The following is a 70555-nucleotide window of genomic DNA, read 5'->3' on the forward strand; positions in this document are numbered from 1 at the left end:
TTTGAGATTTGTGCATGGCAACCTAATGATCGACCTTGCAAAAAAAAAGATCCATCATTTCTTCTTGCGAAAGACAACCTGGCAGTACTCAAGAAAAATTAGATTGAACTATATGCTATGTATTTTGACTAATTGAGAGGACTATCATTGTTGATATTATGAGAATTCTTTTTTATTTATGCAATTTATAATTACACCATCCCTTCTACTTAATTTATATTTTTTTGAATGAACATTTTTATTTCTCTGAAAAAAAAGAAGAGTTGGAATATGCAACCAAAATAGGAGTGTAACCATATGCCCAAATTCTTACACCCAAAGGATTGCAATTGTTGATGTGACATGGACAGTAGGTTTTGACAAGGTAGATGTTTCCACTTTATGAGGATAATGCATTCTCAACGGTCTTAACTTGATGGTTACAATACTCTTATGCATCCTTCTTTTTTTTTTTCAAAAAAAACTTGAATGCCGTTAAACTTGATATATATTGTTGATCTATTAACTAAAGTTTTTGGGATCACTTGTCAATACGTTACATAAACTCAAATTAGTTGGAGGTCACGAGTTTGAATCCTCTAATCAATCTTTTTTTTTATTAGCTTAAGCTTTTGTGACCATTTGCTTAATCAACATATGTGGTTATCATAGGTAGAAGCATGAGATTGGATGGCACTGATTTGATCTAGAATGCCTAGTATAATTTGATAATATGGCCCTAGAAGGAACTAAAATGATGTCAATTATAGTATTATGGATCCCACTTATCATAATCCTTACAACTCCACAAAAACAAAGCATAGGCCCAGCGACTACTACATTTCCATGCAACTTGATTTTGTTTAGCACAACACACCATGGATAAAAAAGTTCAAACCGGGATATTTTATGTGTTCTTTCGCAGAACAAACTCAGAGATGAGAGGAGGCAAGGTGAAGAACCTCGGTCTACGGTCAACACTAATGAGACATGTGATGGGCCGGTCTTTTCCCACTGGATGAAATGAATTCAGGATTACTTGTCTTGGACTTCGTAGATTTTTGGGGCGCAGAGCCAAAGCTGCAGCCTGGTGATAAAATGAGAACAGAGAGCTCTGCTCTGAATTTGATGTGGATTCCTCTGTTCCAAGCCTGGCTGCATCTTTCCATGTACAGAATCGAGGCCCATCATTCGTTGGAAATGGAGTTGGGTTTCTCTGAGTCTTGGATTAGAATCTCGCTCCATCATTCTAGAACAAAGATGGAGTTAAAAGATGGGTCTTTAGAGGGCCAGTTTAGCTCTCAAGCATGTCCTATTCGGTGCATAACTAGGCAATTTCCCCCTAAGATAATGAGTGTATTATGCTGGTTTAGATAAAAAATTATTATCTTGTAAATTAGAGTTCTTATTTGTGGCACCCTTATCTTCTAAAACTCAAGATTTTTTTTTATTTTCTAGAAATACTTGTTAGTTACTTTACAAGTCTACAGGACCTACAATGTATAGGCATGGGATAGCCTTAGGGTAAGTAGAAACAATCTCAGGGCCCATTCAACCATAGCAATGTTGTGGCACCCAAATCATATGCAGGGAGTCGGCCATAATGACTTAAAAGATAAACCTATCTGTGCAAGAGTTAAGGCCCATGCAGTAACTGTAGAAAGCCAAAAGTAAGAACACTTTATCTAATAGTAAATATCCAAAATGTTAGATTAACCATTTGGAGAGAGAAAAGACTAGGATGCAGATGGATCTTATCATTGATATATTTATATTTGTATCAATATTTTTTTTGATGAATGTAGAAATGGATACAGATATTAAACGGATATAAAAATTAATATTCATATTTATTCTAAACGGATATGATGCGAATCGAATATTAAGCATATTCATGTTTCCATATTTGTTATAAACGGATACGGATACAAATTAAATATTAAATATATTCATATTTTTTATCTAAATATAGATATAATTTGGATATTTTTTTGGATACCGATAAAGAAATGAAGACCATCACAGAAGAATTTTATCTTGCTTAGCCTCTTTCGAAACTTTCAGATTCTGCAGCCCATTTGTTTAGGGCTACAAAACCACTAAAGTTGCCCCCATGTTGGTTTAGCATCGTATTTAAATTTTCTATGGCAATAGTGATAACTACAATAGGAGAGCTCCCTGACATAACCATTTTGCCGAAAAATTTTCTCCAAATGGGAGCGAACGCAGCTCGACAACGAGCTTCCTAATGAATGAAGTCGCAATACATACAATTGAAAGGGATGAAATGGGAAATAAGAGGCTATTGGGTTGGATGAACAAATCGGTAAGCCGTAGGGGTGAAGAAGGAGAGCAAGAGTATAAATAATTCTAAGCTTGAGTGGTGTAGGGGTGACTGAATGTGGAGTCCATCTTCCATATGGTGAGAGATTTGACAGTCACAGAAGCACCGGTGGCATTGTTGAATAGAAAGACTTTTGCTGCATTGTAAATTGCTTCAGTTGGGTAGACGCGAGAAGTGATGCATGTTCTTCCCCCTTGAGCAAAGCTCTCAACAATGGAGTGATCAACCTGGAAAATTTTTTACAAAAAAAAATTGCACTCTAGTCATATTCTATCCAAGTTGCAAATGTTGTTCAAGAATTAATCTAGCTAGACTAAAGTGATATTTGAACTTGACCATATGTCCAAAAGAAAAAGATGCCGGAACTTGACCGTAATAAATATTCTTCTCATTCTGTAATGGATGCAATCGTCATAATGTATCTCTGTTGTTTCCCCCCAGAAATATCTCTATGCCCTTCAATAATTTTTGAATGAATTTTGAAAAAAATTTGGCTAATGAATGCTTCCTATGTAATTAATCTAAAATTTATATGTAAACTCTTTCTTCTCAAAAAAGAAAAAATTATATGTAAACTGTTTTGTAGTTTATTGATAAATTATATGTCCATCAATAAACACGAACAAATATATACTTGATCATGCAAATCATGCCTTGGTCTCCAAATTCAGGCCTTTATAACCATCAGGAAGTGGCCAAAGAAGGGTCATCACATCCTAGAGAGGAAAATAGAGTATCTATTAATTGAGAACACAAGAATGATTAGTTTCCTATAGTTATTTTTCTTCTTCCCTTTTGTACCTATCCTCTTCTTCCACTGCACTGTTTATTCTTTTCTAGTATATTAGGGAGATGGTTTTCCTTCCTCCATTTACATTAAAAAAAAAAACTGCTACCACAAATTTAATAAAACTAATGATTTATTGGATTTTTAAGGTCAGATCACATCTAATATTGTATTTTTTAGTGACTCGATTTTAAATATGGGTTAAAAGATCAAGACATAATTAAGAAGAAAATTTACCAATTATTATGCATTCTCTAAGCAAAATGTCCTAACCGCTAGCTGATTTTTAAATCATGATGAGGAGACTAATCCTTTTTTTTTTCTTTACTTTGGGGTGTTCTCTCCTTTAGATAGTTCATGGAAAATACACAAGGCAAATCCCAGAATGTCCACTTACCAGTATTCTCACTGACAAAGTTTCACCATCAAGGACCGGGACTGTGCTGCCGACTACTCTCTTGACAATGTCACTCGCCCTGGATGACCTGCATTTGAACATATTGCTTGAAATTAAGTTCTACAAACTGATGTTCTAATTGATTTATAACCTATGTAGGATGCGTAGCATTATCAAGCTGTATAAGAAAAGAGAGTTTATTGCATGGCATCAACTTTGACAAAGCAAAGCAATGTTGTCACTTATTCATAACCGATGTAGAACGCAAGGAGTCCTATGAAAGGAAACAAGCACCAAATATGTAGTCTTATAAGAGCTTGCTGTTTCTTAGACATGAAGAGTGCAACAAGGGGATCCCTCCTTAATCAAAAGGGCAAATAGGCAGTGTCAATTTATGGACTCATCATTTATCCTAGTAAGTAAATGCAGACATTAAGCAAGCATGAACATTGATCTTGATGGAAAAACTATGTCAGCAGGAAGAAGTTACTTAAACTGATCAAAACTATAGTTTTGCCGGCCACCAATTGCAAGAGTAGTTAGCTTCCATGAGAAGAGAGGACCTGCATTTTGGAACTTCGTTCCTTATCCCTTATATTTCAAATTCCTATAATGCAGCTGCTTGATGCAGTTCATGCATGGGACATGCTTGCAGTGTTAAGGACATTGGAGCATTGGAGGGGAAGTGAAATCTTAGTAGTTGATTGCAATTACAATATAAAGAAGATGGGTGGCTTTTTGTTCACCTAGTGTAATCATTTCTAAAAATGTAAGGAGAAAGAGAGAGGCAGCTATAGGAATGTGGGTTAGGCTTGAAACATTAGTTAGTATTTGCAATAAAGAAGGCCCCAATCTTACAATCCCAATCTTGATCAATAATTAAGAATCCTAGAGTACTAATTTATTTGCAACCTTTTAATTTTTAGCATTGAGAATGCCTTTATCGCCCCTGCATTTAATAGTATAGGAAGATAGTTGTATGACAACTAGAAGAAGATCAAGAATCATATTACTCTAATTCATCATGGCAGAAGTGAGTGCGAAGGTTGCCATCTGTTCCCCTTGCAATGTAGAAGTACACTGCAGTCTTCTCTGATAGCCTATCATTAGCCAAGACGAGCAACCCAAATGGCCCAAGCATGCCCCTCTTGGTCGCCCCGCCGCTCGTGCTGCAGTTGTACCCTACATCGGCCTCGACGGCCATCATCAATGCCTCCTTCTCGATCTCAAATTCAGCCTCTATATCCAACTGCAACAAAAGCAAGAAGTTAACAACTGGCTTTCAACATCCACCTAAGCGTTTTTTAGCTTCTTAGCAACCTGTATGGCTCCAGTGACATCGAGGGGGAACACCGATCCAGTGTCAATTGTGATCCTACCAAAGTCCTTGCTGCTCATCCTTAATTTCTCCACCTCCTCCACAGGCCATTGGAGCAGATTGCCTCTAGTTTTGGTATCAAAAAGCACAGTCCGGGGGATGCCCTGCCATGTTATTCACAAAGTAATTCAGGGTATTGAAATCAAAGATTAGCTTCTGTCGAAATCTCCTCTATATATCATTGAATATCATTAAGTTCAAAGATAAATTCTTCAATCAATGAATAGTAAATCATGTCACATGGTTTTATGATGGGGCACTTCAACCATTATGGATGATCTGTGAAACAAGTCAGTAAATTATTTGAGATTAAAATTGGGCAGAGACCATGGTCATCTATGCATCAAATTATGGTCAGAAAAAGATTTTGTTGATTCTACCTTAAAAGACTAAACTTGCTGAAGTGCATGGTGGGATTCTGTCAAAGCACCAAATGCCTTGTGACCTGCAGCAGGCTAGTGGTGGGAGTGTTTTTTTTTGGCACCGGAGTTGGAGACCACAGCATTTTTCTTTCAACATAGGAAATAAAGCAGACTTTATATATAGAAAGATTGCCCATGTACCAGGTTGACGGTGGATTATTTAAAATACTCCAACAACTTTGGTATAAGTCAAGTTTTGATATCAAAAAGACATGGGAATTCTTTTTGGCCATGTATGATCAAGCACCTCCATGAACTCCATAAATCAAAAACCAAGTATTCTAATAATCGATATTTTCTATAACCGAGATTGCAAATAATGATTGCCATTTGCCAGGAAGGAGAATGGTTGGCTTCTAATATATAAATGAATATTAAAGCATTTTAGGTCTTAATTCGTTGCTGATCTCCAGACAATCATACATATATATTATAATTATTATACATGCATTATTGATTACAAGTATTGTATTTGTGTTGGTCAAGAGGTATCTCAAATTTACATGCACATGCGAGCAAACATCTCAACAAGCAATTAAGATCGTTGCATATAATAGACTTGTTCTGAATCCACATGTCACGTTCTATTTAGCTTACAAAGATCTCTTCAAAAATAAAAACTAATGATGCTTATATTAGTTATCAAAACCAATATAGATACTTATTGTCTAAACCTTCAACGCAGCACTTGGAATGTAACGACAACGGTAAGGCAAGGTGCACTGCCCTGTTACGTAGAAAAAATATAAATATTTATCATCAACCGATTAATAAAAAAATACTCCGACCATGTGGTTGTGTGCAAGATTTCGATATATAGCAACCCATCTACCATGCATCACCACGCAGAATTATTAGAGGGGCCACGTCTACGGTGGACCCAAGAAGATATCATCCTGAATTGGACGGATTTATTTTACCCTATATTCGTAGATCCACCAAATAATTTATCCATCAGCGCGGAAGATTTATGTTTTTAGATTCTCATCTAGTCGGCTAACGTTAGATGGGCGGCCACACGTGGAACGCATTCCGGCTGGTATTTGACGAGTGGAAGGTCAAAGAAAAGAGGGAGAAAAGTCGTCGACCGCCATACCTGGAGCGACGCCCAGCCCTTCAAAAGATCGGTCCTTTCGCTGTCCGTCTCGCCGATCCAACCCCACAACACCCTCCTCCGCTTCTCTGGGTCGTAGAACGTCTTGGACGCGTAGAACTGCCCCCAGTCGTACCGCAGCCCGATCCCCACGTCCATCCCCTCGTCCTCCGGCCGCCACGTGTTCGTCGCCATGTCGTACGTGCCGATGGCGTAGTAGTCGTTCCGGTCCTGGTCCAAGCTCGCCTTCAGCACGTGCCTCACCCCGGCCCCGGCCGCCGCCGATGTGTCCATCCCCTCCACCGCCGCCGCCGTCCCCTCCTCCACCGCCACCGGGAAAAAATCCACGCACTCCCACATCCCGGTCCGCGGCACCCTGTGCAGCACCCCCGGCACGAGCTCGTAGCGGACGAAATCACGGGTCTTGTAGACAATCGCGATACCGGCGTGGGACCCGTCTTTGGAGCCGATGGCGATCCGCCAGGTGCCGTCCGACGGGTCGTACCAGGCGGTGGTGGGGTCGCGGAAGTCCGTGGCGCCGATCCCGGGCGGGGGGGCGAGGACCGGGTTGGAGTCGGACTTTACCCAAGTTTTCAGCAGCGGGTCGACCGGGTCGGCCGGGACGGCCAGGTTCTGGACCTGGACCGACTCGTTGGTCAAGCCGGTGTAGAGCATGATGATTTGGCCGGTCGGGAGGATGGTGGCGGAGCCGGTCCAGACACCGCGGAGGTCGTACCAGCGGTCGGGGATCATGACAAGGGGGAGGTGGTCCCAGTGAACCAGATCACGTGACACGGCGTGGCCCCACGAGATGATCCCCCACACCGGGGAGTCCGGGTTGTACTGGTAGAACAAATGATACCACCCCTCGTACCACAGCGGTCCTGCATAGATACCAACAAAATCTGACGGTCAGGATCTCTTCAAAACCATCCAAATAGATGATGGACGTGTTACTATTTTTGCGTACCATTTGGATCTGAGGCAAAGAGGAGAGGAGAAGAAAGCCATCAGATTCCACCACCGAGGAAGAGAAAAATAGAGTTAAGAGATTTAGACAATTTGGTTAAGAAAAAAAAAGGGAAATGGGAGAGAGATGAGACCGAGACCGTTCATCCAGTTCTGGGGAGGCTGGAAATGGAAGCCGGTGCGCTGCCATTGGAGCATGGTATTGGTCCAGGGGTAGGGAGGGGAGGCGGAGAGGAGGGTGGGGGAGGCGCCGGAGACCTTCTCGGAGACGCCATCGGAGGGGCCGCGGGAGACGGGGCGAGATGCGACGCGGAAGGAGGAGGAAGAGGAGTTGGAGGAGGAGGCAGGGGGGAGGGGGTCGCGGCGGTCGCCGAAGAGGAAGGCGGCGACCGCGAGGAGGCAGAAGGCGGCGGAGGCGAGGGAGAGGAGGCGGATGTTGGTCCGGCGCCTCGAGGGATGGTCTCCGGCGGCGCCGGAGGGGAGGGGGGCGTAGGCGATGGGGAGCGGGATGGAGGACTCGAGGTGGCGGGCGTCCATGGGAAGGGGCCGGTCACTGCCCTTCGACGGAGAATTCGATTCGACTCTCGCGCCGATGGAGAGAAATGGGGATGAAAGAACAAATGTAGGCGTTTCGAAAGGCTAGAGGTTGGAGTTTATATTTATAGAGGCATCGAAATGGACTCAGAGAATGAAGCCAAAAAGGAAGCGAGGGAGAGAGAGATGGAGGTGGATGGGGACATGCATTCCTTGAGCGCCAGGCTGGCTTTCCTGTAACATCACTCATTTATGACGTGGGAGGCTTTTAGCCAATGGGGAGACGACATGACGGAGGACAAGGGTTGGTGCGTGGTGGTGACTCGTCCGACCCGAGCGCGGCGGCGACTGAGCGAGAGATGGGCGATAAATATTCGGTCGGGAAACACGGACGCGCAGTCCATTGGAGCCCAAGACATTCATCCAATCCTTATCTACGTGGCACCACATGGTTGGCTGGGTTCCTTAAAGTTGGACCGTTGATCAGGCTTTCTTTGCAGCCAATCATTTTAGAATGTGTATTAGTTTTTTTTTTTTTTTGATTATAGGGTGGAGCGCGGAAGGTAAGATGTGCCCGCGGAGGGTCAAAGGATGGTGACGTCGTGCATATTTCGATGGCGTGAATTATTTTACTTTGTTGGGATGGGTTGGTTGCCGTTATGGTTTCCTAACGGTTGGGTTCATGATATTGGACAAACGACATGAGAATGGGCCTAGCTGTTTTGTGTCAGAATGGAGGGGGACATTTCTAAGCAATTAGAAGTGGACACGTACGGTGATGAGGTGGAGCCATGTGGTTCATGTGGATGTGGGTCCCACGTAATATAGATAAAAGGAAAAGTTTGGAAAAAAGGCTTCCGGAACGCTTACTTGGAGAAAAGTTCGGCAGGCTTTTGGGGCGCTTTCAAGGCTCGTCGCTGCATGGCTTGGAGTCGCTGGACGGTGCTAATTAATGACATGGTTGCACGTTTAGCGTTTAACTCCCATGTAAGATGCGTTTTAAAAGTGACAGTCTAAGCATGGCTAAAACGTGAAGCTATTCATTTAATTAAAATATGATCTTCATCTATCCAAGCAAGTTTTGTCTTTGATGTTTGTCTCCGTTGAACGATGACTTGATCTTGATGTTGTTTACAATTACAAGACAAATAACAATGGCACAATTCTTTACTCAACCCATTGCTTCGGCTGTAACAAAGCCTAGCGTGGCAAATTTATAGCCAATTGAGAATTCTACTTATCAAAGAGCCACAATAACGGAGACTTTCATTGTTAAGACTTAAGAGGTATGTTTTATTATGTTCAAATGCGTGCAAGCAAAAGTTTGGATCTCAGCAAAGGTATGTTGTACTTGTCCATAGGGAATTTGGTTCATGCGTGTGCCAGAGCTTTGCTCATTGCTTATGAGTTTTTAATCGTTCGAGATCTAAGCTATTTTAATAGCAGCTATGCAGCTCTTAGTCCTTAAGTTGGTATTAAACTTCTTTGATCTTGTATCTAGAAACTTTGCAATGGATGAGACATCTGAAGACCATATAATTAGCAACAAGAGATATTAATTATAGATTATTTAACTATTAAAATGTCTAGCTCTTTATAATTCATGTTAATTAACATATTATAAATGGAATACTTGAAATGGATGTTTTGCTATGACTTTTATCAATCTTTTAATCTACCAGCAAAAGACTTGCTATACAACATCCGTTGCGACATTAAAGATGATCTACTTCATTTAAGAGTCCCACCTCCTACCTGCCTCGAGATCAACTTTGATGGTAGTGCCTTAGATGGAGGTGCGAATGGTAGTGCTGGATTCATGATTCGCTATCAAGGAGCTGCATTGGTGGTAGTGAAAGGGTGCCACCTCTATGATATTACTATTCTCCTGGTAGAGATGAGAAGTGCCCGAAAGGGTCTAGTTTATATAGTCACCATCCTCGCCGCTCCCAACATTGTTTTGGATGGGGGCTCGAAAATAGTCATCAGTTGGTTGTCTCAACCTTTAATGGATCATGGTATCTCTCACCCTATGCTGAAGAATTTAAAGAGGATGACTGCCACACTAGCTCTTTTTTTTTCCTGATACAACGGTGACTTACACTGATGTAGCATGAGTATAACTAAAAAAAGTCAGAAAAAAATATGACAATGAAACAGGAACAACTTCGTGGTTCTCTTAGAGAGTTGCACTCGATTACTGGGCAACAAAGAAGGCAACCCAGTCAGCAATCATGTTTGCCTTCCGATAGATGTAAGTCGCATGTAAAGTGCCACAACCTCTCTATAGCCTGTGGATGTCCCCCAGCATTGGCTATCTATCGCCAGTCCTGAGCTGACCCTGGATCCACTCGATCACCATAGCGAAATTTCCTTCAAGGTGGATGTTATCTATACCCAGGCGAGCCTCGCATAAGTGAGGCCTTCCTAGGCAGCTCTCAGCTTTGCTCCAGAGATAATCGTATCAAAGATGCGTCGATCCTCGGCCGCGACTAGTCTGAAGTCGTGACCCCTGATCACAAAGCCCACACCTCTTCTACCACCACCATTAGTTGCATTACCATCAAAGTGCACCTTGAGAAAGCTTGGGGGTGGAGTTTCCAAGGAGAAAAAAAACTCAGATCACTATAAAAGCTAAGTGGGAGTCCCAGATATCCCTAACCATCCCAGATAAAATCAGAGTAATAGACTGTGTAATTTCAGAAGCATGTAGAAGTGCCTTGTCCACCACGATCCTCAGATGCATCCTTCTGTTTTCGATGATGCAGACATTTTTGTCAAGCCAAATGTGGTAGGCTACATAGGCACATCTGATACCCTGATCTGCAGTAACAGGTCTCTGCAAGAAATCCCTCAAGTAGCTGAGGAAATCCTCAATCAAGGATATGGACTGCAGCAAGCTCGAGAATGCTAGGGCCCTCCTCCAAATCTGAATCGCCCATGGGCACCCAAACAAAACATGGGTGATGGATTCCTCCACTTTTGGGCATCTATCACGAGCAAGACTGATCCTCAATCCTCTTCTGGCCAGCACTCTTCTAGTCGATAAGCAGCCCCATGCCACCTTCCAGATGATTAAGACAACATAAAGGTGGATGTGCAGTCTCTAGATCCAGCCACCATCAATCTAACGAGTCGCCTCTATGCTAACCAAGTCATGAAGGTCTCAAGTGCTAACCTTTGATCTGCCAGTTGCTCTCCATACCGTCCTATCCATGGCCTCCCAGTGGGAATCGATAAAGCCAGGACTCTCTCAACTAGCTTCACCCCAAAGACTCGCTAAATGGTGTCCTCGTTCCATCTTCTCTCCTCTAGGATGATTAGGTCACAAACTCTATGGCTGGCCAAGCTCACCGAATCGATCATGGTAGGCCACAACCCAAGTAGCTGCTCTATCATCCATCACATCGATAGACGGACCATCACCTACAGACTATATGATCCAGAGGAGCATTATTGGGATGCGGGCACAAATCTCCCTCTAGATGAAAAAACTATGTCGCCTAGTCTGAAAGTCGAGTGCCGAGGATCGTGCACCATATTTGGCCCTCATCAAGATATTCCAAAGACTCTCAGCCTTAAGAAGGTACTTGGCTACGTGTTTGGCAGCAAGAAGCTCTCGCTTTACAAACAATGAGTGAACTCCCAGTCCTCAACTGCTAAGAGACTGACAAACTACATCCCAAGCCATCAGATGAATTCTACTTTTGCCCACCTGGCTACCTCAAATGAAGTTTTTGAACATCTGCTCCAAGATCCTCAGAGGTTCCATGGGCATAATAGTGTTGGACAGCAGATGTACTGAAATTGAACTGAGGACAGACTGTACCAATGTGACTCCGTCCATTATAGAAGGAGCGTCCGACTGCAACCCTCGAGCCTTTGCCTGATACTTTGTTCTATGGTGCTGCAGTCCAACCTATGAAGGCATCAACCAGTGATAGGCATCCCCAGATATCTCAAAGTGCCCTCTTGCTTGCCCACACCTAGCAGTTTCTTAAAAGAGGGCCCTTAGTCGTGGCTTGATGCTCGGACTGAAGCAAATAGATGACTTAGCCAAGTTGACTTGTTGCCCAAAGGTTCTGCAGTACTCTGCTAAGATCCTTCGAATCACCTACACAGACTGCCTCGTTGCTCGGGCTAGAAACATACAATTATCAGCAAAAAGGAGGTGTGAAATCCATACGGAAGTTGGCCCAGGCCTATAGGCCTCTAGAGCCTAAAACTCTGAAGCAACCCAGAGAGCTCTGGACAGGACATCCGCACAAATGATAAAGAGGAAAGGAGAAAGCAAGCATCCCTATCGAAGTCCGATAGAAGACTTGAAGAACTGCATAGGCGTACCATTCACCAGGATGGCAAAAAAGGGAATTTAAACACAACCCACAGTCCATCTAATCCATGTCTCATAAAAACCGAAACTCTCCAAGGAGTGAGTCAAGAAACACTAGCTCATTCTATCGTAGGTCCTCTCCACAAAAAGCTTGACATCCATCAAGCTTCTCTGACACGAGGCTCTCTAGAGATCAAACATAAACTCCTAGGCAACGAGAACGTTGTCGGAGATAGTGTGTCTCTTGATGAAGGCCTCTTGCTTAGGGTTAATGAGTTGGGGCAGAATACTCCTTAGCCTGGTTACCAAAATCTTCGCAGTGGCTTTATACAGGATAGTGCAAAGACTGATCGGTCTATAGTGGCCCAGCTTTGTGGCATCCTTTCATTTTAGGATTAGAGTGATAAAGGTCCTCTTCCATGCCCTAGGCATCAAGGCCATCCTGATGAACTGCTGGATGGCTGTGGTCACCTCCTGCCTAATAATAAACCAATATCTTTTGAAGAAGACTGGAGAAAAACCATCGGGCCTCAGGGCTTTATCTTCAGACAAGGACCAAATAGCCACCTAGACTTTCTTGGCCAAAATTGGGCTGACCAATAAAATATTCTCCTCCTCTGATACCCTCTCTATCGGTGCTTTCTCAAAGGGCAACCCACTGCTGCCAATCCAATCCGTCCATCTTGATCTGAAGAACTATAAAAGCTTCCTCCTAATAGTACCAGAGTCATCTATCATCTGACCACTACTGTCCTCGATGCTTCTGATTCTATTTCTCTGTCTCCAAATGATCATCGATTGGTGAAAGAATCTGGTATTTTTGTCTCCCTCCATAATCCACTGTATCTCGATTTCTGCTTCCAAAGGGTCTCTTGCTGATGGAGAAGCGAGTTATGCATGGCTAACTGTGCCCTGAGCTCCACCAACTCTCCTTCAGATAGGCCCCCCTAATCCTCTAGAGATTGGAGGTTGTAAATAGAAGCTTTTGCCTCCTCCATTCTCTTGAAGATGTTGCCCACCTCTTTCCAATTCCCCTTCCGTAGTCGACGTTTGGTCAACTCCAGTTTGCGAGTGACCCTGTACATAGCATCATCTTGCATTGACATACGCCAAGCCTCCTACACAATGTCCTAAGACCGCAAATAGGAGAGCCAAATCTTCTCAAACTGAAAAGGACTCCGATATAGAGTGAAGGACGAGGTGCCAAGCAGAATGGAGCAATGGTTCGAGGCGATACGAGGCAGATGGCATACATGATAGTCTGACCAATGCTGGATCCATCCGGTTGTGGTGAAGACCCTATCAATCCTTCCCTAGACTCTCGCTCGGCCCATCCGGTTATCGTACCAAGTCAATCTCGGCCCTATGAAATCGAGATCAACCAGGTCGTTGGCTGCGATGAAGTTTTAAAACTCTCTGACTTCAATCTTGTTAGTGAAAGGCTTTCCTCCTATATTCTTGGGGGCCGTCAATGCAGTTAAAGTCCCATGCCACTACCGTTGGAAAGCCCTGTTGAACCAAGTTGGCCATGTCACCATATAACACCCGATGCTCACTGTAGTCAGTGCTAGCATAAACAGGAGACAAGATCCAAGGAGACCCATTTTCTTCTGAAATCACCATAATAATCTGTTAGTTACAGTTATGGAAGATGTCAAATTTGCAATTTTTTAATCTCCAAGTCACTATAATACCACCTGATAAGGCCTTGAGACTCCACTTTATAGAATTCCTAAGAGCTAGGAAAGGAGTGCCTAATACGTTGAAAACTTCTATGCAAGAGATGAGTCTCGAATAGGACACATACCTCAGGGTCATGCCGATGCACTAACCTTGGAAAGGCAAGGCTAAAGGAGGGCTTCCCACCCCCCAACAATTCCACATTAGGATCTTCATTCTATAGAGCGGGGGCTGCCACAGGCCTCTCCGTCAACCTTCACCTACGACTCATCCGCCACAACAATTTTCTTCGGCTCATCCCCCAAATTCGCACCCAACACCACTTGTTTCAGTTGACGGACCGCCAATCCATGGTCAACTCAATTTGGGCCCAAACCAACACCCCCCCGACCATAGGCCCCATGCCCTTTCCTTTCAGACCGCCTGTCACCAAATCACTCGAGCATGTGAAACCTGGGGTAGAGTGGCCACATGCCTCCCCAGCCTGGCCAGCTGCAACCCTCGCTAGAGCCTCCTCGCCGATGACATGAGCGCCTTCGAGTGGACCCAGAATCCGCGACTCAACTGATGGCATCGGAGAAGAGGTCGGCTGCTGTGACGGGGAGATGTTGGTCCCAACTTGTTGGATCGACTCACCGCCATCTTCCACGACCCCATTGTCCCAAATGTTGGCTAATTGAGAAGAAGGGGGAGGGGACTCACATCTCTGGGGATCGCAATCCTCTTTGGCAAGTGAGAGAATCACACTTGAGGGTGGAGATTTGGGCTGAGATTGGAAAAGCCCAGACTCTACCGGCCCAATGCCCCCGCGATCCTTGGGCAGGCTCCTGAACCGCTTTAGTGAACCGAAGCTAGATTTGACCTCCAACATAACAGTATCGACCTGCAACTCAGTAGCTCAACTCGGTAGGCCCTCTTCTTGGACCTTTCTTGGACCTAGCCCGCAGTGCAACTCGGATCAGAGCTTAACTCAAGTCCCAAGCTGTGTTGACTCGCCCCATCAGTGGAATGCCCCGTGTCGTCGACCAGAACTCCCTTCTTCGATGATCTCCATTGGGCCACCTTGGTAGGTGTTTGCTATCTATCCGAATCCGGTGGCGAGTCAACGAGCTCGGCCTGTTTCTAAGAGAACTTGGACATGATTGGGAGGAAGTCGAGCCCGAAGCCAACTCGCAGGTGGACTCGATTATCTTCTTCGGATGGATCCCTGCCTTAGCTGCCCTCGGTTGCTAGATCCTGGATGTGGCCAGCCAAGGACCAAAGACAAGGCTGTGCTCCCCATCGGCCACCACCTCCTTCGACTAGCCCAAAGTCTCCATGGGAGTCTCCACCATCATTGGGGTCGAAGATGCCCTTGTTGCCTCTCCCTCCACCAGTGCCAGCACTCCTCTTTCTTATGTCCGATTCGGCCGTAGAGATAGCAGAAGGCCAACATGTTTTCATACACGAAGGCCTACCAAAAGTTCGATGAGTGCTTCTTGATGAAGACCCCCAGCTTGAGTGGATCCAAAGCGCTAATCTCCAGCTTGACCCTGGCGAAGCTGAGCTTCTGTTGTTGGTCAATGAAGCCATCCAGGGTCGACGGCCGGTTGCCCAACCGCCGTAATATCCAAGATCGAGTCCCTCTCCCAATACTCCAGAGGGAGGCACGAGAGGCAAGGCCAGAATGAAGTTCTGGCTCAGAATGAAGTTCGTCACCCATTCCTCTATGGCCACCAACTAGGGACCACTGGCTAACGCCGTATTCCGATTTTCTTCATTCTTGAAACAGAAAGTGTGGTGATCCTCCTCCATTAGGAAGCATTCCACATCATAATCCAACTTTTCCTTGAATTGCAACTCCCGGGCTACCCTCTTCGCCAGAACTCTCCAGCTGAGGCTTCGAACAATAATCGCCGTCGAGCTCCACGCTCTTCTGGACGTTTCCACCTATTCCGATGGCATCTTACGAACCTCCATGAAGTGTCATTGGAGGTTGCATGGAGGTTCTCGAGCTCATCCTTCAATACCTTGTAGCTAGTCCACGCCAGCTGCCGGAGGAGGGGCCTGAACCACCAACAATTACGAGGGATTTGTCTCAACTCTCCTCGAAAGCGGCCAATCCTTGCTACCTATCGACCCCTTGGCCGACCTTGGTCGTCGTTCCTCGTTGCCAGAGGCCTTCTTCACCGCTCTCGCGCTTCAATCACCCATCGCCTTAACCAACTGTTCGAGAAAAAGCCCCAGACACTGGACGAGGATTAAAGAAATATCGCAATCCGGTCGCACAAGGTGCTCTCTAAGATCATCTTTTTCACTGGACTAAGCTCATTGAAAGATATCCATATATCCAAGAAGGCGAGCAATGCACGCTGAATAGCATTCTTTGTGGCTAACCATTCAAACTCCATCTTCTATCTAAGAGCTGGCCCGGTCAGTTCTAATTCAGTTTCGTGATGTTTTATCTATTTACTCCTTATGGATATTTGCTCCCGTTTTGGTGGCAGAGATGGTAAACAATGAACAAAAAAATAAAGTGCTACTACTAAAAGGACTAATCCATCTTAAGAAAAACACATATGAAGTCTCAAGTGTGCAATGACTTCGTCCCAAGTAGAACCCACAACCACGTTATGCGATTTTGCCCCACCAAAACTTGTCCTTCACATGGCTCACCAGCCAACAACTCGAAACATCCTCAGCCAATCCACATGGTTCTGAGCTCAGAAGAAATCTACCCCAGAAACCGACACTAAGGAATAAAATTAAGACGTGTGATCCACATACCTGTCTGCAATGATGGGTGGTGTCCATCAACTTCTGTCACTAATTCGGTGCTGCCTACAAACAGCATATCTGATCTGTTAAGAATCACTCTTGTACTGACATATTTGAGTATTCCCAATGTCGACCATTGCCACTGGAACCAACAGGATGAGAATTGCTAACGTTTGAGGTAGGAATAAAGAAATAATATATCACCAATCATTGATAGTTATTTAATGAAGTCATGATATGATCCCCCTCATCACAACAAGTGACAACAATTCAGCCCTACAAAGAAATGATATATCATCAATCATAGCTATTTATTTAATGAAGTCATGATCTGATCCCCCTCATCACAGTAAGCAACAATAATTCCAATCAACCACTGCAGCAAAAAAAACAACAAAAAAAAAAAGGTCAATCCGAACTTCATCTGCTGCCTCACGAGACTGCTGCTATCCTCTCCAAACATGGCATGTTTCCATATGCAGTTGTAATTTGATTCCAACTGAATTACAACTTAAAAAAAGAAGTCTTGAAGCACTTGTTTTGTAATCCAAAAGGCACAATTTTCCATCCTGAATGCCGTAAAAAACCTTAACAAAGCACTTGTGAAAAAAAAAAAGGTCTCGTTTTAGAACATGATGCAGCAACACTAAGGACATGAGGGGAAAAACAGAGGTTACAACTTCACAACCTTGACTGCTTTACTCTCCCAATAGGAAAGCACCTCTACTGGCATGGGAGCTATGATTAAACATTGGGAGGTGGCCATATCTTGGCAAAAAGCTCCTCCAGGCGCCTTGTTTGATTTACATAACCTTCCAGCCCAGCAGCCAGAAGCTCTTCAGCAGCAGGCCCCATTGCAGATGCAAAGCTCATCTGGTCCCACTCTATAAGCTGCATCATCGCAATACATGTGTGAGCAGTTCAGTAACTTGGTCACAGCCAATAGGGAAAGACTGGAGAAAGGCCTCTGTATGGATGAACTGGTGACTTTCAGTAACTTTACATGCCCCCATGTGGTGTGCGTCGGTTCCTGATTTGTCTACAATATACTTCCAAACAAGCATATAGACAAATTATGAAATTATGTCTATGTCAGCATTTAGCTCTACTCCTGCCCAGCCACCAGTCTCCATGATTGTCTGGGAGTTGCACTTTTCTTTCTGACCTTGACCTTAGCCTATGTCTGTGGGAACTGATCACTCTGATTTTCTAGGGACGTATTCCCTTTGTTTTTCTCCTACAAGGATTGTCTAGAGAGGGGGTCATTGATATGCGTAGAATTAAAGAAGGATATAGTCATAAATTTTGAGGGTATCACCACCAAAAAAGAAGAACAAGAAAAATGGTTCCACAATTTGTAAACCTCAGCATAACCTTAAAAACATTAAAATCAAAATGTTAATGTGTCTCTGCACCTTCCCGGTGCTAGTTTGGGAAAAAGCTTACCCACAGCACATGAAACTATAAAGGTTGACTATTTGCAACAAGAAATGCATGCAATTATAGAAAAAGTATAAAAGGTTGCATTTGCTTATATTATGAGGCCAGGGTGCAAAGCACAAAAAAAGAAATCGAAAGAAAAAGAAAAAAAAGATTCCTAAAATCTGTAGATAGTATCTATTGATTGAATGTTTTTCAGAAGGTCTCCCACTACCAAGAAAACTAATGCCATTTTTCTAAGTGGAATCTGATTTAAACCACACCACTAATAAATAACCAGATCGTAAGTCTACTTACAAGTAAATAGATCCTAAATCTCAGACACAGTCCTTGAAAAGTTACCTCCTCTTCAGTGAAGTTATACATCTTGGCAGATCCCGGAGATAACCTCCTGACGTAAGAGTACTTCTCCTCAGGATAGGTCACCGACTCTTTTAGATACTGCAATATCTTCAATGGAGCAATTATGTAATCAATCCTACCAAAAAGAAAGTGAACAAGAAATCAAATTTTGCACTAATAATGCAAGTTATGTAACCCACACTTGAGAAATGTCAGAAGTCCGATTATCATACCCAAGGAGGCTAAAGATATCCTGTTTGTTGCGCACTGCTGCTGCCATCAGCTTCGACCTATGTCCATATTTGTGAATGTAATTATATGTTTTCTTCACCTGCATTTGTGTATAAAGACACATTAAAAATCTAATTCATTGGAGCATTCAGCAAATAACTTCAGTTCTAGTTCTTCATATTAATAAAAATATTAGAAGTTCTAACATCTAAGGGGCTCCTTACAGAATTTAAATCAGCATAAAAGAAAAAAAGATATTGTTATCAATATTCATTTTACTAACATCTAATAGTATCAAACAGAAGCCTGCGTTTAGAATATTATATATAAGCAAGGCTACACAGAAATGAGAACATCATTACACAGGGCGTTACATGAAATTAGCCTCTATAGTTCTGTGTGTTTCCTCTGTGAAACCTAATTTTTAAGCATGTGCAATCAGTATTTCAAATCAATCGAAACTCACAAGTTATTTGCAAATCCTTTCTTATCAGAATCTTTTCTTATTTACTTGACAGATCCTTACAGATAAGTCACACGGTATATCTGTATATGCGACTAGTTTGAGAAGTTTTTTTTTTTTTTGTTGAATATCACCCTTCTTTGAAAGCACCCATTATTGCAATAAAGAAAAAATATCCATTTTATATATATATATATATATATATATATATATATATATATATATATGTAGACATATATTTCAATCTTTCTTGTGAATGGCCAAATTATGAATCTTTGTTTCTATGGAACTAATCCTGAATTCTTAGTTTCAGTCTGTCTTCATTGCAAATGTACACATCATGGGAGCATTTAAACCATGCATGACCATTAATAGTAACATCATGAGAAAAAAAACAATTGAGAAAATGTAACATCTTATGATGATAATTTGCATAATATGTTGAGACTCTATGCTGTCCGCATGGTTAACTTTATGGATCATAAGTCCCCATCTGATGAAGCCTTAATCCAAAAACAGTCAGTTTCTTCAAACTGTCTCAATATCATAAACTACTTGTGGTCACAACATTCAGAATGTACTTTGATGTAGTGCTCCATCATGCAATGGATGCTGGAAAAACTGGCGTGGACCTTTTTTCGCTGACATTATCATGGTGGGACTTGAACTTCCTAAAGGAGATGGTGTCAGGTTTGGGGGTAAGAGAGACCTTTAAAGATGGTGCTCCAATTGAGTTAGAAGGCAGGAGTCCCATGCCTTTAAGCCTATATCACTGTTTGATTAATACGAATGCATACTCCACTATTGGCTGCATAATGGTTACCCATTTCGTAACCATACCTGCTTATTTTGTAACCCTTCTCAATAACATACCTACTTATTTTCTCTCATTATCAAAGTCATTCTCAAAGCTTGATCAAAGTCCTTCAGTTACTGCTCTACTAGTGGCCTCTATATCTTCCTTGGAGACACTAATTTTGTAATGAGAAAATTGTAAAGCCACCTATTACAAACAAATATGCAGTCTTCATAACTATGAAGTTGTGATATATTCCTTAGGACTCAAGAGTTAAACTTCATACACCAATACCTTATGGTTTTTTAAAAAAAATATTTTTTTATATGTAGCAGGCAATGTTACTTTTTCCACTTTTCCCTTATGTAAAGAATTTATCGTGTTCTAGGATACCCAGTGATGGTAGCCCCTTTTGCATGACGTTTTGGTATGCAACCCACCAAATATTTGAAATGAGTGCCCGAAAAACTAGCATGGACATTTTTTCGCTGACATTATCATGGTGGCACTTGAACTTCCTAAAAGAGATGGTTTTAGGTTTGGGGGTAAGAGAGACCTTTAAAGATGGTGCTCCAATTGAGTTAGATGGCAGGAGTCCCATGCCTTTAAGCCTATATCACTGTTTGATTTGTGCGAATGAATACTCCACTATTGGCTGCATAATGGTTACTCATTTTAGACCCAAGTATAGCCCGGCCCGGCATCCATCTCAGTGCTGAGACTCGGCACATGCTACAGGGCTTGGCATTGTGGACTAAACATATGCATAAATGTATACATTACGTATACTGTATACATATGGTATATATGTGTTTTTATGCACCTCTAGATACATAATTAGTTTATGCATTAGCCATTATCAACTAAATGTATGGTATGGTGATGTATCTACATTGCACCCCACTAATTGATAATTGCATTTACTCCATGTTCTTTTTGCACAAATTATACAAAGAAATTGTTGTGAAGCAGCAAATCACCAACATAACTGATATTTATGTTTCATGAGTTACCAGTTAATAATCAAGTAAGAATTTTGAAAAAACAAGGTTTCAACAGCCAAATTGAAACAAATATTTCTAACAATTTGGTATAAAAACAAGGCGTATCCTATGAAGATTTTCATGCTCTCTCAGAAATGCATCTTAAGTTGGTTTGACTTCAACCAGGTATAACATCCATGCACATCTAGGCCAACTAAATACTCATGAAGTAGAAGTGAAAAAATTAAAAAGAAAAGAAAAATGAAACTAACCAAGGCCAATCCAGGATCTTCTCCATTTTTGCAAGCAGCTTCTATATCATGATCACCAGAATGAGTACGAGACCAATCCTGTAATGCATTTTTGTCATGGCTGTTTATATAAAGAAATTTGAAACAATGCAGTAGCTATTCAACAGTAAGAGTTACCCTGATGCGCCCAACAAAAATCTGGATAACAGATGCACCAGCCTGAGCTGCAGCCGCTGCCTGAGAAAAGCTGTACAAGAGTGATCAAGATCAGAAAGGTCTGAAGGGTAATATAATTCTGTCATTCATGATAACGGCAATAGCAGGAGAAAATGACTAACACTATTCCCAAATTCAGTAAATTATAATACATTTCAAAAGGTCTTACAAGGATGACTAGAAGTGCTAAGATATTAGTTTGTTGGTTTCCATTCAAAAAGTAGTGCTGCCAATGGGCCAGACTGGCCCTAGACCCAGCCAAGAAAAGCTGGGCCTGAGCTCCAGTTTTCGGCCTGCGGGGCAGACCTGTGCCTGGAAATAGAATCCTGAATCATTTACAAGCCAGACCCAGGCTGGGAATTCAGGGAAGAACGGGGCCTATTTGGAGCCTGACCTGGACTGAAAATATAACCCGAGCAGGATCAGGGTTGGGCCTGGTCCAGGCCAGGCTGGGCTAGGGATCATCCCTGAGGGGCTTGCTGGAGGCATAGATCCGACCCAGCCTGACCTGAACCATTGATACCCATACTGAAAAATAATGAAGGAACTAAGACAAACAAGAAAACTACAGATGTCCAAATATCCACTACAATGTTCCATAAGCAGGAAATGATGTACATATGTATGTTTTTATGCATGTAGTATGTATAACTACTTATATATATGCCAAAGTGTTAAGCAGACAGCGACATCCACTAAAGTGATCGAGATATAACCTTGAGATAACATCAGTACGTATTCAGTAATATAGAAATATAGATATAACACAACAAATACCTATAAACAAATGTTAAGTGAGTTTGTATTCCTTCAGATTCTAGCAACCTTGAGGCTTCTATACCCTGAAACAAGTTGCGATCAGATACAGAAAAGATGAAACTAGACATCAAGCAATTTCTTGCAGTTTTGAACTTTGAATATGATGAGTAATGGAATGAACTATATGGCTTACTTGCCAAGTTGAAGGAATTTTAAAGAGTAAGCGCTGTGAAGAGACTTCCACTTCATTGTATAGCTTCAACAGCTCATGCACCTGAAATGTTTATAAAGCAACAAGTAAACGCGTAACATTTGTACTACAGGGCATATATTTTAGCAGGTTATTTAGATGATAAGGTATACAAGAACATATTTCTGTGAACAGTAATACGTGAACAGTAATATGGAGAAACTGAGCTGCATGATCAATTTATCAGCTATAGGAAAAGTCATCCTCTGGAAAGGCAGAGGAGTTTTCATTTGCAGATCCAAATAAAGACAGTCTACTACTGCTATCCTCCACTACGGAGTTAGTTGATAGATTGAACCATCATCATCCCCGAAAGCATTCCATTCCGTCCTAACTTTAGAGTCGGTGCTAGCTTCTTCCCTTGAGTTGTCTGCTTTGTCAGTCTTTTTGTATTCGTGTGATAAAAGGCATGACATACATTGAACCATCTAAATTTCATTGAAATGTGAATAGCAACAGTACTGTTTTACCCTCAAAACAAAAAAGGAAAAAAGCATTTTATCTTGCGCATAACAATCTTGGAAACAAGTTGACTGAATTAAAACTATTCCACCTCTATACGGACTTAAATAGAACTCTAGCAAATAATTCATAATTTAAGAAGGACTTTCTAATTTCAAAGAAAGGAAGGTACCACAGATTTGGTTAGAAATTAATTTAGAATTAAAATCAAAATTTTAAAGCATGATAAATTATATGGCCACATGACAAGTTACAGCAAAAGAAAGGAAAGAAAATCCAACTTTCAGATAATTACTAAAAGTAAACAATAAAAAAAGTACCTAATCTATCCTTAGACTCGCTAAGGATCCTTAAACCTCATGTACTCATCATAAGACCCTTAAAGTTACAAATTTGGAGACTCAAGTACATGAAATATTTCTACGATTTGATTTCACAAGTGTCTTGAGACCTACCAATAGCGCTTACATAATTAAATAGAAAGTTCATTTAATTAATATCAAGAGCAGGTCAAATATGTCACATATATATTATCTTTTCCCAATCAACATAAATAATTGGCATGCAAAGCTTGAAAAGGATATGAAGAGAATGTCAAGCAACGCAACATGTGCCGGTAGTTATGAAGGTATAATCAGAGGAAAGAGAAATAAAATAAAACCAATGCTATCCAATAATAAATGGTAGAGTAGTTATGAGGAAATATAACTAAACTTTAGGATAAATTAATGCAGGAGTGAGATTGGAACTTGAAAATTGCATAAACATGCTGGTCAAGATGTCAGTTCGATTTGATTTTAAGTGATACACACAAAGAAATTTGAAGGAATCTTAGAAGCCAAATAGAATCATGGGAAGAGATACTTACTCAAAGAATGGCAAAAGATAAATGGTATCAGAAGGCCATAAAAATTGTAAAATGCTAAGGATGTAAGGAGCAGTAAAGTCAGCACATGGCTTACAATGTGATTTATGATAGATATATTCAGGGTCCAAAAGAAGGTGAGAACCATCTCCTTATGTTAGCTATGATGAGGGAGAGAAACTAGAGATGAAATTGAGCTAGGTGCATTAAACTGAGAACAATATGGATTTGGTGCAAAATGGTCAATTTAAGGAAAGATAAACAAATTATTCTCACAAGTTACTAAATAAGGAATATACTACTGAAATGTATTTAGAATAATGACAACTAAGATATCTATATACTGCCATTCAACCAAGATAGTTGAAGTTAAAAAAAAAAAGCTTTCAGAAAAGAATGCCAGAAGGTAAGGCCAAGTACTACGAAATTGAAATAATTTGTAGCAAGATGGCTGAGTTTTCTGTAAGGTTGTGATCATGCTGTGGACCAAAATCTGTATCTTTTTACAATTTTCATCAATGAATTTATTACAGAAATTTAAGCAGATGATATGCTATACTGTAGGTATATGAAATGTCATTTTATTATGAACTTAGAAATAAAGATTGCTTAAATTGGTCTTAGACCATTCACAAACTATGGTCATGCTCCCTCTCTCACTCTAGTTTACTATGCCACTTAAAACTATGAGTAACATTTTGTTAAAGTTTCCTACTATCAAATCTTGTTTCTTATCCACTCTAGTTCCCCTTTTTGGCAACATTTACTCTAAACAACTCCTCTCTAGGCAATGATAAAATGTACTCCTATTTTCAAGAAAAAATCTTTAACTTTGTCTCTCACATGAAAAAGCAACAAAGTTGATGCATTCAGTCAACTTTTCTCTCATCTTACCATGAAACAACGCTATCTGTCAATGGAGTAACACATGCATGTGCATGTGCCTGACACTAGTAAGTACTAATTTGATGCACACGCACCATAAACATACATATGCACAGATGAGTTTCTTAATCTAGTTATATTTATTTTTTTGCATGATTTATTGTCTCTAAGAAGCCCTGGATGTTATTTGGAGAAGTTAACCTTGAAGTCATGTTAGGATCATGAACCAGGAATGAAGCTCTTATACCAAGAAAACAGGAAAAGGAACCTAAAAATAAGGAATAGAAAACAAGGGCAGAAAATAAAAGAGAAAATAGGAGGAGACATCTGATTACTTCAAGGGGATGAAAGCTCCAAAAGCCTCAGGCTATTCTAAATTGTTTAGCTGAACTCATGGACTGTAGGGCACTAAATATTAGTATGCTTACAACTACTTGTCATCTGATTTGAGCTGTGGATAAGAGAAAATAATCCCTTGTCTCTTCAACTATAAACCATTATTAAGCATATCATACAATAGATATCAGCCATTTTTACTGAACCCTTAATAAAAATAAATGACAAAGAACTAATAATATTAACCCAATGCTTGTCAATGCTGTGATGAGTATACATGGCATGATGAGTATAAATATCAAAATATAACAAACTATGAATAACTGTTATAAACTATTGGGGCAATGCATGTTAGTTTATGATAATAATTTTTATCTTTTCTGAATATTCTCCATCGTCACATATCTTTTCAAATTTCCACTATTTACCTTTTACGCTCTTGTTCTTCCTATTATTCCTCCTCTTCTAGTCTTTTTCTTTTATACTTCATTCATTCTTACTCCTTGTCTTCTCTTTTTCTTTTTCTTTTTTTCTTTTTCTCTCCTGCAATCAACTAGTCAACAAAGGTGTTGCCTAGGCAGTTGAGGTTTTCCACTGCATAAGGACTTCCAGACAAGGTGACAATCTTTCCTTATGCATGATTATCCAAAGACTTACAAATATTTAAAAATGACACATACATGATTTAAATGAATAAATTTTAATTATACTTTCCATTAATGATCCTCACTACATCACAAACAAGTTACATCAATGAAATGCTCATGCTGATTACATAATCCTCTTTGTTTGAGAAAAAGAAAAATAAAGATTAGAATAAAACATAAAGATTAGCTTTCTTTTCTCCAAATCATCCACCCTACAACTTTCTAATCTAGTTTAAAAAAACAGATAAAGTGGCGAACTAAAGGAATTAATCATACTTTTTGAATGATACTTTTTGTGTCATAAGCCAAACGAGCATCCACTTCAGTCGACACCCGCCCGGGGACTAATTTTTCCAAATCAGCTCCAACATGCACTAAAGCCTGCCAATCAATAGAGTTATATATCCCCTCATTATAAATGATCCACAAAAACAGCAACATTGTGAAACTTTATGACAACATAAGACAAAAACACAAGCACAAACCTTGTTAAAGAAGCACGACATACGTTCGTTAGGATTCTTCTTTTCATAACATTCACTATCCGCCAGTGCAGTCTCTATAGCACTCTACAACCAAAATCCTTCCCTATCAGCCTTCTTATCAAAATAGTTTCCAACAAACTGCAACAACTTTAAAAAGCTCACCTTGAACTTGGTGTCGGGAAGGCTGCAAAGACCCAAGAGGAACGAAGAGCTGACAGTAGCGGCCGTTGGCGGAAACCTACATTGCATGCAAAATAAGAAGGAAAATAAGAACTTTCCAACAACCACCTTAGGAAAACAAACTCGACAAAAAAAAACACAAATTATAGGAGCAGGGCATGCCTTTCGAAATCATCGAAAACAACGGTGTCCGGAACGAGCTCGCTGAAGCTCGACACGGCATCGAGCTCGGTGCTCAGATCTTGAAACCCAGAGATAATTGGAATCAGAAAACTAAGCTCGAAATCGAGGCAAGAAAGAGGACCTTACCAGAATCATGAGAGGCAGAGGCATTGCCGGCGGCGGCGTTGACTCTTGGAATCGATCGCTTAAGGTGCAAGACGAGAGCTGGGGGCGATAGGATGGAAGAATTCCATGTTCCCACCTGATTAAGAGTCAGAAGCAACCAGATCAAACCCATAAAATGGGGAAAAAGAGAAAGAAAGAATTCAACCGAGAGAGAGGGAGAGGGAGAGAGAGAGAGATAGAGAAAGAGGAGGAGGAGGAGGAGGAATTAGGGATTGGAAGAGGAGAGGGACCTTCGGAGAAGGGGGAACCAACAGAGAAGGCGAGAAGGGGAGAAGGGAGGCGGCCATGTCCGATCCCAGTCGGAGCTCAGCGGAGAGCTTGTTTCGGCGCGAACGAAGGGGGTTTTAAGGAGGGAGTAGAAGGGACACGAGAAAGTGAAATGACAATTTTTTCCTCTACAAATAGAGAATGTCATCGATATGTGCTGATTGACTTGATCGGAGTGTAGTCGGATTATGAGGTGAGGATAGGATGGGCATTGTAATAAATGAAGAGTGTATTATTGGGATTCGGATTCGGATATCGATGAAACCGAGGGAAGGAAGGATGGTGGGGGCCACTTGAAATTGTGAGGGTTTGGCGGTTGGGAGCGTCGTATCCGCCGGAACTGCAGGGGGCTTGAAACAGACATATATGTCGCTTACCATTATATATATATATATATATATATATATAATATTAAGATAAGTAATCAGATAGAATTACATAGAAAAAAACAAAGCAGAAATTTTAGATGGAGCTCTCCCAGAAAAGAGTTTTTATTTTATAATTTTCTGTTTTCAAAGATGAAGACAAAAAGAAAGCTGATGAAATCAAGATTAGAACCAGGTCTGTATTCTTTGCTAATATTCAATACTCCGTGACTTTAAAAAATATGCCTCATTTTCTGCCACATAAGCTTGACTCCGAACAAGATGGTGAGATGTTACAAGATATTAAGAACAAGCTTCAAATGGCAACAATGAGCGCATTTCCTGAAAAATTATCTAAAAATATGATTTTATAAGATAATTATCATGTAATTCACATTTATCAATGATTTGTAAAATCACCCAGCTTGAAACGGATTAAATGAGAGCATTTACTGAAAATTTCTCTAAAAGCATGATTCTGTAAGATAATTCTTATTTAATTCAGATTTATCCATGATTCGTAATATTCCTCCGTTTAAAAAGTTGGATATAGTCAGATCAAAAATTCATTAAATCAAACCTAATCTGTCTACTTAAATAGGTAAAAAATTTAAATATGAATCTGGCCTATTTACTAAATAGATAATCAGATCCATAAAATCTATTTATTAAATAGATCAAATTAATTTAAACGGGTTAAGTAAATTTAAACAAATTAAACAGACCGGATTAAACGAGAAATAAACTAGTTAAATATATTTTAAACAAGTTAAACAAATTTTAAATGGATTAAATAGATCGAATTATCATCCAACCTAATTACTAAACGGTTCAAAGGTTTAAAACTAAAGCTAACCTATTTAATAAACATGTTTAGATGGATTGGTTCGTTTATGATCCAAACCTATTTATGCCAATTTCGAACCTAAACCTAACCTAACCTATTTAACTAACAAACATATTTAGATGAATTGATCCGTTTATGACCCAAATCTATTCATGTCAAACCTTGCTTAAAATGGTCACTCCTATGCCAGATTGACAAGTGGGATTATAAATTGCCATCTCCTTGATTAAAATTGCCAAAGACACCACCTAGTGGCATAGTCCTTATTTCTCAAAAGGCCTTCTTTAGCAACCCATAGTGGAAAATATGGGCTACGAGTGACATTTGGTTCTCATTTTGTTCAGCGTATTCCAAACATTCTGCAGTTCTGTTCCCCTGAAAGGAAACAAGATTGCCTCTATAACTTTTAGCAACAAAAATGACCAAAAAGCAAGATCGAGAAGAGAAAAATTATACTTTCCAAGACTCCCACAGCCACTATTTACTTGCAAACTGGAACATTCAGCTGGGCAACCTGACCTTTGTTCTTGAATCCCTGATATTAGAATGTAGTCACAACTGTAATGAATTCAACTACGAAAAATATATCACCACCATTACAAGTTTCTACAAACAGTCTGCATTCAGTTGATGAACAAATATTAAACTACACTACAAATTCATCATGCATTTGAATTGTTAGATGATAGCGCACCATCATCTGATACAACTGGAGGGTGGTTATAGAAACCTTCTGTAACAACTTCTCTTTGCATGCTCATCTGACAGAAGGCTCTCTTCCTCGATGATGATTTAGACATTATTTCCTTGACCTTCTGCCCACCCTCTTTGTTTTCTTTCACCTTCCGTGGCTGCTGCGCATCACTGGTTGGAGGTGGAAGCAGAGGTGGTGGTGGCACATCACGGCCACTCAGCTGCCAGTAAACTCTCTCTACCGTCTCACTGATCTCCTTCCCCAAGCCACTGTCATCAAGAATCAGCTCCCAAACGGCTTTCGCAGCCTTCTCAAGCACTGGCATTCTGCAAATTTGCATAATTACATATAAATTAACAATTCTTTTATCAAGTACAAACATATGAAGGCATGAAGAATTTTTTAATGAAGATTTTTTTAAAAAAAAGAAACTAGAAAGACAAATATAACCTCAACATTGCGCAACTTCCTTTTAAAAGAAAACATATCAAAGAAAAACATTTTTTTTTTCATAACATACAGATACTAATTGTTCTCACTACTTTTGGTCTCCTGAACAAAAACCCAGCAGACACATCCTTTTTAACTACAATTTAAATACTTCCAAGTCAACAGAAAGATACAAAACTATCCTTATTTAGATAACCAGCTAGTGGATACAGATGGAAATGATTTCTATAAAATGGAATTAATAGGTTCCCAAAACACATGTTCTTGTCCTCCATTTTGAGAGCAAAAGGTTGCAAGACATATACTTTGATCAAATACATTTCTTCAATAAAAGAAAAATGAAAAAAGAAGATAATTGCCCTTTTTCTTTGAATTTTTAATGCTGGGTATATAATTTAAGGAAATGGAATTTTCTGATCCAATGAGAAATGGTAGTACTCACTCAAGTTCTTGCCGAAGTGCATCAAACAATTCCCGCTTTGTCTTTTTCTCTGCACCAGGGATATTAAGAACCCTACTTTGCTCCACCATTGCGATTGTATTATTCTTCAATTCTTCCTGCATCGAAATGCCAAACAGATTTACGAAAATTACATCCATGTGGCTGTTGATCTATTAATTTTTTTTAGCTATTGTACTAGTTCCTATGGAATTATCAAGAAGAAATGCAATAAGATTTTTCAAACTGAACTGAAGCAATATGCTGAATATTCAACTGTTGGAGCAAAAACAGCATAGCTAATGCTGTGTTCAGGCCTGTATGCCCAGTTCCAATTGTCAAAGTATCAAGAGAAATGGCTGAATGTCACCAAAAAAGGAAGAAGTACAAGGCTTCTTGGCAGTTTGATAGATGTTTTCTTAAAATTTACAAACCATGCTAAGATAGAAGTGACCTGCAAACATGGATCAGCCCAAGCCTCAAAACTAGCATCTAATACTGGCTTTTATGATTAGCTTAACATATAGCCAAACTAGGCTAGCTAGGGACTAGCTAGACTAAGACTGAATGGAAACCAACAGCAATCACCATCATGTAAAAAAATGTAGGCCTTTGCTTAGTTGCTTAAAAACCATATTTTCTCAATCTCTTTGTATAACATCTATCTTGGCTACCATCTAATTACAGCATGTCCAATTAGCAACGGAGGGAGCAAACCATGGTCATCTAGAAATGGAAGCCTTCTATCTTTACAAACTTGTCTTCAAGGAGGATTTAAACATGTGCTTTTCCACATTAGGTTAACCACTTGAGGAACTAGTGTCAGATGAGCTAAGATCTATTCCGAAACTTCAGCAAGGTGGAGTATGAGTGATCTTCAAGTTAAATAAAAATAGGCTGATTAAACAATAATGCGAGCATGTGAAAAGACGGGGGGATCAATGGGTTGGATCTTCACAAAAATTTTCAACAAAATATGTTGCATTTATTTCTTTCATGTTTAGAGGCTAGCCTAGATGCCTCTTGATCAAGTCATCCAATAGTAGAGATGCACATATTTCTGGGTTGGCCTAACATTTGAATCCCACATTGCACAGGGAGGGGTTCCTTTTTTTCTCTTTTGGTGGAGGGAGCGTTCAGGGGTTCATCTGCCTTATTGTGGTTCTATAAAGTCTATAATCATGGTCATAAGCGAATTTTTCTGTATGTGCCTTATTGTGGTTGATAAAATCTATGATCATGATTATACATGAAGACTTCCCTAATGTCCCCACTATCATCTCCTACATATCCAAAAAAGATTACATGCTTTCCAAGATATTTACTTTTCCGGTACAGCAATGACATGAACTAGTTTTACTAGTTAAAAGGTTAAATTCATGTACTCTCCCTTTAGGTGAACACCATGATAAAACCAATACATACCTCATAATAAGAAACTAAGGCTCCATCCATTGAAAAGAAAAATATATATTGATATGTCATTGCATTGAATATTGAATTTCAATAAGCAAAGTTGGGATTGACGGACTTACATTCGTTTTTAGCTGATTAATAATCTTCATTCTAAGAGCATCAAATGTGCCATCACTCATTAGTGATTCAAGTACGTCTTCGGGTGTCACCACATTAGAACCCATGACACCTATACAAAATATCTCACTTTACCTCAAGCCAACCGATAATGCTGTCTTAACCCTTCACCTGCAACAGCAATGTGCCAAGTTGATCACCAGAGAAGCACAATGAGCTATTTCTACAAAATAATGATAAATTAGACAAATGCTTATTCTAAAAATCAGAACACCACATAGAACGAATCCAACTCCAACACACTAAAGTATTTGAAAAGAAATAGGAACATGCTAACAAGGGAAAATGTCTCGTATTCAATAAAATTAAGGAGCAAGTTTCAAAACTGAAAATATACTAATAAAATCTTGAATTGGTTATGAAATATGCCATACATTTTATTAAAAATTGCTTTTTATTGATAAAGTGCAATACAATTAAGAAAAGATATCCTCTAGCCCAAAAAATCAAGCACAATTGTTAAATATTAAACAATCTGCAGAATATTGTCACTAGGGTCACAGGTAAGGGTATAAGCAAACAGAGCCAAGCCTAGCTCAAGCTCAGCTAATTTTGTAATTGATCGAAGCTAGAGCTAGCTTATCTAATTTTGAACTAAACTGGAGCTGCTCACAAACAGCTCATTTAAGAGATCTAGTGAGAACATGAGCTCATATACATATAAATACAAATAATATATATGTATATGTAGATGTACATCTAAGTATATATTTTTGAGCTAACTTTCACAATTACATGTCCACATTATAGTTGAAATACATAGTTCTGTATATGCATTACATTAGACTTTAACAATTATATTATTAAAACAAATTTTATATAAAATAATATATAATATATTAATGATTTATTTCAATTTTCAGCTTAGCTAAGACGAGCAAACCAACAACCAGAAATTTGATTTGGGGCCCATGTTATAATATAACTTCATCATTTTTGTCTCTTATTAGTATAATATTAATAATATAAAATTAATTAATAGAAAAATAATTGCATTGATTTGCATTAGATTAAATAATCTTTAATTATGAATTTCATATTTTTGATAGACAATTATAAATTTTGTAGTGGTTCAAAATATTTTTTTTATTCTAAAGTTAGTTTTAAATATTTTTATTTATTTAAGAAAATAATATAATTGTTTTCTGATGATAAATTAAAAATTCAAAGGGGGGCATTATTTGGGGATATTGTCTTCTCCAAAATATTTTTTGGTATATTCTAAAATGTTCAGCTAAACCAAGAATCTGGTTGTGCAAAATTAAAAAATTAAAATTCTAATAACTTATGGTTGAAAAACAAACCAAATGAATAGGCTTTTTGGTATTAAAAGAATAGTTTGAATTGGGAATAAGTGATGATGGAATCATTTCAACACTTTATTGGGTGCTATTGTGGGTACTTGATTTCCTTAGCGCTAGAGCTTAATAAGAGAAGATGCAAGAGGAGTACGGGTGATTTGGCAATATTTCTTGGATGTTGTTGGTTGCACACACAGAAAATTGGCCAATCGTCTAGCTTAAGAGAGACATTCACCATGCTGCCATGGAAAGATTAGGGGAGGAGGAATGCAATTTATTTATTAGTTTCATGGTGTTGGGGTCTCTCCCATCAATATCCAAAATATTGATGAATATTAGGATTGGAAAAAAAAATGCCTCATAAACCAATTATGGATGTTGACATCTCATATAAAATTTATAAAACCTGGTCATTCTACTAAATCATAAAATTCATATGTTATGCAAATAAATTTCATATGTATGATTTGTAACGAATCTAGGTCAATGATCATCGAAGATGTTATAGAAAGATAACCATGCTTTAGTAAGGTATGTTCATACAAACATCAAAAAGTCTAGATGCAAGTCCGAATGAAACTTCAAATCATATATAGTTCTTTTTTATTCTCCCTTTCCAATATAGCACTTGGTATGTTATCTTGAGCTTGGGCGGCCATATGACATGATTGGCTTTGTGTCACATTTACTTGAATCTGCTCTTGCAATGTAAATCAACATATGCAAAACTACAACCAACAACACTTGTCCAATATAGAATGTGGGTAGTTATATCCTCTAAACATATCCACAATATAAGAAACTAGCTATTCTAAGACCGAAAGAATGTGCAGATGTCTACATAAAACAATAGCTGCATTCTTACGTCAAATTTCAAATCAAATAATCATAAACATTCCCATAATTCCAAATGTACATGTAAATTTACATACACAGAAAGTTATAAAATATCAAATATACTACAAGTTGACTAGCTCAAACAACATGTATTTTGTAATACTTATATTCAGATTCAACTTTTTAAAGCATTTTATTCAAGTCGTGAGCAAGTAAATCACAGGCAATATCTCAATCAAATCCAGTTGAAAAATATACATTAGAGAAATATTTTACTATTTCAGTCCTAAATATCAATTACACAAATTACTACAGAAAAATCATATTTTCATGACCATCTTAACAAACAAAAATAATAAACAGAGAAAAGGATATCGTGGGTTGGAAGTTACCATCACGATTCACGTTCGTGCCCTGAATTCTTTATACTTTCAAATGTAAAACTTATGCTCTTTTTTAAATTAGTATAAGTTCTTCTCTTGATCTAAGGGTGCTAAATGTGCTCAGATCATTCACAAGAATTATAAAACAAGAAAAAATACACATTCACAAACAAACTAAATTAGTAAGTACATAAAAGAAATAATTAAACATTTCAACAAAATTTACATGGGATGGAAGCCAAGCTTTCTAGATAGTAGGAAAGATAAGCAATAAATAAATGGTAACAACTACTACATAATTACCCTTAAGGAAAGATTGAAAGAAGAGGAAGGGAAAGAGAAGAATGGGAGGGGACAAAGAGGAAGGAGTCTGGTTGATTCAGATTTTCCTTTCTTTTTCTTCAAAGGGAGGGAATGGAGGAGAAGGGAAGAAGAGGAGGAGGATTGGATCTTGGCTTATATCAGTTGAGAGACAAGATAAGCCAAATCTGGCCATGGCTAGACGAAGAGGAAGAGATTTAGGATCAGCAATGGGTCAGAGCGTAGATCTATACTAGACTTAGCCGGGTTGTCCAAATAGTAGGAAATGAGTAATTAACAAATAGTAAAGATACAATAATAATTGCTGAAGGAAGAAAGAAGGGGAAGGAAAAGAAAAAAATGGGAAGAGAACAAGAGGTAGGAATATGGCTGAATAGGATTTTTCTTTCCCTTTTCTTAGAGGGAGGGAATGGAAGATGTGATATGTGGCCTGTATTGGTTGAGAAACCAGATACATCCTAGAATTGACCATATTTGGTTGAGTAAAAAGAAAGGAGTGAAAAGGAGGGAGAGAAGAAGAGGAGTAGAACTAGGAAGTGGATAAGGCCCAGATTTGAACTTGATCTCCCCATAACTGGAGGGGAAGAAGGAAACGAGGGGGAGGAGGAGGAGGAGAGAAGGAGAAAAAGGAAAAGGATGAGAAGAAAGCATACCTTGATGCTGTGGATAGCCGGAGAGACAGACAGAGTAGAAATTTTCCCCTTCATATAAACTCAAAGAAACCTCACCATCACTATGAAGAACTTCTTAGGAGTGGAGTTGGCAAAGAGAAACAAATAGGAGTGGTAAAGAAGAGATGGGGCATTGAACAAACTAATAAAGAATGAGTCGTGGTCGCACTAGAAAACAAAAACCGTTCACGAGTTTCTTTTCAGAAAAGCGAATGCACTTTTGGTCAGTTTTTATTTTTTCTCAAAAATTGGGATTGTATTTTAAAAACAGAAACAAAATGTCTTACCAAACATTTTTATTGCCTTCATTTTCTAGTTTTAGTTTTGAAAAAGCCAAAAGAATAAAAATAGAAAGGATACCAAACAGGTGCCCAACGAGCACATTGAATTTGTGACAAATTTCCAAGCCAAAAATGAGCTGCTTAAAAAGACGAGGACTTCATTTGTTTACATTTGTTCGACAGTCCTAATTGCAAGGTAAACTAGGTTTTCAACCAAAAGAAAAAGACTAGGGATTGACTTAAAGGCAATGTTGATGGGTTAAGGAGAGTTCTGGTGGACAAGGGTGAAAGGAACCCTCATAATTCAATACTAGAGGAAAAAGAAGGAGTATTTTAAGCAAGAACAGTCTAATTTTTGCAATCAAATTTCACTATTTTTACATTAAAATTTAAAGAAAATAGTGAAGAAGCGATAACGAGACAAGAAAGAGAAGAAACCTTCCTTCAGAAGGATTAGAGATGATAAATGTCATGATAGAGAGGAAGAAAATTATTGGGATCCAAATGGGGCCGAGAATCGTTTGGGAATTGTATAAAACAAAAAATAAGCCCATTCTAGGAGTTTGAAACGTTTGCTATAGTTGAACTGACCCAAAGTGCATCGACTTTGATGTGAAAAGCTGCAAATAGATTGCTAAAAAAAAATGCAAGTACTAGATAAAAACTTACAAAAGTTTTGATTAGAATTGTAGACTTTTTTTGAGTTAAGAGTTGTAGCTCAAACCTTATTTATCTGCCAGGTTTAATTCAGGTTCAAATCCACCATCATTCAATTGTAACCCCTGTAATAATTTCTTCAACTTATTCCTAGTATTCCATAGTCATGTAAGATGCTTCGAGCTTCTTTCATGATTAAAAGCAGGTCTACACAGTCAAAATGGAATGACATGGAAGGCCTGAAAGATAATATGAGGGCTTTTCAGGGTTGAGACCTCCCAATTGTCGCATAGGTCTAGGTTTGTCTTTTTTCGGGGGTGGTGGAGGTGGGGAAGTGCGTTGGAGGGGAAGGAAAGATTCTCTAGGACCTCTGATTCACTTGCATCATTTATTCGCTCTAATTTTATCTCCTATGCAAGCTGAAGTTGCAGTTTGGAGAGGCAAAAGAAACAAAAGATGTTCTTGAGTAAAAGCAAAGGGGCCTGTCAGATCAAAAGAGAACTTCTCATTGAGAGAAGAATTTCTGAAAATTGAATCTTTTAAAGTACTTTTGGAGAATTATCATAAGGCCTCCTTTTTGTTTTGCCATTGGAGCTATGGTTTTATTCTCTAGTGTGGGTAGTTTTAGTTCATAACATCTAACAATTGTCTTCACATAGTTTTGCGTTGGATGGTCAGCTTAATTCCTTTTTATCCATCAGTATCTCCCTGTAGATTCGAATTACTAGTGTTTCTTATCACCTTTTTTTCCAACTTGAATGGAACATCAACAATGCCTCTCATTTAAGCCCTCATTTATGTCATGCCATTTGCTTCGTCTACTTCTGGGTTGCCTTACAACTTAAGATTCTCCACTCAGTTTTTTTCAATCAAAAAGCTTTTTTTCCCAACTAAATCCCGAAATAATGAGGAAAAAAGTTTTCTTCTACGAACCAAAAAAGTTTCGAATACATTCACAAAAATTTGTTCTTTAGAACTATTTGGAACTTCCTTAGTAAATGAATCCCAAATTTGGACTTCATGAGCACAACTACAAACTGTAAAAAGTGGGATTCATCGGATGTGATGTCTTTTTGCCAGAAAAGAAATCAAACAAACCCAAAAAGATAGTTTTTTTTTCCAACAATACCTGAGGAGCTCCACCAGAAAACCCAAAAAAAAAGAAATGCAAGAATAGATCAAGAGGAGAAGAACTAACCAGATGAGTCCTGCTATTATCTTCTCCAGGATGGCGTCAGAGGTGCGACGAGAAAGGAGAGAAGCCTCCGATGAGATCGATTCCTCACCACCCGTCCCCTCTTCTATTCCCTTCTTTTCCGCCAAGAGCTCTTCCTCGTCCTCCACTTCCCCCTATGTAATCCAACCGGCGACGAGTTCGGATCGGAGGCCAGACCAGATGACGGCGCCACCGGTGGTGGCGGGGGCGCCGGTCGGACGGAGAACGACAGCCCGGCGGACGGAGAAGGGAAGAAAGGAGACACCATTGATGATAGAAAGAGAGCATGGTCTGGGATTTATTTTTTTTTCCAGCGTTTCGTTTCAGTTGGTCAAGGAAATAACGGAAGACACGTAGAATCCTATAGAGAACAAATTAGTGGCAGTAATACGTTGTAACAGGCAAGTAATGTGATTATAGAATTTGGAAAAGGAAAAGAATTGTTATGAAGATTGGGACTTGGAAAAATTCCAAGTATAAATAAAGAATGAATACAACTAGAGATAAGATGGAGAGCCGTATATCCTAGAAGGCCACCATATCATTCAATTATCAGAGGTAAATGCGAATGTGCACCGCACTCTATTTGACAGCCATCCATCTCTACGATCGAATAAGATAACCGTACCATCTTACCATCGAATAACATGACAGTCATTCAGAACTTTTTATCATTTTTTACGATGCAAAATATGCAGCGTAGAGAATCCTAGCAAAGCTTCATCACTTCAATTGTCATGGAAACACTTTTTACTTCACAAGTTTGGTTGTTACTTTTGTTTATCCCATTTTCAAAATTGAAAAAACTGTCCTTCAAAAATTGAAAAACTGAAGACAGAAATGATAATAAAAAATAACAAACAATGCAGTAAAGTTTCTATGGACAGTTTTTAATTTGGATCAGCAAATAGACTATTTATTTTTCTGATCAAGATGGACACAAGTTATGATTTTGGGTAATAGTACGCACACATCAGTTAAATTATCAACTAAAATAAGGCTATCGGGATGCTTGCTCACCCTGTTCATGAGAAACCTCCTACCTGTGCTTGGCCAGATCACAACAGAAGGGGAAAAGAAGAGGAAAGAAATAAGTTATTGATAACTTTTTAATGATAACAAAATCCACATGAGGCAATTCCAATATCTGAAGAACCCAAGGTTGGAGTTTACAGGCTCCTATTGTCCCCTACTTGAGTACTTGGTCATCCATTATCCTCTCTTCAAAGTTCAAACCTTCCCACCTGGAGACAAAACAGATAAACTGATTGCCATCCAAATGAGCAGCAAAACTTTCGTAGCCTGGCAAACTCGAATATCAAGTCAGTCATTAAATTATGCTCTCCCTTCGCATTAGCAAGTGGTGAAATTATGTTCTCCCCCTCACAGAATTACCAAGATCCATCTCTGGTAGCTCTGCACAACAGCCATCAAACATCAAGACTTCAGTTCTACTAAAGAGCTGATACACTGAATTCAACTTGTTCGCAACCTTATCAAATCCGCCAGAACTAAGTGTACCATGCAGTTTTTGCCCTGCCAAAATCCCTAGTTTTGCAGCCTAATGGTCGAAGGATTGCTAGATGGCAAGTCTTCAAATTCACAATGTAAATATTATATGATCTGTCATAAAGGAAATCTTCTTAAAAAATATGCAGGAGGTGCCAGCCCAGGTGGCTAAGAAATCAATTCATCTGGCTTCAGTTCATGCTGAAGAAGAAAATCACCAGCTACCATTGACATCCACATCCTGTTACCCTGGAGTCACAGGTCAAAGCGGAGATTTGAGAACGAGTCTGGAATAGTCCACTCCAGCAAAAACTGTTAAAGATCCAGTTTGCTACCAGCTCGTGTTCAAGACTGATGTACTGTTCATATAAGAGATATAGACTGCATGATCAGGAATGAAACTACTACTGGCATTAAAAAGCATTAGAGCATACAGATTCCACAAAGCTTCTGCTAATCCACAGGCATGATGACTGTCGGATTAACAGCAAATGATAGCAGCAGTGGCACCATAATTTGAGTTATCATAGACTAAGCAAGAGTAGTAGCACGTTTGTCTAACTTAAAAGAAAAATTCGTCTAGCAAGCCTTCCTGATAAGTTTCATATCTCAACTCATAACCATACAACAAAGATGTCCTAAGCAGAATCCATCATGCTCAGAAAAACCACAGACCCTCTGAAAACCTCTCTCAGAGAGGAGGTTTCACGGTAGAAGGTTTATCATCTCGCTAGAAAGCATTGCTCTAATTATCTTCTTGTTCAAGCATCTGGACAACCACTTCCACACCAGCGATCAGCTCTTTCGGAATGGGACCACAATCAGGAAGATCAAATCTTCTACGCTTCAAGGAACCCAGCTTACCAGGAGGCTGTGGATCCACAAGCTCAAGCATTGCCTCTAGCTCCTCAACCATTGACTTCTTTGCTGCTCGAACCATATAATCCGGTCCCTAACACAGCAGCAATTGACAAAAGAAATCAGATAGAGAAGATATAGTAATGAAGGTTGAACAAAATATAATATGGTTTGAAGGTCAACTTACTCCATGAAAATGCAAAAGTGATTCACCTAAGGGTAAAGAAAATTCCTGAACTATTGAATCCAATTTCTTACATGAATTGGACAACAACGAGTTGCAAAACATAAGAATCTATAGTAAGCTTCCGCCCCAAATGCCAAAGTTTACCATCAAGTTCAATGCATATAGTGGTAATCAGTTGTCAGAATCAGTCAAAAAGCTGGAAAGGATGTTGATACCTTAATACCAACTACAAAAGCTTGAATTTCGAAGCAACCAGAGAGATTTCTAGGTATCTTTTATGGAGATCAGAGTACAATACAAACGTTGCAAGTCCATATATTTGTATTGGTTTTTAAAATTTTCATTTATTAACTGCAGCATACAAATGAGAGGTCTAATCCCCCCAACAGAAAAAAAAAAAAGAAAGAAAAAAGCAAAAGCAAAAGAAGAAGGGATGAGAGCCACTACAATTCTTCTCATGGCTCAGCAATGCTGCACTATGACTATCAAATTGAAGTGCTACCAAGTTTTCAGGAGGCAGTAGGGAAAGAACTTGCACAATAGAGAAGAAAATCGATGAATCTCACTTGATGCTTAGCTGCACATTTTTGAGAATATAGTGGTGATTCACCACCACTCAGGTTCAAATCTGAGACCCCTCACTAGGAGAGGATGGTACCAGCCAATTGAACTATCTGTTGGTAATGACTGGCTGCATACTTATCCGATTAAAAAAATTATACAGGCATTTTTTTTGTAACAAAAAGAAAGTATTGCTATATCTGAACCTTAAAGCGCATCCAGAGAACCTTTGTACATGATGGAACTTATGTCAATTCTTTTATATCTACATCCACATACACTGGCAACTCTGTAGAATTTAGGAATATGTAGGGTACAACTTTCATAGCACCAATTTGTAACTTATGCAGGCAATGCATGTGGAACTCTAGACACTTGACACATGTCACATGTGTTAGCAACCTAATAGTATAAATCTCATTCAACATAGTCCATTCACCCATATTTCTAATAGGACTTCAAATTCAACATCATTCCCAACAATAGATGAGGCATGCATACACAGCAAGTAGTGACGTGGGGCATAAATAGCAAAAAAATCTTATATAGGCACACAAGATGTTAAATACAATGCCAGCATATGGGCTAAGCCTGCAACCTATATTACCAACATTGCTAACCAAAAATCATAATTGATAAAAGTTTGCAACTATAACCTCAGCCCAATATCAAAAGCAGCTGTCAATACAGCACCCCTTTGGATACTTTAGCTCAAATAAAGAGAACCATCCAACATGACTTATGAAACAGACATGAACCAAGCATTACAAGGCAGTGAGAAAGAAATACAGGACACAAATGTGTAGAGGAAAAAGAATAGGGTGCAGGAGAGTGTGGAAGGGGTGCTTATCGCAGAGAGCAAGAAAGATGGCACAGAGAGTGGAGAGACTGAGTCAGACAGCTTCAAGTGGGGAGGCAAAAAGAACATTTGGAGAATGTAGAAAAGGAGAAAGGAGTGGGCACAACTCCTTCCACAGTTCGAAAGAAAAGAGAGAGTAATTTTTCCGATCTCTTAAATTGCAAGCAATTTTCTAGCTTCACAATTTACTTACTTGCCATTGTTTCTTTAAATTATTTACCTGATTTTCGAAATCATAAGTAATCAAATCGAGGGACAGGTCTGCATCAGGGGTCCTAGATACATGATCACTCAAGATATAATCTCACCATCCTACGTGGAAACAGTTAACATGACACAACATATAGCTAACCGAACAGAACCAATTGATTTATGTATTGGATTACAAATCAAGAGAGATCTCGGATATCGTATGAAATCAGCAAATAACTCTCCAAATGGAAGCTATCCTAAGATATTGTATCCATGTCTGTTCGAAACGCGAATCATAGTATTCATTCCTATGGTAATGAGAATGAAAAACAAAAGACACTTTTTCTAGAAATATGGATGACTGGAAGTTTAACTCCTAAGAAAGCACTTTATGAAGCTTCTCGTAATTTGATTGATTTATTTACTTGATTGATTTATTTATCCCCCCTCCCCCAACACCATTTTTACTCACTTTTCAATGCTTCATTCCTGATTGTATTACCATTTGTGAACAATGGGCCTACCTGGAATCCACTTTCCTAACATCCGTAGGAACACCCAAAACAGTTTGCAGGTTTACAAATCCTCTTTGTTGCTTAAGAAACTTGACATGTTTTTGCCATCTTTTCTGTAACAGATCAGTGAGATGATCAATTGACCTAAACCATAGACTTCTCAGTTCCATAGGTCCATCGATGCCATAGCAAACCATCCCAAGTTAATCTTGTATCAGCAACAGTGTAATTCACCATTTTGGGTGCCTGCATTAAAAGAACTGCTCTCATAGACCTATGCAAACATGAAATGCTAGGCTCAATTGGGGTTTGCTTTGTACAAAAAAAAGAGGAGATGGTGAAGTGTTTTCTTCTAATCATCATTTCATCAAAGACACTAATTTTTTTTTATGGAAATAACAACTTAGGTTCAATGATCCTTAGCTCATAAATCAACAAAAGCTCAGATTTTGTTAATTTTGAGAAGCTATTGCATGTAAATATTATCTCTCTGATACAACATTGTTTTCAGGGGAGGAGAAAAATTTGGCATGTAAAGAAAGATGCATGATAGATATTATGTGGCAACATCAGCACATAATGAAGTAGCATTTCATATTTGAAGCCATTAGATTAGCAATGATAAGTAAATAAGATTGTAATAAAACTTTGGATGGGGTTCAGAGATTACCTCAATGGCATCAACAGTGAGGAGAAGAACAATAATTTTCTCAGAGAACCTCTGGCGTTCTTCCTCATCATTTGCTATGCGACGACGATAAGAGAAATTATAGAATAAGGTCCTGATTTCCTTAAGTTTGCCTTTGGCCACTGCCAGATCGCGAAGGCAACGAAGCACTTGAGAACGCCGAACCAGATGGGCCCTGAAAGTCACCTGAATTATCAAGGCAGCATCTTGTGGCGATAATTCCTTCTTCTTACCCTTGTAACTGCTCTTGGCAAAAGCCTTCCAACAGCCAAAAAGTAACAATCTTATCAGATATCAGTTGCCAATAATAATATATATAGCATGCACACTCACAAAATAAGCATCCAATTTTAAATTATTTATGTTATATTTTATACAAATTGGTACATAGGAACCTAAATTATAGAAGGCATTTCAGTCCAGTTTACCAAATTCTTGGTGTCAGCCATCTATTAAAATTCCTCCTTGACATTTTCATGATAATTTGATTCAAGTTACCAAGAGATAAGCAGAATTTGCACTTGGAGATCGAGCCACTCCCCAACCACACCATAATATCAAATGGAGGGCCACAGGATTGGGCCGATTGGCAGGAGGGAGGGGGTTGCATATAGAATAGATTTCTGCCTATTCTTATACCCTTTCATGGACGGCGAAATGGATTTTGCAAATTGCTTACATTTCAAAAAAGGTATTGTCAATAAACCTATTGGTACTGGAACTATTTCTATTTTTGGAATGGGATGTTTAGGAAATCCCCATGAATAGATCAAAAAATATTCCATTACATTTCCACTACAACAAATATCAATTGACTCGGTGTTTGGATTATTGGAGTTATCATATGATCAGTTTAGGGTTTACCCTTTTAACGATAGGAATTCTTTGTGATGCAATATAGTATTTTGCAATAGATACCTAAATGCCAAGTATGACTCATAATTATTAATCCTCCATAAAATACAATGATTCATTTGGCACATCAGACACTAATCTAACTTTAACATCTAATTAGATTGGATAATCATTCAAATTAAGAACAAAAGCTCGTTGCTTTTTGTTTCACCTTTTTGTTTCACCAAAGATTGAGTATGGAATCAGCTGATGTAGCAGAATACATCCTCTTTTCTTATAATCATAAGAAAACAATTAGGGTGTCTTGAAGCCTGATCCATTCATTCTTTCACAACCAATTTCCTAAATATATTATGATACAATGTTTTCAACCATGTAAGACCTGAACAAAGCTTGCTAGTACAAAAAAATTGAGACAACTACAACCATTAAATTTTTTACAAGCATCTGACTGATTGGAAATGGTTGTAGAACACATATTAGAACAATAACAAGCCTTAACCTTTCACCTTGGGTGCAGAGGTAACCCCCCTCTCCCTCCACACCCCCCCCCCCACCCACAAAAAAAAAAAAAAAGAAAAAACAGGTGTTATGCCTCAATTAACAAGGCCACTTGCAAATTTCAAGTAGATATATACAACATGACCAACCATAATAAAGATCAAAGACAAGGAAAATAAATTACCATGCTTGCTTGCTATATCTTATAAAATTGGAATAGTTTAAAAGGACTTTCAGTAACAGTTACCAAGCAATCCACTTTCCATGAGAAAAATGCTCAAGGTCACCTTTCCATTCACCACCCCGGTCAAGTATTGATATGGCACTTCTAGCCAAACCGCACCTGGGCTCCACCTACCACCACCAAACCCCAGCTTATTTCACTAATCTCCCAATGCCACATAGGACAGTGAGCTGAAAGGAGAATGGAGTGCTAACTGGTAGAAATACTTTTCCCAATATACATTTAATCTGCATTCCACATTGCAACATTTATCTCCCACACCGTTTCTCAAACCTTTGTTTTGGTTAACGAGCTATATACACACTGTTTCAATTACACTTAAAAACACTCATATAGTATTGAGCTCCTTTCTTAACTTTGAAATAAGAAATAAAAACAGCTTTTGCACATATACCCCTGGAAACTAGAAAGTTCCTTTACAGAAAATAAAGAAGTTTTGCGATAGAAACAACTATACCTGATTAGAAAAATGGTTAACTAGCTACACAATATATTCTAAGTTAACCTTAAAAATATGTACATTATACTAAAGTCCTTCGTAAATTCTAGTAAGAAAAAAAAAAGATTTTCGCACATATATACCCCCATAAAATTTTTTTTTACTGGAACAAAATGAGAACTTTTATGACAGAAGCTAAACATTTAAATTTAAAAAGTTAATGTTTTGGTTGATGGGCTTAACAAAGTTCTAATTAACCTTTAAAAAATTCAAATTCTACTAAACTACTTCCTAAATTTCAAAATAAGCTACAAAAAACTGACTTTTGTGCACGTATACCCCTGGTAACTTCTAAACATGGGAATTTTTATGATGAAAACGACCGAACCAATTAAAAAGTGTTTAACTTAATGCATCGTTCGGACATCACAAACCTTCCTGATGGCGATGGCGCCCGGATTCTTGTCCTCGATCTCCACCACCCGTGGAGCCGCCGCCTCTTTCTCCTTCTTCTTTCCCTTCTTCTCCCCCTTCTCCTCCGCCGCCGCCGACTTCTCCACCGCCTTGAACGTATACGCGTGCGCCACCGGCGCGTGCTTCCCCTTCCCCTTGATCTCTGCAGTCCACTTCACGTTCCGATCCGCCTCCCCCTTCTTCTCCGCCAACCACATATACTTCCGATCGAACCCGTCCTCCTTCTGTCCCTTGAACTCCGCCTTCCACTTCAAGTTCCTCTCGGCCCCGCCCTTCGCCTCTGCCACCCACTTGTACTTCCGATCAAACCCCTCCTCCTTCGCCCCCTTGATCTCCGCCGTCCATGTGTACTTACGGTCGAGCCTGGAGGAAGAGGAACCCAGGGCCCGCCCGAGCCCGAGTTCGAGGGCGGTGACGCGATCGCAGAGGCTCCGGAGCTGGACCTCCGTCTCCGCCCGCTCCTGGAACCGCCGAAAGTGGATCAGATCGGCGGCGGTGTCGAAGAGATCGAAGGAAGAGATCGCCGGCGAGGGCAGGAGGCATTGGACGGGGAGATCGAGGGGGTCAGGGATAGGGTTTAGGAGATCCGCGGCGAACCCTAGCTGGCGCTCCACCTCCTCATCGGCGATCGCAGCCGCCGCCGCCCCCGCGAAGGAGGAGGAGAAGGGGGGGAAGAAGGGTGGAGTGGGGGACCAGAGATAGCTCTCGCGGTAGAGGAAGGAGCAAGGGGAGTCAAGGAGCTCGAAGCGCCTGAAACCGCTCATCGTTAGGAGGTAAGCGTAACTCAGCGCGACCGAAGCTTGCTAGGGTTTAGGTAGACTTCTTGGAGAGAAGAGGAGAACAGGAAAGGAAATGAGCAAGCAGTGTTTTTGAGGAGGACGGAAAAAAAAAACAAAAAGAAGGAATGATGGCGGGGAGGGGTAGAATGGGTATATGATAAGTTGAGCAAGATCAGGTGTTCCGTTTCAGACAGGAAAAATGTGATACATTGCGGGTCCCACTTCGTTAACCAGTCTAAGCGTTGCATGTTGGTTAATAAGGCTGTTTGGTGCTCGGGAATAGACAGCTGAGCGGCGAAATTGGAGGGAAGATGGTCGCCATCGCGTGAAACGGGGGAAAGCAATGGCGGACAACCGGCAGAGGGTTCGCCGCATTTCTTCGACGTGAGGTCTCCTTGAAAATGGCCTGGGCTTTTCCGAAAAATTACGGAAATACTTATTTCTGGAACTAGTAAAATAGAAAAATTAATTTGCGAGATTGGTAGGGTGTTTCCGAGAAAATGCCATGGAACCGAAATGGACACCCACCCCTCAGATCCAGAGCCGTACGTTTGGCGAGTGGGTTCACTTGCGGGGCTTTCTTTCGGTGTGGTTTAGGTATTCCGGACAAAGAAAACAGGGGGAGAGGCGCCGATTGGGTTAAAAGGTGGCTGGCAGAATTCGAGGAGGATGAGTGAAGTCCAGCTCATCTGTTTGACGTTATCTGTTCCTCTCTCTGACGTTACCTGTTGCACCCATATGATTTTACTGTGTGGACGCAGATTTCCACGTCTGCTTCCCGGTCGCCCATGTCCGTCCATCTCGGCTTCTCATGCTTTGTGGGGAGGAGGACGTTGCATGAGCTGCAAAATGTGATATTAAAATGAAGAGGTCACTGCCATTACTACTTTTTCGGTTGTCTTAAAAGGTTGCATGTGAATGGATTAGCTTCACCCGCTCTATTTTAATTTTATATTTTCATAGCCATACATACATACATACATACATACATACATACATGCGCGCGTGTGTGTAAACACAAAAATAGTGATTAGCTATCATATTATTGTTGATATGAATGAAATTAGTGGACTAACCTATGAGTCGAATTTTCTATAATTCGAGTCTGGGTATTGATTTGTGCCGATTGAAAAGTTTGATTGTTGTTATTTTGAGCTCTCGACCCATTTTGGAAGCATAATGCTACCTTTCAACCATGGTATTGTCTCTATACCTTGCTATAGTATTGCTATCAAAATTAATCCACTCTACTTGGCAGATTGTCTAGAAAAAGCAAAACAAATACATATATAACGTGTTTGAAGGGTTGAGGAGACTACCTATGCAATGTCTAGACAGAAATTTCCATGTATATGTTTGTCCTAATAATGTAACATTATCTTGTGAGTGGAATTATATGAGGGTTTTAATTGTTTAGTTTCAAAAGGCATGAAGCTCTTATGAGCTAGATTGTCTAAATTAATCTAATTAGCATTAAAAACAAATTGAAGGCAATGTCAAATGAATTAATTAAGACATTTGTTCATCCATTTTTGTTGATAATATTTTAACATATCATCCAAAACCTGAATATCTATAATCAAAACAACCAAACAACCCCATCTTGTTAAGCTAAAATTCAAGTGGTCCTTTAGCGCTTCATCTGTTCGCATATCTACAAAATAGTATTTTCTTTCATAAAAATTATTTTTTATCGCATCTCTTGACTGGTCACATGACACAATCGCGTATTCTCTATAACAAAATCTATAAAAATATGTGAGGCCTACAAACTTAACCTCAATATTACTGGGCAATGTGATTCTTATTTCAAAATAAAATAAAATAATTTTATCATTAACAAGTAACAAAAATTATCCAATTATAAATTTTGGTTATTTAACTAGTATTAATGATGCTCTAACTATTTCTTCTCTTACTAATAAGCTACAATCATAGCTAAGTACTAAGCATCTAACGACTCTATAAAAAAATTAATAGAGTGGTATATACTAATAGCTCAGTAAGCTTTCCCCACATACACCAATATAGATTATTTTAAAAAATAGAAACTAGCAGATAACTAATACTTAAATAAATATAATTATCATGAAATCGTATATCAACTATCCAACATTTTGGTAAATTATTGCTCAAAAAAACCAACAAGCATATATACACCATATATCATCAAAATAATCATTCTACTTAAAGTGATATATCTTATTCTATTCAACAGCAGTTTCAAATAATTTATCAGTCATTTTATAATTGGCATGATTCGGATCAACTACAAATAATTACACCAATACACCACTAATACTATATTCTAGAGAGAGAAAAGAGAGCACTAATACCTGCTGTGATAAACTTTGATCTGACTTCTTTTGTTTTGAGAAATTTGATAACTTTTGGTAAATTAATTACAAGAAACAAGCCCCTTTGCCTTCTTTTCTGTGGTGTGTGTCTATCTCTAAGAAGTTATGCAACCAACAAACCTGCATCATGAATGGCATGAGAAGAAAGCACATGGATGGATATCACTGTCTGCATCAATATATCAGAAAATTTTTTAGGTTGCGATATATTGGGATCACAATACATAGCAGACAGTCAGACGAAGATGTGAGTTAAAATTTTAAAACTCTCTCTCCCAATTGTAACTATCCTGTACTAACTATTTCTTAAGTTTACATCTTATTACAGTTTTTCTTCTGTTGGATATTGGATTTTCTTCCGATCCATGTGTTTGGCATCAAAGAGAATATTACAGTTGCAGTTCCTCTGCATTCTTGTGTGTATGTGTGTCAAAGATGTTATGCAGCTAACTAAGGCTGCAAGTGAGCCAAGCTAAAGGCTCGAGTTTGACTCGATTCAAAATACGCGGACTCGAAACTCGACTCAAGATCGATTGACCTTTAAAATCTAAACCTGAACTCGACTCGATAAAAAAATAGTAATAATCGAGATCAACTCGACTCGACTCAAATATTATCCGAGCCATACTCGAGCTCGAATTCGAGTTTTGGTCATAATAAAAATATATTTAAAACAAAATATAACATAATATTATTTTTTAAAAATATTAATTTAATAATATATGATAAATAAAATATAATATTACTAAAAATATATATATTTGATTAAGCTCGTGAGCTTTCAAGCCGAGTATTTTGCTACTAAAGGTCGACTCGAAAAACTATTCGAGCTGCTTGAGCTTGAGTAGCTCGCAAGTTGTTCGGCTCATTTACACTCCTACAACCAACAAATCTGTATTATGAATGGCATGCCAAGAAAGCCCATGAATGGATATCAATATCTATAAAGTTTAGATCTTATTAGAGTTTTATTTCTGATGCATATTGGATTTTCTTCTTATCCATGTGTTTGACATCAAGGATAAGATTGCAGTTGCAATATACTGCGATATAAATAGTTCCCAATACGTCAAGTTCATATAAAAAGTATTGTCCCTTTGCGCATGAGTAAGATATGATAAATTTTGGTGATACCTCGCTGCTCAGAAATAATGGCTATAATGAGTAAGTTATAACAGCCCCCATCAAGACTGTTATGAACTATTATAATGACTATAATGGATGCTATTGATCTAGAAGGCAGATTTTTAAAAAAGTTTATTAAAATAATGACCAAAATAATGGTTACTATAACATTGTTAGCAATAATAGAAGAATAATGGTGTTACATTCTCCATTTTTTATTAGATAAAATAATGTAGTTTTTAAGAGCATACAATCACTTTTGCAAAGAATTGTGAGGAAAAAAAAAAGAAATTTGAAAGCAATTCTATTTTATTGAAAAGAAATACTAGTGAAAACAAGGACCATTATCTATGTTATAGTGGGCCATTATATTTTACCATGTTATTTATCTCAAAAACGTAACAAAGGATGGCTAAGAACGTTATAGCGGCCGTTGCAATGGTTACAATGCCGTTATTTAAAACCATACTTAAAATAAATAGAATAGGGTATTTAATCCACGCCTATGCAAGGAAACTTGTCCATGCATATTGTTGTTAAAAAAAATCATTATAAACATATGATTATGCTATTTGAAGCTCAAACTATTGTACTTCATCACATAGATTCCTCATTTAATTATAACCTAATTGTTTTTTTCTTAATCCGTCACATTTATTGTTGAGGCAAATGAGAGCTTCTCGATGCTTTTCAATTAACTCTATACTACTTTTGTAGGGTTTCTAATGATAGCAGCACTTGTATAACATGCTGCACAATGGATTTCTCAATGGTGTGTTGTTTGCATTAGTAATTGAACATTTAGTTGAGGTTCGATTTCTAATAGCTCGCTTTATATCACCTTGTTCTATTGCATAAAAAGGTTGTGTTCATCATGAAGACCGTCATTCAACGGCAGTGTATGCTTCTAGTTGTATGACTTATATTTGTGTCCATATATTTTGATGTACCCATAAGGACTTTGGGTGTACTAATGCCACACATGCAGCTTCAACACCTTACATCCCTCAAATAACTTAAATGAATTGGCTGCTTATATGGTGTATATTTATCAACCTAACCTCGGTTTAAACCGAAGTGTCTGACCTCGGTATTATCTAAAGTGTTTTACCTCCCATAAGGACTATGGGTGCACTAATGCTACACCTACAGCTTCTGTAGCTTCAACACCTTCCATCCCTCAAATAACTTAAATGAATTGGCTGCTCATATAGTGTATATTTATCAACCTAACCTCAATATAAGCCAAAGTGTCTAACCTCGGTATTATCTGAAGTGTTTTACCTCGGAACTAAAATATTGTTTTGGTCCAACCGAACAATGGAGAAGAGCTATATGTCTCCTATTGAAGTCCGTTTAAGGGTAACTAATGCCTATTAAGAATGTGGCCACAATCTTGGTGGCGGTTACGCCAGCTTAGCCATTATTACACAATTAAAATAGTTGTCACCATGTGTGCGATGTGGGAGTATTACCTAGCAGATATTGCACGTCCCGCTAGTCTCCGTAATGGATACTGACCCCATCTTATATAAAAAAAGGACCGAAGGACCTTCAGGTAAGTCGTTCTCCACTCTACTCTCTATAACTTTGCCTCTCTCTCTTCCACTATTTTTTTAGAATCCGATTGACTTGAGCGTCGAAGGGTTCCTTGTCAGACAAACTCCGACAAAAGAACTTCTGATTTCAGATTGGTCCGAAATCACCGAAGTTTAATAGAGTCATCACAAGTGCTTTATTCATCAGCCCGACTCTCTAGCTCGAAGTGCAACCGACCTCACCTTTTCACCTCGGTCACCTATCAACCTCAATACTTCGGCTTAGATTCTAGTGGCAACAGCTGCTATATCCTACAATTGCTTTCTAATGACCAAGTTTTGAAGGAATTGCATATCAAGAACTTGCATTATATATGTTATGAAGGACTTGAGTTGCATCTTTCGTGCAAAAGAAGAATTCACTTTCCTTTACACGAATCCACCATTGGATCATCGGCTTCTCGCTTGGAGATCTGTGCAGGAAGATGAATGACCAAATTCGGAGCACTTTGAGATATGTGCGGTGGGTAATACAATGGAAGATTCATGCGAAGGAAGACAAATATTTTATTTTAAACTAATACGATTTAGGATGAATTTTAATATGCCCAAAAGAGGTGATATTATTGATAGTCATTCTGTAATATAAGGTGTATGATTGTACAATAAAATCTCAAAAAGAACGTGAACTCATGAAGTTGAATATTTCTATTTCGAATAAAAAATTTCAAATTTATATTTTTCTCTCCTTATCTTCGAAACTTCCTATTTTTGAACTTTCCCTTTCTTAATAACCAAAAACATCCTAAAAAATTTGAAGTCTTTTAAAATTCAAAAATTCACAAAAATATAAAATCATAATTTTTAAATTTAAAAATATTCCAGTGTAATCTTATATAGGGAAGGGTCAGAAGATAAACATCAAACTGCCAGTTGAGATGGGTTAAAATTATGAGGTCACGTACCAAGTGTTTGGACTTAGATTATCGATGTGATGTGAATCTAGGTTACAGTTTGATAATAAATTGGAACTCCGGAATGTATGCTTTTGAAAATCATGTTGCTCAAAAATTGTTTCTAAAGATGAAATATAGTACTATGCGGTATGGAATCCTACTTCAAAATAGTTCTTTAAAGCATTTTCTTCTAGCTCTAGCCTACAAAGGTTACACTTGGGTGATAGGCAACACGATGGATTTCAGGATGGTCTCATTCATCACACAGGCAACTCGTCAACTGGCTCTAGCTTCCGTTAACTAGAAGATTAAGAGGAGAAGGCAATCAAAAAAAAAAGAGAGAGAGAGGGAGGTTTGAAGTCATAAGATAGTTAAAAGGAGGATGTTTAGGAGACATTTCCAATGGCTCTCCTTGTTATTTTCATTAGTGTATCTATATGCCTGAAAGAAAGCAGAATGAAGAAAAGAAATCAGAAATGTTTAAATAATATATCTTAAGTCGACTCAATATAATTGATGCTGCCCTTTATGATTTCAATTATGAGAAACCATATATACAAGCAAAAGAGAAGGACTAGTATCAGAGGATAAGCCCAAATTTTTTAAAATTTGTTTCAAATTATCGGCACATTATTATAGTTGAGAAATTGTGAAATTCTAAAGGTTTGTATATACTGCTGATTTATTGTCATGCACATAAAAGAGGATGTTGATATTCTTACAATTCTAGAGAGCAAATTTTCTCATGGACAATAAAGATTTATTTGGATAATAATGTGGATGGTTAATCTACTGCCCTTGGAAAAAAAATATCTATGCACATATTTGCAAGCTATTAGTATCTTCTCAATACCTCACATCTGTTGCTGGAAATTGAACCCGGGGGCAATCTTCGGCCGAGTGAGAGGGAGCAGCGGGTCACCACGGCGGGGCGGCGACCAGTCGGCGGGCGGCGTCCTCCGCTTGGGGTGGCCGGAGAGAGGGAGCTGGGGGTCCTCACGGCGAGGCGGCGATCCGTCGGGGAGCGGCGTCCTCCGTTTGGTGTGCCTGCAGACAAACCGGTGGCCGGGTTTTCCGGCGCCGGCCCTCCGACGCTCAAGTCAGGGAGGGGGCAGATAGTGTAAGGAGGAGATGAACAGTGCTTGTAAGGCGCGGAATTTCCCAACCCCCTCCTGAGAAGCCAAGGCTCCCTTTTATAGGTGGGGGTCGGTTTACCTGTGATGTAACAGGGCGAGGCCATAGTACGGCTCGGCATATGGCTCAGGTCGGCGCACGGTCAGGCGAATCATTATGCTGATGTCGGCGGTGAGGGCGTCGTACGACCCGAACCAGTACGCTACTAGGCGAATCATTGCATTGGTGTCGGAGGTATGGCCGAGATCAGAGACTTATCATGGTTGACCAGACTTTGCTGGGCTAACTTGCCGTGGAGAGCTGAGAGTCCGTAGATGACAGGAGCCTTGCGCATTAATTGTGGAGTAAGCCGGAGATCCGCATTAATTGTCGAGTAAGCCGGAGATCCGCATTAATGGTGGAGTAAGCCGGAGATCCACATTAATTGTCGAGTAAGCCGGAGATCCGCATTAATGGTGGAGTAAGCCGGAGATCCACATTAATTGTAGAGTGAACCGGAGGGTTACAGCGGCCATGCGCAATAAATGCTGAAGCAGTGCCAGGGTATGGTCCTCAGTTGGACCTCGGAGGAGTACGGCCGTAGTAGGTGGCTGACAAGGGTAGACCTTGAGCATCAAGATTTTCCTAGGTCGGATGTCTTGAGGTCGGGCGTTCCGAGGTCGGACGCCGACTTCGGCTGTTCAGGGTCGGCGATTGTGCGGCTTCTTGGGGGCATTCGTGTCACTTGGGGGAAAAATCTTATTCCCCCAACACTACCCCCCGACTTCCGAGTTCGAGCGGCTTGCGGGCTCGGACGTGGGAAGAAAAGTCTGTCATTAGAGTTAGGGGGCGAATCTCGTCCGCGCCCTTGTATTTCTCGGAGTGTTTATGGCGAGACCCGCGCCCTTGGGCGTTTCGAGGTTGCTTTATTCAGCGAACTTATGGTGGAGCCCGTATCCTTACGTTTCTCGGAGCGGGTGTAACGGGGGTGGCATCTCTTGGATCGCCAAGATCGCTTCGTGCGGCGGACCCATGATGAGGGTCCTTGGGCTCGACGAGGCGACGCCTCGATCCCGTAATCGAGACTCTCCGCTCATGAATGAGTGTGCCGTTACGGGGTTCAAAACGGACACGCGGCATGACCTAGGATCGGACGCTTCCGATCTCGTATTACTGGATCATGGATCCGGCGAGGTGAAGGCTACGTCGGGGCTCCACGTGCCCCAGGGCCTTATTAAATGAGGGGAGCGGAGGTGCCGTCCGTTCGTTCTTCAAGGCGATTCGATTCTGCGGACCCATAATGAGGCCCCGAGATCTGATGGGACAGGGCTTCGATTTCGTACCCGATTTATTGATCCGGAGTGAATACGGTGCCTCGGTCTCCGAGGTCAACACGTGGCGCAATCCGATCGGGGGATGGGAACCGACCCTGCCGATCTGGACCGCCGAGGGGGTCTATATAAACCCCTCGAGTTTGCCCTAAAGGTTTTATTTGGCTGCCTCTTATTTTCGTTATCTTTCTTCCTCGCTTCCTTCCTCAACCGATCCTCGCCGTCGGTGCCCGGAGCGATTTCCGGCAATGTCTAGTAGGTTCCTACCCTGCAACTGCTAGGGTTCCCCTTCCTTTTTTCCTCCCAGTTTTCATCCTCTGCTTTTAATTTTATTTCGCTCTCCTGTGAAATGGGTCTTGGTCCGGAGGAGGTAGGGTCCAGCCTGTCAGGGGAGGAGTTGGAGTTAATCCGCTCCCGGTTTTTCTTCCAGCCCGGGTTTCGTCTCGAAACTGCGGGGCCGGAAGACAGGGTGACGCGGCCGCCCCCAGGTCGGATCGCGATTCACTGCGAGACCCTCTGGGCCGGCCTGCGGTTCCCTGTCCACAGGTTTGTGAACGACTTGCTGGTCAAGTACCAACTTGTCCCAGCACAGCTCGCTCCGAACTCGTGGAGAACCATCATCGGGTTCCTGTCTCTGTGCCTTGGGCATGGGGTCCCGATTTCAGTGAGTATTTTCCGCCGGTGTTTTCTGTTGAAGAAGAATCCGGCGGACGCGGAGTGGCTATACTTTGCCTTCCGAGGCGGTATGTCGCTCTTCCGCGAGGCCCCTTCCTCTATACACGAGTGGAAGGGGAAATTTTTCTTTCTGGCGTCTGAGGCGCCGTGGGGGTTTAATCCGAGGTGGGGACACCCTCGGTTGAAGGCCCTTAACAAGCTCTCCGAGCCCTCGGGGAGGGAGCAGAGGACCCTAGATTCTCTCCGAGCCCTCGGGAAGGGCTACGACCTGACCGAGCTCCTACGGGAGGACGCCCTGGCGAGCGTGGGTCTGAGCTCGGCGCGCCCCGAGGGTAAGGGTAGTTACATTACTTTTTTTTTGTCCTTTGTTTTTACTGCTAATGGTCTAACACTTGATGATATTTTTGATTTCAGATATTTCCCATATGCCGACCAGCAATACGTCGCTTTTTTCTCGCCTGAGGAGGCGGGAGGCCGAGGCCGGGGGAGCTATGCCCCAGCCTCGGAAGAAGGCGAGGCTGGCCGGCGCTTCTACGTCGGCCGAGACGAGCGGCCCCGAGGCGGGGGCCTCCTCCGCCGACCCGAGGCGGGCGCGGGTCGTCGACGACGCGGGCCCGTCGGCCCCTCCTTGCCCTGCCCCCGTTTCCCAGCGGGAGGGCCCGGCTTCGGGTTCCTCACAGCGCCCAGGGCCCGAGCCGACCAGGGGCCCTGAGGCAAGCGGCCCCAGGGTCCCGAGGCCGGACGCGCCGAGCTCCTCAAGGTACTTCGAAGAGGAGTCGGATGAGCCGGACTCCCCTATCCCTGTGGGGAGTTCGGCTATTCATGATGCTGAGGTCGCACGCGTCGTGTTTCGGCGTACGATGCTTCCGGCGGACCGGGCCGAGTTCCGGAACATTCCGTTGGAGGACATTGTTGACAGTGTCTACTGCAACACTGCCCGGGTAAGTCCTTTTCTTGATTTCCTTAAAGTTATTAGCGAGTCCAGATGTTTTTAACTCACGATCATTTTGTCTCTTTCTTTACAGCATATTCACGAGCTCGATTCCCTGGTGTTCATCGCCCGGGGATGTCAGGAAGAGACCCGGCGGGTCAGCCGGCAATTGGAGCCGGCTAAGAAAAGGATCGCTGAGCTGGAGGCGGCGTTGGCCGAGGCCGAGGCTCGGAGGGCGGCCACCGAGGCCGAGCGCCTCGCTATGGCGGAGGGGCTCAAGGAGGAGAAGGCTGCTCATGCCCTAACCAGGTCGGCCTTGCGCGCCTCGGAGGCGCGCTTGGGGGAGGTCCAATCCGAGGTTGCGGGCCTCAAGTATGAGGACGGGGTTTCCCGCCTCCGAATCGAGCAGCTCGAGGCCCGAGAGAGGAGGGCACTCGAGCGAGCTGATCATGCCGTGGAGCTCTTCAAGGGGTCGCAGGAGTTCCGCGACATGTTAGAGGAGGAGACGGTCGACGGGTTTCTCCGGAGTTTCGAGAACTTTCGGCTGCAGGTGATCCGGTACTGCCCCCAGTACGACTTTTCGACGGTCCGTTCGAGGATGGACTTGGGCTACGGGTCCGACACGGAAGACCTTCCTGCCATTTTGACATCCGAGGCAGGATTGTACGAACAAGACCCCGCCGAGCCTTCGACGAGGGCGGCCGAGACGGACGGCGTCCCGGAGGCGGCACCGGCGACCGAGACGGACGACGTCCCGGAGGCGGCACCCGAGGCCCCTGCCCCCGATCCCGAGCCTGTGCCGGCTGAAGATCCCGAGGTCATCACAGTGCCAGACGATCCCCCGGATGTAGCTGCCGCCGCTTAAGGCTTGGCGCATTTTTTCATGTCAGCGGACGAGATTGTGGAGGCACAGGTGGAGAAGATGGATCCTTCCCTGATAGAGATGCTAAAGAAGCGTGGGCAAGACAAGTCAGAGAGAAAGAAAGGTGCTGACTTGAAACGGGAAGGGGGATGGCATGATCTGAGAAGTGCTAAGCCAGTTGGAGAAGACCCCGAGCCTGTGCCGGCTGAAGGTCCCGAGGCCATCACCGTGGACGACCCCGCGGATATTGCTGCCGCCGCTTAAGACTTGGCGTATTTTTTCTTTTTCATTGTATCCGAGGTCGGCTCTTGAATGGCCGACCTCCAATTTTGTAATTGGCCTTCCGGCCCTTTGTCAATGAAAAATACTTTTGTCATTTTGTGCTCGTCTTTCCCTTCCTTGTCGTGAATGAGGCTAGAGTTTTAGCTAACCGCCTCGACGACCTCTAACTCTGTATTTTAGTTCTCGGGCTACTTAACGAAGTTGCCCTTTTCCTGAGTTATATCTTAGCCTTCTCGGATCTTAGTCATTCCGAGCAAAGGGAGCTCCGAGCTTAGGTTTCCAGAAAATTTTCTAAGTCCTATAACTCGGATCTTAGAATCGCGAAAGTCGTCACGTTCGGCCTTTAGGAAAATTCCAAGGCATTGAGGTCGGGCCTTAGCCCTTCGAGTAGGACCAGGCTAGGTCTGTTCGTGCCGCTATTCGGGGGAGTCTAGTCGGGTTTCCAAACTTGACTTCCGGGTCCTTTGTAGGGAGCGCGGGCTAATAGTCGAATTATCGCCGAAGGTTTTCATAGTTATTGTTCTCGGACTCTGCCGAGATTTCAGTGAGTAAGGCTGGAATCTCTGAAGATCGCCTTAGTATCTGTGTTCGGCTGGTGCACTTGCGGCCGGGACCGCTTTCTCAGCTAGACATCGGAGTCTATGTATGGGGGCCGAGTTGGGCCCTAACTTACGAAGACTTTGTTCAAGTTGAGACTTGACGAGTGGAGACTTGTCGAACGGAGCATGCATAATGTAGTTAGGAGATCGGTCTTAAGCCGACCCATTGGAGTAGCCCGACTTTGGGGCGAGATAGGACTCCAACGTTAGATGATTAGCGGTATGTAGATAAAATTTGACAAGGAGGGCATCGAATTAGATGTACCTCTTGCATTCTCGGAGTTGTGTTTCACATGGCGGAGTAGGTTGCTTCCCTTCCTCGTCGTCCTCCGGAGTCATTTTTGACTTGTAAGGGGGCTCGGGCTTCTCACGGACCCGACGACACCCACCAAAGTTGAGAGGATCTGGGGAGGCTTTATTGATCTACAGTTCTTTTCGAGGTCGAGGGAGCTTGAGTCCCTCTGGTCGGACCCCGGGGCGCCCCAACCTTAGTTGAGGAGTCTTGTGTCAGGTCGGCGGGCCTGTGGGCGCTCTACCGAAGTAGGGTGCGCGCTAGTTCAATGGCAGAGCTCTGCTTCAGAAAGTATTGTCCGCTTCGGAGATCGGGGATCGTCGACCGCTCCCGGGAGTCCACTTTGTGGCACCCCGGGTGGAACCACCCTTTCCACCCCTCACGGCTTTGTTCCGAGGTCGAGGGAGTTTGGAACTCAGCGGTCGACCCTCGGGGCATCCCGACCTTAGTCGAGGGATCGTTCGTCAGGTCGGTGGGTCTGGGCACGCTCTACCGACCTGCGACGCTTCCCGAGGTCGAGGGAGTCTGGTTCTCTACGGTTGACACTTGGGGCATCCCGACCTTAGTCGAGGAATCGTTTGTCAGGGGATCGGGGATCGTCGACCGCTCCCGGGGGTCCACTTTGTGGCGCCCCGGGTGGAACCACCCTTTCCACCCCTCACGGCTTCGTCCCGAGGTCGAGGGAGTTTGAGACTCTACGATCGACCCTCGGGGCATCCCGACCTTAGTCGAGGGATCGTTCGTCAGGTCGGTGGGTCTGGGCACGCTCTACCGACCTGCGACGCTTTCCGAGGTCGAGGGAGTCTGGTTCTCTACGGTTGACACTCGGGGCATCCCGACCTTAGTCGAGGAATCGTTTGTCAGGGGATCGGGGATCGTCGACCGCTCCCAGGGGTCCACTTTGTGGCGCCCCGGGTGGAACCACCCTTTCCACCCCTCACGGCTTCGTCCCGAGGTCGAGGGAGTTTGAGACTCTACGGTCGACCCTCGGGGCATCCCGACCTTAGTCGAGGGATCGTTCGTCAGGTCGGTGGGTCTGGGCACGCTCTGCCAACCTGCGACGCTTCCCGAGGTCGAGGGAGTCTGGTTCTCTACGGTCGACACTCGGGGCATCCCGACCTTAGTCGAGGAATCGTTTGTCAGGGGATCGGGGATCGTCGACCGCTCCCGGGGGTCCACTTTGTGGCGCCCCGGGTGGAACCACCCTTTCCACCCCTCACGGCTTCGTCCCGAGGTCGAGGGAGTTTGGGACTCTACGGTCGACCCTCGGGGCATCCCGACCTTAGTCGAGGGAATCTTGCGCCGGTCGACGTTTCGTCGTCCTGCGATACTTCTCGAGGTCGAGGGAGTTTGGGACTCTACGGTGGAGCCTCGGGGCATTCCGATTTTGGCCGGAGAATCTGAGGATCACAGACGACCCAACATTAGAAGAGAATTACAGTCATCAAAATGAGAGAATTATTTGCAAAAAGGAAGCTGAATCCATTGTCCTAATTGTCTTGAACCCCTAGGGGTTTCATTGGTGGTACATTCGTAGATTCTCGGAGTTCCAGCTTCGCGGGATCAGAGTCCCCTCCAGGGACTTCAATTTGTACGCCCCTGGTCGTTGTACCCGGGCGATTCTATACGGCCCTTCCCAATTCGGGGCGAGCTTTCCTTGCTCGGTCGGTTGAGAAGCCTCGGCTCTCCTGAGGACGAGGTCCCCTACTTTGAAGAGCTTGGGCTTGACTCTGGAGTTGTAGTATTGGGCCGTTCGCTGTTGGTATCTTGCCATGCGGACCCAGGCGACCTCTCGTGTCTCTTCGACGAGGTCCAAGTTGCTCCTGAGCTGGGAGGAATTGGTGTCGGGGTCATAATGCTCCACCCTTAGAGAAGGCAGGCCGATCTCCAACGGGATGACGGCCTCAGTGCCGTATGCTAGGTTGAAGGGGGTCTCTCCCGTGGGCAGTCGGAACGTGGTCCGGTATGCCCAAAGGACATTGTACAAGTCCTCGACCCACTGTCCTTTGGACCGATCAAGCCTAGCCTTGAGTCCCTGCAAAATAGTGCGGTTAGTTACCTCAGTTTCCTCGTTTGTCTGGGGGTGAGCAACCGAGGTGAAGCGGTGATCAATGCCGAGCTCGGAGCAAAATTTCCTGAAATGAACATTGTCAAATTGTCGACCATTGTCGGATATAAGGATACGGGGTAGTCCGAATCTGCAGATTATGGACTTCCACACGAAGTCCCGCATCTTTTGCTCGGTGATCCGGGCGACAGGTTCGGCCTCGACCCATTTGGTGAAGTAGTCGATGGAGACAACCAGGAACTTTCTTTGTCCGGAGGCTTGGGGAAAGGGCCCCAGGATGTCGATCCCCCATTGGGCAAATGGCCAGGGGGCGATGATAGAAGTCAGCAGGGCCGAAGGTCGGCGCTGGATATTGGCGTTTCGCTGGCACCGATCGCATTTCCGGACGAAATCCGTCGCATCCTTCTGGAGTGTGGGCCAGTAATATCCTTGCCGCAGGATCTTGTGGGCCAGTGCCCGACTCCCCATGTGATTTCCACAGATCCCTTCATGGACCTCTCGGAGGGCATAGTCCGCCTCGGAGGGGCGGAGGCATCTGAGAAGGGGAGAAGTGAATGATCGACGATAAAGTCTATTCTCGTACAGGACATACCGGGGGGCTTGGCGCTTGATTCGGCGAGCCTCCGTCTCGTCATGAGGTAGGGTCCCGTCTTGGAGGTAGCAAACGAGCCCATCGATCCAGCTTGGCTCGGAGTCGATGCACATGGTGGGCTCGGGTTCCTCCGTGCTGGGGATCTGAAGATACTCGAGCGTTGTTCCCTTGGGAAGCTCGCTCATGCGGGAGGTTGCCAATTTGGACAGCTGGTCTGCCCTGAAGTTTTCCGCCCTGAGAATGTACTGAATATTGAAAGAATTCAGGGCAGACGTAAGTTCCCGCACCTTTTGGAGATACTTTTGCATGGATGGCTCTTTAGCTTCAAAGTCTCCTTGGATCTGGTTCACTACCAGCTGGGAGTCGCTGAAGGCCGTCAGGTCTTCCACTTTCAGTTCTTTCGCCAGCTTGAGCCCGGCGATGAGAGCCTCATACTCGGCCTCATTGTTCGAGGCCGGAAATTCGAGGCGCAAGGCTTGCTCGGCCACTACTCCGTCTGGACTGGTGAGGATGAGTCCGGCTCCGCTACCCCCCGAGGTTGAAGATCCGTCCGAGTGCAGGACCTATGGCTGCCTCGGGGCTTCCTCCGCGGATACGGGTGGCAACTCGGGGTCGTCCGGCAGAGTACACTCCACGATGAAGTCGGCGAGTATTTGGGCCTTGATAGCCGGCCTGGGCCGATACTCGAGGTCAAATTCCCCGAGCTCAACCGCCCATTTGGCGATCCTCCCCGCACGATCCGACCTTTGCAATATTTGCTTCATAGGCTGGTCGGTCAATATAGCTATTGTGTGGGCTTGGAAGTAAGGCCTGAGTCTCCGAGCCGAGATGATGAGAGCGAAGATGGTCTTCTCAAGTTTAGAATATCGGGTCTCAGCATCCCTGAGAACCCGGCTGGTGTAATAGACCGGCTTTTGGAGCTTGTCCTCTTCCCGGACGAGGACTGAGCTCACTGCAGCTGGGAAGACGGACAAGTATAAATAAAGGACCTCGCCCTTCTGGGGCTTGGTGAGCAGCGGGGGAGAGGCCAGAAGGCTCCGGAGCTCTTCAAAGGCTCACTGGCATTCTTCTGACCACCGGAAGTCTTTCGGCCGTTTGAGGCTCTTGAAGAAAGGAAGGCAGCGCTCGGCTGATCGAGAGACGAACCTTCCCAAGGCGGCAACTCGCCCTGCGAGCCGCTGCACCTCCTTAACTGTCTTCGGAGGCGACATCTCTTGCAGTGCCCGGATTTTCTCCGGGTTGGCTTCAATTCCGCGCTGGGTCACTATGAAACCCAGGAACTTGCCCGAGGTGACCCCGAACGCATATTTCGCCGGGTTGAGCTTCATTTTGTATCTTCTGAGCTTGGCGAATGTCTCGTCGAGATCGGCTATGTGGTGTTCCGCCGCTCGGCTTTTCACCAGCATGTCGTCCACGTAGACTTCCATATTTCGGCCGATCTGGTCTTTGAAAATTTGGCTGACCAGTCTCTGATAGGTGGCCCCAGCGTTTTTCAGGCCAAAGGGCATCACCTTGTAGCAGTAGGTGCCCTTATCGGTGATGAAGGCCGTCTTCTCCTCGTCTTCTGGCGCCATTCGGATTTGATTGTACCCTGAAAAGGCGTCCATAAAAGTTAGCAGTTGGTGCCCTGAAGTAGAGTCGACGAGCTGGTCGATGCTTGGAAGGGGAAAGCTGTCTTTCGGGCAGGCCTTGTTCAGGTCGGTGTAGTCCACGCACATACGCCATTTCTCGTTGGCCTTCTTTACGAGGACTACGTTGGCGAGCCAGTCCGAGTAGGAGACCTCTCGGATGAAGCCGGCTCCGAGGAGTTTGTCCACCTCCTCGGCCGCAGCACGTTGCCGTTCCGGGGCGGAGCCCCTTTTCTTCTGCTTTACAGGCCTGCTGGTTGGCCTCACCTGGAGTCGGTGAACCATGACCTCAGGGTCAATTCCCGGCACGTCCGCAGGCGACCAGGCGAAGACGTCAGCATTGTCCCGCAGGAAGCTGACGAGGCGATCCCTCTCGCGGGCGCCGAGGCCGGAGCCGACCTGCACGGTTAGCTCGGGAAAATTTTCTTTTAGTGGAACTTGAACAAGAAGCTCACCGGGCTCTACTTGCTTCTTCCAGAGGGTGTCCCTCGCATCGAGGGTTTCTATGGGCAATGAAGGGCCCGTTGGCTGAATTGTCGCCTCGGTCGGTTGCTTTACTCCGTGGGCCGCCGTGTAGCATTGCTTGGCGACCAGCTGGTCTCCTCGGACCTCGCCTACTCCTTGGCCGGTGGGGAACCGCATGAGCAGATGGTGGGTTGAAACTACGGCTCGAAGGGCATTCAGCCCTGGCCGCCCAAGGATGGCGTTGTAGACCGAGGGCAGTCGAACCACCAGAAAGTCCGTCCTCACAGTACTCTCCCGGGGGGCGAGGCCAACTGTGACAAGGAAGCTGGTCTCACCTTCGACCGGGACCGAATCTCCGATGAACCCGACCAGTGGGGCGTTGATCCTCCGGAGATGTCCTTCTGTCAACCCCATTTTTTGGGAGGCATGATAATACAAAATGTTGGCTGAGCTTCCGTTGTCAACTAGGACACGCTTTACATCAAACTTATTTACAATCATTGAGATGACCACAGCGTCATCATGAGGGGTCTCGACCCCTTCTAAGTCCTCGTCCGAGAACGAGATGACTTCATCAGTGCGTGGGCGTTTCGGGGGTGCTCCCGGGGCGGCTGCTCCTGCTGAGGCCCTTCCAATCATGTTGATGGTGCCGGCAATGGGCCTGTTGTCGTCCGGATTTTTGGTTGGTACGACATCCTCCGCCGGCCTCCTTTCCTCGCGCCGGTTTCTCACGAACCGGTTGAGTACTCCTCGACGGATGAGTGCTTCTATCTCGTCCCAGAGCTGGAAGCAGTCCTCCGTGTCGTGCCCACGGTCTCGGTGGAAGCGACAGTACTTCCTGGGATTACGGAGAAATCCCGTGTCTCGCATAGGCGGCGGGGGTCGGAAGAAGTCCCGACCCTCGATTTCCATCAGGATCTCGGCCCGGGGGGCGTTGACGGGTGTATAGTTCTCGTACCTCCCCGAGTACGTCCGAGGCCGTGGTGGGGACCTCAGTCGAGGAGGGGTCCTCTGCTGAGGTCGCCCCTGCTGACGGGGCGGGCTCCTCAGTCTGAGGAGATTCTTCTTTCGACGGGGGATCGGCTCCTTTGTCGGTCGCGCTCCTCGCGGCGCTTCTTCTGCTTCTTAGAGGCGGGCTCAATTGCTCCCCGCCTAGAGGCAACTGCCTCCTCGGCCTTGGCATACTTCCGGGCCCGGGCCAACATTTCGGTGAAGTCGGCCGGGAAGCTCTTCTCGATGGAGAAGAGGAATCGGTAGGAGCGAACCCCAGTCTTCAGAGCCGACATGGCTATCGACTGGTCTAGCTCGCGAACCTCCCATGTGGCGGCGGTGAAGCGGTCCAGGTATTCCTTGAGGGACTCCCCCTCTTTCTGTTTGATGTCGAGGAGGGAGTCTGACGTCCGTCGCTGGCGCCGGCTGGCAGCAAAGTTGGTGGCGAACTGCCTGCCGAGTTGCTCAAAAGAGGACACCGTGTTCGGCTTCAGTCCAGAAAACCAAAGCCGAGCGGTCCCTCGGAGGGTTGCTGGGAAGGCCTTGCAAAGTATGGCCTCCGAGGACCCTTGTAGGGCCATGAGGGCCCGATAGCTCTCCAAGTGGTCGAGAGGGTCGGTGATTCCGCTGTAGGGCTCCATCTGAGGCATTTTGAACCTCGCGGGAACCGGCTCATCCTCGATCCGGCTGGAGAAGGGGGACTTGGTAGTGAACTCAAAGTCTCCCTCTTGCCTCGCCTTCTTGCTGTGGAGTACCGCGATCTGGCGCTCCAGATGCTCAACTTTTCGGTCGAGCTCCCCTGCCTGCGGAATTGTTGCCGTGGTTTGCACCGGCTCACGGCGGTCCGGAGCTGACTCAGCCTCAGAAGGCTGGAGTCTTCTGTCGAGATCTTCCCCCGGCAGCTCTCTCTGGGGGGAAGTCCGCTCCTCGTTATTGGCTCTGGAGGAGCCATGTAAATTCTGGCCGGGGAGAACCGGGCCGTTGGGAGGAAATTCCGGCGGGAACTGGGCCCGCGGGGGAAGCGTTGGTAAAGCTTCCTCGCGTCGCAGGCCCTGAACGGCGGCGGCCAGGGCCTGGACTTGCTGTACTAAGGCGTTGAACTGTTCCGGCTGGACCTGAGGAATTGGGTCAGCCGGAGTTGGAGAATTCTGGACGGAGCGTCCAGGACTTTGCGGGGGACGCCGGGAGACGTTGGAGGCTCCCTTACTTCTCAACTTCATGACTGCTACTCGGGCCCTTCCTCTAGCGCCAACTGTTGCTGGAAATTGGACCCGGGGGCAATCTTCGGCCGAGTGAGAGGGAGCAGCGGGTCACCACGGCGGGGCGGCGACCAGTCGGCGGGCGGCGTCCTCCGCTTGGGGTGGCCGGAGAGAGGGAGCTGGGGGTCCTCACGGCGAGGCGGCGATCCGTCGGGGAGCGGCGTCCTCCGTTTGGTGTGCCTGCAGACAAACCGGTGGCCGGGTTTTCCGGCGCCGGCCCTCCGACGCTCAAGTCAGGGAGGGGGCAGATAGTGTAAGGAGGAGATGAACAGTGCTTGTAAGGCGCGGAATTTCCCAACCCCCTCCTGAGAAGCCAAGGCTCCCTTTTATAGGTGGGGGTCGGTTTACCTGTGATGTAACAGGGCGAGGCCATAGTACGGCTCGGCATGTGGCTCAGGTCGGCGCACGGTCAGGCGAATCATTGTGCTGATGTCGGCGGTGAGGGCGTCGTACGACCCGAACCAGTACGCTACCAGGCGAATCATTGCATTGGTGTCGGAGGTATGGCCGAGATCAGAGACTTATCATGGTTGACCAGACTTTGCTGGGCTAACTTGCCGTGGAGAGCTGAGAGTCCGTAGATGACAGGAGCCATGCGCATTAATTGTGGAGTAAGCCGGAGATCCGCATTAATTGTCGAGTAAGCCGGAGATCCGCATTAATCGTGGAGTAAGCCGGAGATCCACATTAATTGTCGAGTAAGCCGGAGATCCGCATTAATGGTGGAGTAAGCCGGAGATCCACATTAATTGTAGAGTGAACCGGAGGGTTACAGCGGCCATGCGCAATAAATGCTGAAGCAGTGGCAGGGTATGGTCCTCAGTTGGACCTCGGAGGAGTACGGCCGTAGTAGGTGGCTGACAAGGGTAGACCTTGAGCATCAAGATTTTCCTGGGTCGGATGTCTTGAGGTCGGGTGTTCCGAGGTCGGACGCCGACTTCGGCTGTTCAGGGTCGGCGATTGTGCGGCTTCTTGGGGGCATTCGTGTCACTTGGGGGAAAAATCTTATTCCCCCAACAATAGTGTCACTCCTAGAGTTTGTGCATCTAGTCTAACATTCACACCTAAACTTTCGAGCATACTCTGTATGTGAAACTGAAGGACATCATCTCCACATTCTTCTCTCCTCTACAAGTAATTTGATCTCAAATAATTACCTCATGTAGTTAAGAGATAGAAAGGAATAAAAGTACACCCCTTGAAATTTGAGTGTATTTATCTAAAATATGAATAATTAATATAAAAAAACTGATCAAACTTAGGAATCATAGCCATCTATATTACATCTTATTGACCTCATTTATTAGGAAACTAAACTCACATAATTTTAGTTACCTCGAAAACAAATATATTTCATTAGGATAATCATTAGTCTCGCATAAAATAATCGAAACCTATTTTAGAGAAAATACCTCAAATCAAACTTCACTCCATCAAACCCTACTAGACTCCAAAAATACCATTGACTCTAGTAGTAGGACAAAAGCATGACCCCAAAACAATCTACGACACAAATAAGATATAAACAAAAGACAAATTAGAGATTTACTGCACAGGTATTAACAAGCATTGCAATCTACAGATGGAGACAAAAGACAGATGCTTAACTCGAGTATTTGAATAAAATTATATTACATCATTTGCGAATCCAGATGGTATATTGGAAGAAAAAGAAAAACGAAAACAAAATTTCGTCTCACATTAAAAGCATTTGTAGAAACATAAAAATAAAATAAATAAAATTGGATCAACAACTAACAAAATGCAGAAAGAAAGAGTATATAATTATATTTTGTAGATGATTAAGAAGCAAGGGAGCACCGCCCGGGGGTCGAACACCAGTAGCTCTCCCTTCCCGACCAGTAGCGAGTCGAACCCGGTCGGGGTCTCCGACCCCTGTTCGGACCCGGTCCGCACCCGGCCCGCGATGACCCGGCAGAGAAGCATCGCCCCACGACCGGCCCCACCGCCCCCGCTCGCGTGGGCCCCGCCGCTCCCGTCGAAGGTCCGGATCCCCTCCCCCGCCTTCCCCAAGGCCGCCGCGTCGTAGACCTCGCCGCCGCCGGCGGAAGCGGAGGAGGGGGCGCAGTGGAAGCGCATCATCTCGTTGCCGTCGGCGGCGCAGCGGGCTGCGCCGGAGGCGGCGGGGCGGGAGCGGACGGCGGAGCGGTACTCCTCGAAGCGCGCGGCGGCCTTTGGCGGGTGCTGGACCCGGAAGAGCATCTCGATCTCGCCGGCGAACGGCGGCCTCCCCCAGCTCGACCGGAAGATGATCTCCACCACCCGCCGAGAGGAGTGGCCCTCCGGCAGCTCCGACAACGCCGGGAACGAATTGGCCGGCGGCGCCACCTCCCTCACCGCGGACGCCGCCGCCGCCACCGGCGGACAAGGTCTAGATTTAGATTTGGGTTTGGGTTCCTTTAGGGAGGGTATTTTGGGAAGAGGTGAGGAGGTATATTTTGGGAAGGGAGAGAGCACGTCTCTGACGGAGTCGGAGCGGCGGCAGGCGGCGAAGGGGTGTGGATTCTTGGCCTTCTTGGAGACGGGTTTGGGGTTTGTGACGCCGTCGGCGACGGCGTTAGAATTGCAGCTGAGGGATTTGAGCCAATTCGTCGCCATTAATGGCGACGGCTATCCACTAACAACCCCAGAGAGAGAGAGAGAGAGAGAGAGTCACTTGGTCCAGAGGGAGGGTGGAGGAGTTGAAGGCATTGCTTTGGGTCTGGGTGTTGCCTATATTTATTACTGGGATTGCGGGATTTTCTAACTTTGGAAGGAGTTGTAGCAGGGTTGCCGCTGGGAAATGGAGTAAGGTAACAAATTTCCATTCTTGGGTTAGCTGTATATTTGGACTGTGAGATTTGTGCTGCAAGTATATTGCATGTTTTTTTATTTGTTATTTTTATCCAAATCTAATTAAATAGGATCCTAAATGTAATTTTCTAATATTGCTTCACATTGGGGCTACACTTATATTTTGTACATGAGGATGGCATCTTATGTTGCCAGAAAAAAACTTTCCCAAGCTTCCTCCCAAATCTAATTTTTATTTGCACATATCACTATTTCCTTGAGATGCAATGATAGTTATGACTTAAGAAAATAGGGGAGATCTTCATTAAATTTCTTTGATTTTGTTTGTTGCTAGGTTTAGATTGACTTAATAAACTAATACAACCTATTTACTACTACTTATTTGATTTTTCAGGGAAAAAAATATATTTCTAAACTTCACTATCCTTTGGCCATAAATGTGTTACCATCTATCCTCACTTGAGCTGTCACTCTCTTGATGGAATTGGCGTAGGGTTGTTACCTCCCTCTTAATGTATCTATACATCTCTCTTGGTTGACTTCAGGCCTATTATGTGATGTTAAGTCCATTATGTGACATCAACATCTAGTCTTATGGTTCCAATTTAGATTTAGCTGAGGAGAAAGATGATGTTGAGTCCAATCAAGTCAACATTAACTTGACCTAGTTGCTCTCTTACCTATAACATATTCTATAATTACATAAAACCAAATCTTGTAAATATTTCAATATAAGCCATATAAATGTCATACCACCAGCAGCTATAATTTTCTGTTAATAAAATAGAGAATAGTTTGCAATGTAAAGTATCTCAGTGGTTGTGTCCAGGACATGAATTTGAATGTTGCAATCATCAGGATTGGTAGTTCAGGATATCATGCAAAAACATTTTTTTTTTTACTTTCTTTTCCTTCTTTTCTTTTTTGCTGTTAGGGTTAAAAGAGAGGAATGAATTCAATTATTCAGTAAACGTCGTTAACTGAATAACTAGTTTTAAAAAATTAAGCTAATAGGGATTGGATTGATGATGTATTTTAGATTTAACAAAACCACTTTACAAAGGACCCATGCTTATGTAGTCATGCACATAACAATGTTTCAAACACATTGCTATTGCATGACCTACTAGAGATTAGGAGGCAATCCAATTGTCCCTTCCCACTAAGGAGGTTGATGGGATCCTTTCCATGGAGCTTTACTTTTCAGTTGTGTGTGTGTGTGTGAGAGAGAGAGAGAGAGAGAGAGATTTGATCTCTATAATCTAAACTATCATAGATCTTATCGAATCGGAGTTTTAATCTTCATAGGCATTCTGTCTTCTCATTTATGCAACAAGAAGTAGAGTCCTACTTGATTAAAATTGAATCATGTCTGATTATTATTTGGCCCCTCTGGACCCACCTTGCAGCCCGAGTCTTGTATTAAAATTATCAATCACCATCAACAATAACATAATGGTTACAGTTTCTAGTCAAAAGAAAACATAATGCAAAATTCTGCACTTTCCACTTGATATTTCACCTAACTATATGCATATAAAAGTTTTAGTGGAAGGAGTCGATTTGTCACAATCAACAGAGCAGTGCTACATTCTAAGTGAATCATCATAAGAACTAATAAAATTCGGTTGGTTTGGCTGCAGGTAGTTTCCTGGCGAGGCATGTTGATGTTGGACCGAATCCTGATGTTTCTTGTTCTCCATTGTTGCTTATAAACCAAGACAAACCGGCTGGTTTTGATTCTCCATCACATCTGATGTCTATATCTGATTCGTTGGATAGGCGTTTTCGCCAGGATACAAGAAGGAATACGTTAGAATAGTATAAAAGGCGCAATCAGCCGGCTTGCTCCTGGTTGGAAATTTGAGCTAAGAGAGGATAATTAGAGGAGATTAGAAGCATATAACTATGTGACTTACTGTTTTAAGGCTTGAGCCCGAGTCCTGACTTCCGACTTAAGAAATAATATTCGTTAAGGGGTGACGATTTCAATCTAGTTTTCAATATATAGATTAGGTAAAAGCTCTCATAGAGTTTAGAAACGTTTCATCTTAGATGATGTGAAAAGAAGCCCAAACAAGTTTAGAATAGACTATATCCTAATCAATAGGACGTCGTCATTTTTTTCTACTCCACCATTGGGCTTCATCAAGGTTGCCCCTTGTCTCCTTACCTATTCATTATTTATGCTGATGTGCTATCTCGCACACTACGGACTGTGTATCGAGAGCGGAAGATGGATACCTACATGCTAGCCCTCGGTGCCCCATCTATCTTCCATCTTTTGTTTGCAGACGACTATCTCCTCCTTGTCAGGGCGAGGACGAGGGACGCGTTGGCTCTCAAAAGTGTTTTGGAGGACTACTGTGAGGCATCAGATCAGATAGTAAACCTTCATAAGTCTACCATCTGTTTCAATCCAAAGACGAAGTTGCGGATGAAAAAAGCTATCAGGAGGGCTCCTTGGCATGAGGGAGAAGGAGAGGCCGTGCAGTTATCTTGGTATTTCCATCACAGAGAGGAGACTATGAGTGTCGGAGCGCCTCAACATGGTATAGTGCATCCAGGAGCGACTCGAGGGTTGGAGAGCGGCCTCATTATCCATGATGGATAGGCTGACGTCGGTGAGATCGGTCCTGAGCCCCATGCCAGTCTATCTCATGTCTAACACAGTGGTTCCGAAGATTGTGTTGATGAAGATTCAGCGGCTTCTCCGGAACTTCCTGTGAAACTCATATGGCGACAGTCACGGGGTGCATCTGTTAGCATGCTAGCAGGTAATGGCGGCCTATCCTCCAGGATACAACAACTGGATCACTCCAAGCGCACACCCGCAGATGCAGTGATACTATCGAACAGCCCAGAACCGCTCAGGAAGATAGAACAGAGAAGTCCACACGCGGGGGGGGGGGGGGGGGTCCCCCCTGCACGTGATAATCGCAACGCGCCCGGTTAAACGTTTCCGGATCGGATTCGCCAATTTTGGCTTGGACCTCCATTGGGCTCATGCGCACGTGGGCTACTTTCTTTCTTTGCTTCACCAAGTTAAAAGGTTGAATACTATATAAAGATCTTTTGAGTTT

The 70555-nt window shown here is 42.8% G+C and overlaps 5 protein-coding genes across 9 annotated transcripts; all 5 read right to left on the minus strand.

The window, feature by feature from the left end:
* Window positions 1–2099: 2099 nt before the first annotated feature.
* On the minus strand, window positions 2100–8016 carry LOC103698170 (beta-fructofuranosidase 1-like). The gene is made up of 6 exons (XM_088712968.2): window positions 7510–8016; window positions 6404–7284; window positions 4828–4989; window positions 4521–4756; window positions 3508–3595; window positions 2100–2550 (listed from the first exon to the last, which is right to left on the minus strand). The coding sequence occupies exons 1-6, from the start codon at window positions 7904–7906 to the stop codon at window positions 2350–2352; spliced, it is 1965 nt and encodes a 654-aa protein (XP_088569094.2). The 5' UTR covers window positions 7907–8016; the 3' UTR covers window positions 2100–2349.
* An 8949-nt stretch (window positions 8017–16965) lies between these two features.
* LOC103698171 (uncharacterized) lies at window positions 16966–26997 on the minus strand. 4 transcript variants are annotated; one of them, XR_015974049.2, is made up of 14 exons: window positions 26843–26997; window positions 26574–26688; window positions 26427–26505; window positions 26247–26322; window positions 26085–26168; window positions 25876–25980; window positions 22348–22428; window positions 22173–22237; window positions 21357–21426; window positions 21201–21278; window positions 18689–18786; window positions 18456–18591; window positions 17362–17564; window positions 16966–17049 (listed from the first exon to the last, which is right to left on the minus strand). XR_015974049.2 is itself a non-coding variant. In XM_088712580.2 (13 exons), the coding sequence occupies exons 1-13, from the start codon at window positions 26897–26899 to the stop codon at window positions 16981–16983; spliced, it is 1113 nt and encodes a 370-aa protein (XP_088568706.1). In that variant the 5' UTR covers window positions 26900–26997; the 3' UTR covers window positions 16966–16980. The 4 variants fall into 4 exon arrangements, 2 of the variants coding, with proteins under 2 accessions (XP_088568706.1, XP_038970754.1); XR_015974048.2 differs by lacking the exon at window positions 16966–17049 and adding an exon at window positions 17148–17272; XM_088712580.2 differs by lacking the exon at window positions 17362–17564.
* A 1658-nt stretch (window positions 26998–28655) lies between these two features.
* Window positions 28656–38676, minus strand: LOC120104194 (uncharacterized). Of its 2 annotated transcripts, none has more exons than XM_039114828.3 (4): window positions 36917–38676; window positions 31210–31378; window positions 29678–29793; window positions 28656–29111 (listed from the first exon to the last, which is right to left on the minus strand). In XM_039114828.3, the coding sequence occupies exons 2-4, from the start codon at window positions 31312–31314 to the stop codon at window positions 28754–28756; spliced, it is 579 nt and encodes a 192-aa protein (XP_038970756.3). In that variant the 5' UTR covers window positions 31315–31378; window positions 36917–38676; the 3' UTR covers window positions 28656–28753. The 2 variants fall into 2 exon arrangements, with proteins under 2 accessions (XP_038970756.3, XP_038970757.3); XM_039114829.3 differs by lacking the exon at window positions 36917–38676 and adding an exon at window positions 34763–36846.
* Window positions 38677–38829: 153 nt separating this feature from the next.
* On the minus strand, window positions 38830–45688 carry LOC120104193 (uncharacterized). Its single transcript, XM_039114827.3, has 3 exons — window positions 44777–45688; window positions 42286–42561; window positions 38830–39395 (listed from the first exon to the last, which is right to left on the minus strand). Exons 1-3 carry the CDS (start codon window positions 45578–45580, stop codon window positions 39189–39191), a joined length of 1287 nt encoding a protein of 428 aa, XP_038970755.3. The 5' UTR covers window positions 45581–45688; the 3' UTR covers window positions 38830–39188.
* Window positions 45689–66258: 20570 nt separating this feature from the next.
* LOC103720875 (uncharacterized) lies at window positions 66259–67687 on the minus strand. Its single transcript, XM_008810825.6, has one exon. The coding sequence runs from the start codon at window positions 67275–67277 to the stop codon at window positions 66444–66446; it is 834 nt and encodes a 277-aa protein (XP_008809047.2). The 5' UTR covers window positions 67278–67687; the 3' UTR covers window positions 66259–66443.
* Window positions 67688–70555: the final 2868 nt, after the last annotated feature.

This window comes from Phoenix dactylifera, chromosome 16 (genome assembly GCF_051530095.1).
Source record: "Phoenix dactylifera cultivar Ajwa chromosome 16, Ajwa_hap1_PhDact_Kaust_v1.1, whole genome shotgun sequence".
In the NCBI taxonomy this organism is placed as follows: Eukaryota; Viridiplantae; Streptophyta; class Magnoliopsida; order Arecales; family Arecaceae; genus Phoenix; species Phoenix dactylifera.

What these genes read in the sequence shown, in the direction of transcription:
- LOC120104193 (XM_039114827.3), bottom strand. Translation starts at nt 45,580, where the DNA reads ATGAGCGGTTTCAGGCGCTTCGAGCTCCTTGACTCCCCTTGCTCCTTC. An exon ending in GCGCCATCGCCATCAGGAAG is followed by an intron (nt 42,562 to 44,776) that starts GTTTGTGATGTC and finishes GGCTGTTGGAAG; the next exon opens with GCTTTTGCCAAGAGCAGTTA. An exon ending in TCACTGTTGATGCCATTGAG is followed by an intron (nt 39,396 to 42,285) that starts GTAATCTCTGAA and finishes CTGCTGTGTTAG; the next exon opens with GGACCGGATTATATGGTTCG.
- LOC103698171 (XM_039114826.3), bottom strand. Translation starts at nt 26,899, where the DNA reads ATGGCCGCCTCCCTTCTCCCCTTCTCGCCTTCTCTGTTGGTTCCCCCT. An exon ending in CTCTGCCTCTCATGATTCTG is followed by an intron (nt 26,506 to 26,573) that starts GTAAGGTCCTCT and finishes CTGGGTTTCAAG; the next exon opens with ATCTGAGCACCGAGCTCGAT. An exon ending in AAATTCCTTCAACTTGGCAA is followed by an intron (nt 22,238 to 22,347) that starts GTAAGCCATATA and finishes AACTTGTTTCAG; the next exon opens with GGTATAGAAGCCTCAAGGTT.
- LOC103698170 (XM_088712968.2), bottom strand. Translation starts at nt 7,906, where the DNA reads ATGGACGCCCGCCACCTCGAGTCCTCCATCCCGCTCCCCATCGCCTAC. An exon ending in TCCCCAGAACTGGATGAACG is followed by an intron (nt 7,285 to 7,509) that starts GTCTCGGTCTCA and finishes GTATCTATGCAG; the next exon opens with GACCGCTGTGGTACGAGGGG. An exon ending in ATGTCACTGGAGCCATACAG is followed by an intron (nt 4,757 to 4,827) that starts GTTGCTAAGAAG and finishes CTTTTGTTGCAG; the next exon opens with TTGGATATAGAGGCTGAATT.
- LOC120104194 (XM_039114828.3), bottom strand. Translation starts at nt 31,314, where the DNA reads ATGGGTTCTAATGTGGTGACACCCGAAGACGTACTTGAATCACTAATG. An exon ending in TTAATCAGCTAAAAACGAAT is followed by an intron (nt 29,794 to 31,209) that starts GTAAGTCCGTCA and finishes ATTTCGATGCAG; the next exon opens with GAAGAATTGAAGAATAATAC. An exon ending in GCACTTCGGCAAGAACTTGA is followed by an intron (nt 29,112 to 29,677) that starts GTGAGTACTACC and finishes GCAAATTTGCAG; the next exon opens with AATGCCAGTGCTTGAGAAGG.
- LOC103720875 (XM_008810825.6), bottom strand. Translation starts at nt 67,277, where the DNA reads ATGGCGACGAATTGGCTCAAATCCCTCAGCTGCAATTCTAACGCCGTC.